We start from the raw sequence: 72,089 nt of genomic DNA on the forward strand, positions 1-72,089 counted from the left end.
TTAGATCTAGATATATCAGGTTACTCTGCAAAAGTAACAGATTGAATTACGCGAAAGCGACATCGGCAGGTATTGAGTGTCTTATCAAATTTTGATGGGAGCTTTTTTTTGCACGGTGGGAAAAACTAACACACGCCCACGTGATGTCACCAATCGGATTGCTTAGATTCCAAAACCCGTCTTATAAAAGGAAATAATCATCATGATAATTAATTAAGGCCGTTAACGATCGTAATAATGTAAGTAAGTACTTCCTGTAAAATAATAACGACGCTAATAGGCCTATTTGTTATAATATAGACATGCACTTTAGATTTTTTTTTTTAAATATGAGAATAAGTCTTATTTAAACAATTCAATTTATTTCTCCACAAATTAATGCCAAACATAGAAAAATACATTAAAAAAAAATACATATATACGATACAAAAATAAAACATGTACAGCACATATAAAGCGACTCCATATGGTACAATGCATGTTTAAAAAGAAAAACAAATCAGCAAATGTAGAAGGGGTAGTCAAAAATCAAAAATACCCCCCATAATAAAAGAAGATTATACAATTAAAAGTAAATAAAAGGTCAAATGATGAGGTGGTACTAATATGTGAAAGACAAGCGAGAAAATATCAACAGCAAAACCTTTTGAAGATTAGAGGAGAAATAACACAGCAACAGGTATTTGACACAACGTTCATGGTGATCAGGTAAAATTTACATACTTTAACGCTTTCTGCTGATAAAACAAAAAATGACAACAATAACAGAAACTTAACCTTATTCTCGGTATTACGGCGGTCTCGTCTATAACACCCTCCCGCATAAAGTACGTAGAGGCATAATCAACACGGCTCAGATTACGTGTTTGTAGATTGTAGTGTGTGCGGAGAGCGAGACGGCAAATTTAGACTTTAATACAATGATCTCTGGACCCGATAGTCATTGATAGTGGTGGCCGGGAAATCAAACTGATAATATAGATTCTTCTCTTGGCATTCTGAATCTTCTCTCTGGAAATTATTTATGGACTTTACCTTGAATTCAGCGGTGAAATAGGTAAGTTTGATTGTTTTACTTTCGGGGTATGGTGATCAAATGTGTAATCATTGTTTAATACGATCGTTGAGCTATTGATAATCGTTTCACGATAATTATGATAACGTTACAAATAGGTCTAACAATATGAGAGATTGGGAAACGTCTTATACATTGTTATGCATGCAATTTGTTACTAGTTGCGCTTTATACCCAATATTATGTTTGTAAAAACAACTGTAAAATAATTCTATCATGCACAGTACAATTAATTAAGTGAAAAGATGCGTAAAAGTTTTAGTGAAAGAAGTGAATGCGTATAGAAAAGATTAATTCTTCTCCATTGCTCTTCTTTTACATGTTGATGGTTGAAAAAATTCTATCCTGTCAGTTAATTCATCGGGATTATTCCAAACCAGCCGTTCTGGCTGTTTTAATATTGTACCACTCCGAGTATACATACAGTTATATCTCTTTTTAATACAAAGGTATTCATCGCTCTTTTATTTTGGTGTCCGAGAAAATAGCATCGTAATGATTCTGACAAAATTTGCTATTTTCTTAAGCTGGCACGAACCAGCAACATACATTACACCACTTTCCTTGATAAACATTCAACACCAAGTTTTTAGATTGGGCTGTTTGTCGAATGTAGGTCTAGTTCTAGGTATTACGTCCATCACAAATAAGCCACAGTAGTCACGTACATAAATGGTTGTATAAAATTGACTTCCCTAAACTAGCTCAATGAATCGTTATATTGTGACCTTTGACTTGATTCGGAGAAATAATACCACTTGAGAACTGATCGACGTCATAATACTGATGATTCATACAGTCAATATAATTATAACACGATAACAAGCGTACACGTACTTTATGATGAATGTTTAAGAGATCTGTATGTAGAATAACACATTGTTGTACTCCTATGCCATTTACAATGAACTGCAAAACAGTATATCTTAAACGTATTGTTAGAGCTAACTATATTTTCCATGGTTATACCTGTTTATATGTGTTTTAAGTTTTGTTCATTGCGTGTAAGTGTAAGTATTTCTTTTGTTAGTAAGACGTACATAACTAACTGAAATTTGAACATATTAATTCTACTGTATAAGCTGCTAAGGAAGATCTATGAGAGAACGGAAGCACTGTCAGGTTATAAAGTTGATTCTAATAACATGATCTCTGACAAGCACAAATACACAAAGGTACAAGAAGAATCTAAGTCACAATTTTTACAAAAACCAATGAAAAAGTTAATACGTATAATTATATCTATTCAGTCGTAATCATTGGACTTTTGATCAAACAAACAAACATAAAAACACAATCTTGTACTAAATGTCAGTTATGTTTAAACTAGCATATCTATAGTTCCTGTTTTATTTGTGCTCATAATTTCTCGATGTTGCAGTGATATCATCAGTTCAGGATCTGCTCAAGGAATCGTCCGACGAGGACCTACTATGGTGTACACGACTCTGCTAATCGCCGGAGTAGCCTATATCTTCCTCGCATTGTAAGTTGGACACTTTAAAGATTCAAACAAAATCATAAATGAAGCAAGAATGCATACATGTATAATTATGACTGAAGAAAAATATTTTTATACATATGGAGATTTAAAAAAAGAAGAAGTAGGCAGCAGTTACCACAGTTATATTGTACACCGGTGGCGGATCGTGTGAGGGGTATCAACATTTAAAGGGATCCGATAACTTTGTCTCAGATTCTGAAACAAAATCCTGCAAACAAAATCCTGCTCATGCAGCAATGATAATTAAAAACCTTTAGCTCAGTCAGGAACCCCATGACTTTTACAAGCTGATCTTCTGTCTGATTATCAAGATATTTATGAGTGGAAATCGAAACCAAATTTTGCGTTTTCCTAACGGTTTTCATAACTCTACAGTCTATTGTGGAAAACGAGTGGCGTAAAACCGGTCACTCAAAGATTTTTTACTTTTTGAGGCACTTCTTGATCATTTTGAATCGCGATTTCTTTTTTATAGGGCTTCAATATTACACCATATCACAGACACTGATAACACGTAGGGCCGTGCATCTCAGATTTAACATCGTTAAACGATGCCTTTAAAGATACTATGTATTATTTGCAGCCAACATCAAATTCTGTAGAACTTTGAAGGAATTATGAATATGCCATGTATGCCCTATCTGTGAAATTTAAACGTTAGCAGTGTCCTAATATTCAAATTATGCAAGGAAACCCGTTTACTTGCTAGACTTCACTGTCAGACACTATTGAGTGACTGGCTGGCTTCTTTGCTTCTTTGGTAATAACATACATACAATGAGCTGTAAAGGGTACATGAGCATTTGTCTACATCAATAGCCCACTTCTTGTTATGGTCAAAATTAATCTGATTTAATCTTTGCGCAGCATAAAACATACGATCATTCGGTACAATGGTCTACAAATCAGACTATTACTTACTGGCTCTATAGCTCTTAAGTCGATTCAACAGCTAATAGTCGTTATTTGTCTACTTAAAGACATTTTCAAGCCTCCTTTTTGTTAGGGAAGTTCTAAATTAGTATTATCTTTCAAATGCCGTTGGAATTTAACCTTTTCATTTTTTTGGCCTCCAAATGGGACATAGTACCTTTAAAAGAAATCCAACCTAATGAAAGCAGAAAATATAGTGAAACAAGGTGGCGAGAGTTTTCAATAGTTTGGTCCAATAATAAGGGGAGTTTTTAATGTTTGAAATATGAGATCACTAAGTCTATTCGAATCTCAAATTGGCAATTTGGTCAATGGATTGTGACGTAGTCACAGACAACTCTCCCGTTTGCCGCGTACAACAATTTATTAATGGCTGTTTTCTCCTTAGTGGTTTGGCTGTGGAGTATTACTCAAATTCATTGGTCTTCTAAACAATAAAATACCCTCTCCTGAGTCTTATATTTTATAATGTGAAGATAATTTTTGTCATTTTATGTGTTAAAACAAATCAAAAAAGTTGTCCAGCAGACCGGCACTTGTCACAGTGACAGTACCGATCCAGCCAATTTGAAGTACTGAAGCGTTTGGTGATCATGGTGATTACAACTTTCAAAAAGTCATACATTTTTTTTCTTCCCGATTTCATTAAAACTTTTACTTGTCTGCTTCCCTGGTGTTTCTGCTTTCTTTTAGCGTAGTTGTCTAGTAAGGTTGGAAACTCTTTAAATTACTCTTATTTTAATTCCTCCCTGATCTGAGTTAATTCTAAAACAAACACATAAATGCCTGAGACTGAGTTACTCTGGTCATGGACTACGACATGCCTACATACGTATTCGAAACAGAAAAGATTCTCATTGATTCACTCCAGCTGTAGCATTACCTATATTTCCTGTTTCATGGCATTGATACAATCTAACCCGGAAATTTACAAAAGAACAGAAGGGAAGTTCAGTTTCCTGATTTGGGCCAAATCTGCAAAGGGAATTTATTTTCATAACTGTTTGTGTGAATATGGCCAGTGTTTTCACCAAGACTACTTCATATAAACTTAAATTTTCGTGATCTCCTCTCTTTAGACACACAAGATAGTTTCCAAATTCATTCAGTTATTGACTCTTGGGGGCAAGACCCAAACCCGAAGAAGACAAAAAGTAATTTGTATTTGGTGTTAAAGGTACTATGTCCCTTTTGCAGCCAACCTCAAATTCTGTAGAACTTGGCAGGAATTATGAATATGTCATGTATGTCCTATCTGTGAAATGTAAACGTTAGCAGTGTCCTAATATTCAAATTTTGCAATGAAACCTGTTTACTTGCTAGACTTCACTGTCAGACACTATTGAGTGAGTGACTAGCTTTTTCTTCTTTGGTAACATACATAAAATGAGCTGTAAAGGGTACATGAGCATTTGTCTACATCAATAAACCACTTCTTGTGATGGCCCAAATTAAACTGATTGAATCTTTGCGCAGCATAAAACGTATGACCATTCGGTACAATGGTCTGAAAATCAAGACTATTACTTATTGGCTCTATAGCTCCTAAGTCGATTTGACAACTAATAGTCATCATTTTCCCACTTGAAGAAATTTTCGAGTTTTTTTTTTTTTAGGGAAGTTCTAAATTAGTATTATCTTTCAAATGCCGTTGGAATTTAAACCTTTTCATTTTTAGGCCTGCAAATGGGACATAGTACCTTTAAATACAAATGATAGATAGCTAATATCTTGTTTGATTTCCCAATGCCATACAGAGGACATTTACCGTGTCTAGGTAAAAGTTCATTATATTCATGATCACAGTACTCTACTAACAAGTGCAGTACACAATGGTGAAACAAAGATATAATATTGAAGCCTTGTTTATCATACCTAAACGATACAAGCCTCTGAATATCACATACGTTATCTCGGACTTGCCCTTTATCTGGCTGCTGTAAATACAATTCTTAGAGAAAGCCCCATGGGACGTACGGATTCTAGTAACATCCTAAGGACACAAGCGCATTTGACTTTGTACACCGGTTTCTCTTTTAACAAAAACATGACTCACTGAGTCATCCCAGTTCATTCAAGATATTATATACATGTACCCACATATTTATTTCTATATTTGTAATACATGCATGCATATATGCATTTAAAATATTCTGGCTCCCCTCTCTCTCTCTCTCTCTCTCTCTCCGCTTCCACCCCTCCTTCCGCTCTCCATGCTTCTCTCTCTCTCTCTCTCTCTTTCTCTCTCTCTCTACATATGTGATCAGGGCAGTGTAACATAACAAGTCGGAATTTAAATGTATCGCCCCAAAATTAACTGTACCCCTTTTAATCAACTACTATAGTATATAAGTTTATCCGTGTTTAATAGCGAGCCATGTAATGAATAGGAAACATCAAACATCAAAGTTATTGAGAGAAAGTTACATTTAAATCAATTAATCATTACTTTTCCATGCATTTGAGCACATCACTAGGGATTTGTGTCCTTTTGTTATCCTTCTAACTTGTCTTGAAACACTTTTTTTTTGTAAAGGCAAGCGGTCGACGCTCAAATCCATAATGTCTCGGCTGGTTCGGGAACAATCCAATCTCCAAACTTTCCACGCTGGTACCCTAATCTAGAGCTGATCGAATGGAGGATACAGAGTCCACCAAACACACACATCCGGCTCCGCTTCCTACTTTTCAAATTGGATGAAAGTGACGACTGTGTGTAAGTGTTTTGATTTTGGTTTATGGCTCACTTACTTTTAAAAGGTATAATGGTGTTACAAGCATGTTTGTGTGTGGGAGAGTAAAAGGTGAAGGGGGGGGGGGTCCCGTTGGCGGATTATGCTTCACCTAACTTATGTTTGGTAGAAGCGCCATAAATAATGTCGGCACATGTAGTATAATTAAATTATAAGTCTTTTAAAAGTACTTTGGCAAGTTTAAGAGATTTTTCATATCTTTAGTTAAATATTAATGTTCAGTCTCAGTCCATGACTTAGTTCACATGTACATGTATGTCAAGTGCTTTGTAAATACATCAAATTTACCTTCTCGTCCAAAATATTGATGCAACTATGATAGCCTTTAATTCCCCCCACAGTGCAGATGCATTGTTTGTTTACGACGGAATTGGTGACAGCGGGTCACCGTTCTTAGGCCGTTTTTGTGGAAGTGGGCTTCCACCGATGTTGGAGTCCAGTTCCTCGTTGATGACTGTACGATTTGTGTCCGATTTTCAAGAACAACATGACGGATTCGTTCTCACGTATGAGGTCGGTAAGTAAGAGGATATTAACAGTTTTATCATTTTAAATATCTAAAGATTTTACAAATCCATTTTAGAATTGTGTATAGGCCCTCATCTACTGTCATCAGTTCATATTGGCATGGCGGATAATCGACACAAACTTTGGCGATGCTAGTTCTGTCCATTATAGTTCTTGTCGGTATGACTGGGCTCATCTTGGGCCTCGTGTCCTGGGATGTTCATTCTGAAGGTGTGACATAGAGCTGTTCCAGGGTTTTACCATGAGCCCCCTCTTTGCTGAAAGCTAGATTTTACAGAATCACCCCCACCCATTCGACCCGAAAAGAAGAAATGCATTGGTAAATATCCCTTACTGAATAATGATCAAACTGCCCATGATTTCGGATATTGCGGTGGAATGCCCAATATTGTCCATTGGAGTTTAAATATTTTTGCTGTCTGAAACTTGCATTTAGATTAAATAATATGTACATTGTCTATATCCTTTTTGATAGTCCTACTCTTTTCATATTCCACACATCTGCGTAGACGTATTGATAGGCACCTTAATGTCCTCTCCCCTATTCAGTGGACGATATACTTGGATCACGGATAGTATGGACGGAAGTACATCCGGACACCGAGATGGTCCGGTTATCCAGTCTCGGTGCTGATCCGCTCAACATGGTTACACCCGAAGGAACTCTCCAATCGACAATCACCACCGATATCCACTATCGAGTGTCCCGGGGGTCCTGGGGTGCAGTGGCCATCAACTATGGCCAACAGCACATCTTCTGGAGCGACCGAGGGCTGAAAAGAATCATTGCTGGTGAGTGCAGGCGCGGATCCAGGGGGAGAGCGGGCCCTGCCCCCCCCCCCCCGCAAAAAAAGAGAGAGAGAGAAAGAGAAGGGAAAGGGAAAACGGAGAGAAAGGGAAAGAAAGAAGAGGAAGAAAAAAAAAAGAAAAAGGTGAAAAAGAAGGAAATCGGGGGGGGGGACCGAAAGGGCCTTGCCTCCCAGCTGTTACCTACCCCCCCCCCCCCCCGTCAAAAAATAAGAGAGAAGGAAGGAAAAGGAAAGAAAAAGGGAATAGAGGAGATAAAGGGAAGGAACAAAGAGGAAGAAGAAAAGAAAAGAAGGGGGATATCAGTTGTAATTTTCACGCCAACAAGTTGCCCTTGCCTCCCCCACCCCCGCCCAAAAAGAAGGGGGGGGGAGGGAAAGGTAAAGAGGAGAGCTACAAGGGAACAAAAACTTGAAGAAGAAAAGAAAAGGGTGAAAAGTAGGGGGAACCGTCAAAAACGTATGGATCGGAGGGGGCCGAAAGGCCCTTGCCTCCCCCATCAAACTTAAAATAGAGAGAAGGAAGGGAAAGGAAAGGAAAAGAGGAGAGGAGGGAAAGAAAAAAAGAGAAAGAAGAAAGGTAGGGGGATCAGTTGCGATTTTTTCCCGCCAACAAGGTGTAGATCGGGAGGGGGGGGGGCACTGGCGTAATGATTGGGGAGGGGGCTTGGAGGGAGACAGATGCCCCCCAAAATAATTTAAACGTGGTTTATTTCTAACTCCATACCGGTGATTTACAACATAATGTTGCTGAAATGACATAATTTTCCGAAATTTTTCCTCAATCTTTAGTAAATTATACTTTTGTATGCGTTTGTTGGAAAATGGCCAATTCCTAAAGAAAGACAGAAAGAATAGTAACCTGCCTTTCTCACAAAATAATGAGGTGTCAAGATTTGCTCATCTGACCGTGAATAAATGCATAAAACCCCTGAGCTTCCGGGGGCTCTGCCCCCTGGACCTCACGCCAATTAGTGTCCTGCCAGTGTCACGAATAAAGTATCAAAATATGTTCATCTTACCGTAATTAAATGCCTAAAACCCATGAGCTTCTGGGGGCTCCGCCCCCTGGAACCCCACGTCATTTCGTGACCTCCCAGTGTCACAAATATGGTATCAAAATATGCTCATCTGAGGATAATTTAATGTATAATACCCCTGAGCTTCTTTGGGCTCCGCCCCTTGGACCCCACACCCATTTGTGTCCTGCCAGTGTCACAAAAAAAGGTTTCGAAATATGCTCATCTGACCGTAATTTATTGCCCAAAACCTCTAAGCTTCCGGGGGCTCCGCCCCCTTAAACCCAACGCCATTTTGTGACCTGCCAGTGTCACAAATTAGGTATCAAATTATGCTCATCTGACGGTAATTTAATGTATAAAACCCCTGAGCTTCTGTGGGCTCCGCCTTTTGGACCCCACACCCATTTGTGTCCTGCCAGTGTCACAAATATCTGTATCAAAATATGCTCATCTGACGGTAATTTAATGTATAAAACCCGTAAGCTTCCGGAAACCCCACGTCAATTCGTGACCTGCCAGTGTCACAAATAAGGTATTAATATATGCTTATCTGACAGTTAGTAAATGCCTATACCCCCTTAACTTCTGGGGGCTCCACCCCTTGATCCCCCGCGGGGCTTCGCCCCTAGACCCCACGCCAATTTACGCTACGCTGTACCTGATCGTAAATACCACCTCCATCTACTTAGAAAAACGTTCAGCGTGGACTGCATGTAAGAACGGGGGTGATGCGGATTTTTTTTTTTTTTACCCCCCCCCCCCCCCCTCCGAAAAAAAAAAAAAAAAAAAAAACCTTTTTGCTCATTTCGCCACTGCCGGTGTCACCATTACGTACCAATATTTTGCTCGCATAATTTCAAATTTGGACCCCCCCCCCCCCACTAAGAAATCCTGGATCCGCGCCTGGGTGAGTACGTAATTTATTTCCAGAGAGAAACATGCATACATTGATAAACAATAGTAAACAGGTGTATTGCACATGCAAAATAAATTGCTTTTAAATGATTTCTGCTCAGGGAGAATTGGAGAAAATTCTCGGGCTGGGCCGTTTTTCCAAGGCACCTCCGATTCCGTCAATGGAATCGCCGTCGACTGGCTGACGGGTAACGTATACTGGACCGATGCTGTATACGACTGGATCCTGTTACATAGTTCGGATGGATCTCGGTACGATATCGTGGTCGATGAGGGACTAGATCAACCAGGAGGCATAGCGGTCCATCCTATCAGAAGGTTGGTAAAGAGCATTCGAATATCGTAGGTCTGGACATCAAGTGGGGAAGTAGCATCAAAGGGGCTGGGGCACGAATTTACTCGATGGATGTATTGCAAAATGATAAGGCAGTCAGCTAGGGGGAGAGTGTGGGAGGGAGGGTCATAATATCTTTTCACATTCTTTTGCCCCTCTCCCATTATTTTCCATTTCCTTGTCTTTCTTTTTTTCGCCATTAAATTTCTTTTCCTTTTCTTTCTGTTTTCCAATGAAGGAATAAGTGCCCCTTACCCTACATAAGGCTACGCCACAGGTAGAGCATATATATATATATATATATATATTTTTTGTTTACTCAAGTCGCCATCTGTTACCTTCTACATAGCCAAACTGGTACCATTTTGATCATTTCCCCCAACAAATTATTCATAAAAAACAATAACTGAAAGACATGGAAATCACATCCGCCATTTATTCTGTGCTTTTTTAAAGTTAATTTTTAAACAATTTGCTAATTGTTAAAGGTGCTATAATCATCATTTCTTTCTCTTTGATAAGCTTCCTATTCTGGACGGATGCTGGAGACGAACCTAAAGTTGAGCGCAGTGATCTTGCCGGTGGTAATCGAATAAAACTGGCCACTACCGACGTGGTCACTCCACGCGGAATCACATTGGACTTCGACACTGACCTGTAAGTTGGATTCTCCGACTTTATCAACAAGATTACATGTCTGTGGGTTAGGGTTGGGCTTGGTCCTCTCAAAGTAATGTGTGTGGCGATGAACATGAAGTTAATCTAATTTAAAGTACTAAGATTCATACCCATGCAACGGGATCGTCAATGATTATGACCTATAAAACATGTTGTAAATGAGTTATTCTAATTTGGTATGTGAGACAATCATGTCACAAAGTAATGTATGTTTCTGTGAATGTCTACCTCGTACTTACTTCATAGAAATATCCTTTTCATAGTTATGTCCGAGTCGGTCACGATGGTTTATATGAATAATTTGATCAACTCCAAAATCATTAATAAAGTCCAAATTTTCAGCATATTAGTCAGAAAACAAATCGTCCGCTTATAGCTCTTACTTATAATTTTACATAGAGTTAAATCCACTTTGTTCTAAAATGTATAACTATAAGACATGTTTTATTCGGAATACTAACATTTGGACTAGCATACAGTGGCGTATCCAGACAATTTTCTGAGGAGGGGAAAATATACTTACTGTGATCCGTCTATGTTCAATCAGGAATTCACTTTCCGAGGGCCTTGGGGAGGGGGTATCGCAAAAATGACCGATGAGTTAATAGGCTGACTTATTTTGTGAATTATTCTGTGCGTTATTGTTGTCCCATACCAATTCCCTGATCTGCTAACTATTAGGTTTTAAATAGTTACTGCATTTCCTTTTCTTGGTCAGAAATCTGTCCCTCCTGCAAATACGTTAGTAACTTCTACCAGAGCTTTTATTTAGTTTATTTGGATTATCGTGATGACGGATCATTATGATCGATGCAGTTTATGACCACGGAGAACATGTGATGACAATATATTTGAAATTGCTCTCCCCCTTTACTGACGTCTTTTAGGGTGTATTGGGTGGATTCCGACCCGTCTGGCAACCGTGTCGAGGTATGTGATATCCTTGGTGCAAACAGACGACAACTGTACCGTACACCTGCCTACGAGGGTTTCTTCGATCTAACTATCTTTACGGTAAACGAGGAAACAATTCTTGAAATGATTTTGATGTCATCTAGTAATGATAATGCACTCATACTTCAGTATAACACTGCGAAATGGATTTCCAACCGACTCCAAACCTGTCCTTTTCGGGGCTCAGGCTCAGGATATTGCAATCATTTGTTTGATCCAATGTCGGTCTGGTGTAAGGGTTTGCCGGTGTAAGGGTTTGCCGGTGTAAGGGTTTGCCGGTGTAAGGGTTGGCCGGTGTAAGGGTTTGCCGGTGTAAGGGTTGGCCGGTGTAAGGGTTGGCCGGTGTAAGGGTTGGCCGGTGTAAGGGTTTGCCGGTGTAAGGGTTGGCCGGTGTAAGGGTTGGCCGGTGTAAGGGTTGGCCGGTGTAAGGGTTGGCCGGTGTAAGGGTTTGCCGGTGTAAGGGTTTGCCGGTGTAAGGGTTTGCCGGTGTAAGGGTTGGCCGGTGTAAGGGTTGGCCGGTGTAAGGGTTTGCCGGTGTAAGGGTTGGCCGGTGTAAGGGTTGGCCGGTGTAAGGGTTTGCCGGTGTAAGGGTTGGCCGGTGTAAGGGTTGGCCGGTGTAAGGGTTGGCCGGTGTAAGGGTTTGCCATTTCGAAGAAGAAGAACGAAAGAAGTACGAATACCATTTGTGTAAATGTCAGGGTTGCAAGTTTGGCACTGTTTCTGGCTTTAAATGACATGGGCCACTATTTATGTAAAAATGTGTACCTATATACTTTATTATTACGCATCTTTTAATATACCTCTAAGTTAATTGCCTTCTCGTCAGTATTAAATTCGTATAAACGTTACTTGAGAACAGCTGTTTTTCAATTAAAAAGGAGAATCGATCACGGATGCAGAGTGAGAATAGGACGGTTAGAAAAACAGAATCTTTTTACTGAGTGATGAAAGAGGAGTATCGACGGTAATGGTGCGATGTTATGTGTTACATTAAAATTTCTACGATTTCAAATTGAGATACATTCTTTTTTTAGAAACAATTTTAAGTGATAGCCAAATAACTTATAACAAAAGTGCTAGAAAGGACAATCATGATTTTGCAAATTGTTGAGTTCTGCTTATGCTGTAACTGGCATGTTGGTGGATTGCTTTTAAAGACACTTAATATTTTAATATTTACACCTCTTACTGGCCTTTTATTGTAGAACTTTATATACGTTACCGGAGAAAATACGAGCACCCTACACTTGTTGACGAAGGACACTGGCCAGTTTGTTTTCAGCCTTAATCTTCCAAACAGACCTTATGGCATCGTCACTTTCGCTCCCGATACACAACCACTAGCAGTGTGTAAGTCATCTATCGAACAAAACATTTTATGAGCTCATAATAGGTAATTTAGAAAAGAAACAAAGAAAGACACAAACAAATATACAAACAGACAGACGTGTTGGTCTGCGTCATAATAACTGTAGATCTGAAAACGTATCAGATTTTGGCACTCTCGACAGATTTCCCTTATATCAAAGTGAAGACTGTTAACGTTCAGGACCTATAAGTAACGTGATAGATTTTTGTTTTGCACACTACTACTTGGCCACAATACTACTTGTAGATACAATGTAGTGTTCAATATTGGGATTTAGATTGCTTATGATCAAACAGATCAAACCATTGTTTACTGAATTCCAGTGTTAACTAGATAAAGAAATTCGAAACGGTGTTATTACACACCTTGCGAAACGATCTTGTAAGACTTACATGTATTTTACTGAGTTTCATATTCATATAGGTCGCTGCTCACATCTGTATTATCAACATCCTGAGGACTATCAAGTCACATTAACCAGGACTTAATGCTTTAGAATAATTATTAGAGACAGTCTTGACCACTTCTTAATTTCAGTTTTTACCGCGGTTGAGTAAATGCATTACGGATATCAAGATTTCAGTTGCCATGTCTTGTATTATCTATTTTCCTGTAAAGCCCATTGTAGCAGTAACCCATGTAGCTACCTGTGTGTCGGTGGTGGGCCTAACGGATTCACGTGCCTCTGCGGAACTGGAAGACTCCTAGCTGCAGACGGAAGAACTTGCAGGGATGGTAGGAATTAAGTTTACTAGAGTACGGGTCTATTTAGAATGTCTGAATCCTAACCTGCAAATTATTAGTAACATTCATGTGAAACTTCATTTTTTCCTTTTTGGTTAGACTGCGAGTTATCGTTAATCTAACCCAGACTAGAACGAAAGTATCGCCTACATGTCTTGTTTACACGTCACTTGGAAACAATTGCTTGCAATACAAAATGAGTCGCGTAATGTGCATCACATAATATGTAGTCCAAAGAAGATCTGTACACATAGGGATAAGTACATAGCTTTAGAAGTAAATATAACCGTGTAGAATTAATAAAGAAAAAGAGCGGCAGTTCTTTTTTTTTGGAATCGTATGATAAATAAGTAGATTTTAATATTATCTTTTCGGGAATGGGTATATAATAGTATAATAAGGTATCAATGTTTTATGGACAGTGTTGAAGCAAAATACGAAGGAAGTCCTTCATGATAATGTTTGCAAATGGATCTTTCTTTTCCAGAAAGAGCCATCAGTCCACCCCAGCTCTTTGTTGCCTCTCGAACCAAGCTTTCCATGTACCCGAGTAATTTTCCCGACATTACCATCCCTGATGATTTCAACATCACGAACATGTTAGTAAACCGAAATCACGCCGTCGCGCTCGCCGTTGACCTCGAAGACGGCTTGGTGTTCTACAGCGATGTTGCATCAAAGGCCATCGGAATGGCAAGCTTGAGGGTGGGCTCGACTGTCCGCTACATCACGGGAGCGACCGGCTCAGTCGAAGGTAGCATTTTACTAAGACATATTTTTCTATGTTAATGATTACAGCTTTACTGTAAATAATAACTCTCTTCCGGTCATTATTTGTAAACCGGAGGCCATTTTGGACGCCATTCTTGTGGTGGCTTTTGCCCCTTGTAAGTAGTATGAATGGATTACTCGACTTTCGAAACCAAGGTGATATACATTAGAATCATACCTCTAAGATGAACATATTTTAATGTATGGCCATATTTGACGCCATTTTGAAAATAACCAGTGAATTGTTCCTTATGTCAAAACCGTTCAAAAACTATTGTTGCAGTTATGCAATTTACATTTTAGAGGTTGCACGGGCCGGTGCATTCACGATTCGTAATGATGAAGTTAGCCCTTTGTCTCTATAGGCATGGCTGTTGACTGGTTGACGAAGCATCTATACTGGACAGATAATCCTCGTGGAACCATCGAAGTATCTCGCTACGACGGATCTTACAGGACAACTCTTCTTAAAGACAAGGTACTCAGACCACGAAGTATTGCCATCGATCCTGCCAAAAAGTAGGTTTCTTTCGTTTATAGTATTTTCACCGTTTTCTTTTGTAGCTAGCTATGAAGCAAGCAACTCCTTTTGTCTTTTACGACTACGCCAGAAAATGCTTTAAAATACTGGTGCTCATGCATGGAGAGGTCATAGGCTACTCAGCAAATAATTCAAACAAAATAGTGGTTCTTATACTCCCAATGGATTTCCACCTATTTTGTGACTATATTCTAACTAGATTAATGTCACATGAAGCATAAACTCATACCGATGCAAAAGCTAAGCGAGCAAGAATCCATGGCAAGGGAACGTCCACAGGAGGGGGCGTTAACTAGCTTGCTGAAATTAAAGATTGTGTTAAGCTTGGGTAACATACCATGATTAACCTCCAACCAGTGAAAGTTTTCTGTGATATATAAAAGTATTTCAAAATGCATTCGTGAAGGGTAATAACTTTGACTTGTCATACAAGTCTATTTTGAACAAAACAGTCAGTGTTTTTAGCCACTTTAAAGGTAACGACTATCATGTATATCTTTTGCCCTTTCTTCCATTCTCTAGATCTCTGTTTTTATTAACATAAGTATGAATGATGTATATTTCTTAGGAAGGATTTGCTCGTATTAAACATATTCTCACACAAATATTACGTATTTATGTAAACGAAAATATTTGGAACATATCACCTTTTATTTGAAATGTTTTGTCTTGATGTAGAGTCATGTTTTGGACAGAGTTTGGACCGCCTACTCAGATTGAACGAGCCTCTTTGGACGGTACAGGAAGGATGGAAATTATCGGTCCCACTCAAGGGGTAGGCCAAATGAGTGGTCTTGTCATTGACTACAAAGAAAAAAGGTTTGATTTTATTTCATTTGATATGTTTAGGGGCAAGTCAAGATTTTAGTTTGTCTGTTCACTGTCTTAAGAGCAGGGTATTTTACCGCAGGCGCGGATCCAGGATTTCTTAGGGGGGGGCCCACTTTTTTTTGGAGGGGGGGGGGGAGGGTCCGAAAAAAAATCGAAACGACTCAGCCAGCCGCTAAATAAGCAGGGGGGGGGGGGAGTGGGGGAAGAGGACACTTTTTTTTTTGGTCTCGAAATTTGAAAATTTGACGTTTTGTTCCGTTGGGGGGGGGGGGGGGGTGAGGTCACCTTTTTTAGGTCAGCCATTGGCCTATTTAAAAAAAAAATCACAGAAAGGGGGGGGGGTGCTCCAAAATACACACATAAAACACCGATGGGGGGAGGGTCAACCCCCTAACCCCCTCCCCCTTCCGTACGTGCCTACTCGTCTGAAATAGTTTTTCCCCTCACGCGCGAAGCGCGGAAGCTTTTACGTTTCATTAAATCATTAGAAAAAGAAGACGATTCGTTGTACAGTTTTTTACTCTTAATCCTCGTCTTAATTCATCCCCCTCTCCCGCGCAAAGCTTGGAAGCTTTTACGTTTCATTAAATCATTAGAGAAAGAAGATGATTCGTGCGGCGTTCTCGACTCTTAATCCTCATCTGAATTCAGTTTTCCCCTCCTCCCTCCCGCGCGAAGCGCGGAAGCTTGTACGTTTCATTAAATCATTAGAGAAAGAAGACGATTCGTTGTACCGTTCTCGAAAATAATCCTCGTCTGAATACAGCTTCTACGTTTCATTAAATCAATAGCGAAATAAGACGATTCGTTGTACCGTTATGACTTTTAATCCTTGTCTAAATTCAGTTTCCCCCCTCCCACGCGAAGCGCGGAAGCTTTTACGTTTCATTATATCATTAAAGAAAGAAGTTGATTCGTTGTACCGTTCTCAACTCTTAATCCTTGTCTAAATTCAGTTTTTCCCCCGCTTCGACGTTTCATTAAATTGTTAGAGAATGAAGACGATTCGTTGTTCAGTTCTCGAAAATAATTTAGTTTCCCCCACCCGCGCGAAGTGCGGAAGCTTCGACGTTTCATTAAATTATTATAGAAAGAAGACGATTCGTTGTACCGTTCCCGAAAATTATCCTCGTCTGAATTAAGTTCCCCCTGCCCTCCCCCCGCGTGTAGCGCGGAAGCTTTGACGTTTCATTAATTCATTAGAGAAAGAAGACGATTCGTTGTACCGTTCTCGACTTTTAATCCTTGTCTGAATTTCAAATATGTTCTTTGTCTATTCCCTTTTCTTCCTACGTCCTCTTCCTTTACACTCCTCTCTTTTTTGGCCGGCGTTTATTGGGGGACCACCCCACCGCCCCCCTGGCTACGCACCTGCTGCCAGATCAACATATGTTGATACCTTGTCCGCCCCGGAAGCTCAGGGGTTTAAGGTTTTAATTTACGGTCAGATTAGCATTCAGTGGTCCGCCTTAGCGCCCTAAACGGGGTCCAGGTGGCAGAGCCCCGGAAGTTCAGGAGTTTAGGCATTTAATTACGGTCAGATGAGCAATATTTTGATACCTAATTGTTACAATGGCAGGTCACTAATTGGCTTGGGGTTCAGGGGGCGGAGCCCCGGAATCTCAAGGGTTTTAGGCACTCAATTACGGTCAGATGAGTATCGAGGGGCCCGCCTAAGGGCTCTTGGTTGGGTCCAGGGGGCAGAGCCCCCAGAAGCTCAGTGGTTTTAGGCGTTTAATTACGGTCAGATGAGCATTTTTGAGACCTTATTATTTATGAAACTAGCATGACACTATTTGGCGTGGGGTCCAGGGGGCAGAGCCCCTAGAAATCAGGGGTTTTAGGCATTAAATGACCGTCATATGAGCATCTGAGGGCCCGCCTTAGGGCCCTAGGTGGAATCCAGGGGGCAGAGCCCTTAGGATTTTAGGCATTAATTTTAATCATGGTCAGATGAGCATATTTTGATACCCCATTATAATGTGACACTGGCAGTTAACTATTTTTCTCTCTCGCTCTCTTTCTTTCTATTTCTCTTTAATATACTTTTCCAAAAAAAGTGTGGGGGGAGGGGCTCGAGGATCCCGTTCCCCGCCGTTCCGCGGGCCCTGATATGTAGGCATCTCAAGAAGCATTTTCTTGCCTGGCTGTAAATTTAGGAATTTGTCATTTTCCAACAAACGCATGAAGTGAGGAAAATTATCTCATTTCAGCATTATTTGTTAACCATCGTTATGGAATTATAAATAAACCACGTTTGTATTCTATTTCTCCAGCCCCCCCTCCCTTATCAGTATGCCAGTGCCCCCCCCCCCCCCCCTTCCCCCCCCCCCCTCCGATCTACACCTTGTTGGCGGGAAAATTGCAACTGATATCCCTTACCTTTCTTCATTCTCTTTTTTTCCTTTCTCTTTCTCTCCTCTTTCACTTTCCCTTCCCTTCCTTATCTCTCTTTTAGGTTTGCTGGGGGGGGGGGGAGGGGCACGGTCCTTTTGGTCCCCAACCCGCTCCACACATTGTTGGCGGGATTACCCGCAACTGATCTCCGCTTCTTTTCTCCCTTTTGTTCCCTTTTAGCTCTCCTCTTTTCCTTTTCCTTCCTTCTCTCTTTTTTTTTAGCGGGGACGGGGGGGGGGGGGGGGGGGGGGGGGGAGGTTAGGGTCTTTTGCCCCCCCCCCCTCGATCCACAACTTGTTGGCGGGAAAATTGCAACTGATATCCCCCTTCTTTTCTTTTCTTCTTCCTATTTTGTCCTTCCCTTTATCTCCTCTTTATCTTTTTTCTTTCCCTTTCCTTCCTTCTCTTTTATTTTTTTATTGGGGGGGGGGAAGGGGGAGGCAAGTCCTCCCCCCGATCTCCTTCTTCCCTCTTTTCTTCTCTTCTTCCTCTTCTTTTTCCCCCTTTCTCTCCTCTTTCCCTTCTTTTCCTTCTCTCTCTCTCCCTTTTTTTTTTTTTTTTTTTTTGCGGGGGGGGGGGGGGGGGCCAAAGCACGCTCGGCCCCCCCCCCCCTGGATCCGCGCCTGTTTTACCGACATCGTTACCACTGCTCTAATGTATTTTTACTTGCGCCATCTTTCGGTAAAGGCGTTCATAGATTGATTTTTGGTTCCTTTATTCAAGCATCACCATGCACGGGTCATGCAGTTGGTGATGCATTGTTGGACATGGCTGTCAAAACACCGGGTCATTGTGAGTAGCAGATGACAGTACACGTAAATCTTACAAGCCGTCAGTAGACTACCCTGCCTTAAAGTTTAATAGCGCTTCTTAGAGCTAATAAATAAAACAGACAATGAAGTGAAATGAAATCTGAATCTGAAATATGAATGGCATAAAGATAAAATTGCCTCCTCTCCCACAATATAATACACATAGTGTAATAATTTAGTAATAACAAGATTGATAGATGCAACAAGGGGTGCTATGGCAGCAAGAAGATGCTTGTAAATAAGCAGTGAGGTGATATCATTTCCTGACATTCATCCTGCACAGATAAACGTCTGGGTAATGCCGTAATATTATTTTAAACGCATCGTGGGCAAGGGCGCAAGCAACTGCTCTGTTCTCAAATCATCCGGCTTAGCGAACGCAGCTCTCCTTTTGGAGACCACTAATATAAACGTCACAACAGTTATTGGGACTTGATTTGAAGAAAGGTATGAGTTTTTCCTGGGGCTAACACTTCAAATGGTTTGATGAATGATGATCGCATTTGAAAACAACAAGAAATAACGATCCCTTTTATACCAGATTTTCTTTATTCCCCTTAAAATAACATGTAAAAAGACAACAACAACAATATATATATATATATATATATGTGTATATATATATATATATGCATCTGCACAAAACAATATATACAATCTTTTACATTCTTCTATATGACTGCTTTCATAAAACACGATCGTCAAAATGTTGAGGATAAAAATTATGAACATGGACAATTTTAATAACCTATAGTACTGCCTATAGACGTATGTTCAGATTGATTACGTAATACAATTATATCACTGTCATGTTTGCATACATTTCAATAGGTTAACAACAAGACTGTTGTATTTGTGTACGATTGATTTTTTGAAAGTCTTTTACGATTGTGTAATAAAGACATTCTTATATATGATTTTTGTATATATTTGTTTACTTGCATCAATATATAGACTTTACTTTGCCGACATCGCTCGAGGGATTATCAGCAGTGTTGACTATGACGGTGGAGGAATTAGACAGGTCATTTCCAAACCAAACTCGTTATTTTTCGAGGTCACCCTTTACAAGGTATGAACAAGGCAACAACTACAACAACAAAAGGATCAATTTACTAGTCGAGTTAATAAGCGAGTTCGTAAATAGCTCTGGAACGCATGACCCCAAAATATCCACAGATCTTAGACACGATGGATACTTTCCACAGCCCATGCGCAAATCCTAATTACGAACTCTGGGCATCCTCTGAGCATCCTCGCAACTCACATCCGCTGCAGCTGAAAACGGAAAGAGGAAGTAAAGATAAGGTACATGGAACGTCTATACATCGTAAGCAGCACGGAAATAGAAAGGATGTAAGCGTATGCATCTCGTATATAAAGTATTCAAAGCTGTCATCCACTTCCATCCGCTTTCATCCGCTAGGCTTCCGATGAACATCCGTTTAACATCCCCGCTACATACTACCCACGTCCGTTATTTTCCGTTCCGTTTTGGCAAATTCTTGCAAATTTTGTCCTTTTCTGGAACGGATGAAAACGGATGGAGCCACCCTCGAAATTTTGCTCGTCCGCTGTGTCCTCTATGCATACGTGTTGTGTCCATCGGCCAGTGGGACCGGGCCATAATGATTTGATAGGACGTATCATGAAATGACACAATAAATGCAGACATAAAGAAATCATTAAAACGCTTAACAAATATATATATATATATATATATATATATATATATATATATATATGTGTGTGTGTGTGTGTGTGTGTGTGTGTGTGTGCGTGCGTGTGTGTATTTAAATAGGGATGACGTGTAGACGATTGCAAAAACATAAAAATGCATGTCACTTTCCAGTGCATAAGACTTCAAATAGGTATTTGTATGTTGCTTGACAAGAACCCAAGAACAACAGTAGTCGGAACTTCCCAATTTACTATAAATAAATAAGAGACAAATAAAATACAAAGAAAACATGAGATAATCTTGATCCATGTGGCTGTTGAAAGAAAATAGATATAACCTATATATTTAATGAATGATAAGCAATGCGTGGCTGTTTTTTAATAAATATCCACAAGTGATAGTTATCAGTTACATAGAGGGGTTAACGTTTACAATATAAACATATATATCGTTTAGTCGTATTTTCTTGTAGGATTACATCATGTGGACTGAACTTGGACCGAATCAGGGAATATTCATAAGCAACAAGGAGACTGGTGAAGCAGTGAGAGCATTTCCAATGACAGAAGAGGTGTATGGTATCACCATGTATGCGGATACAAGGCAGAAAATAATTCACAGTAAGATCAAATCACTTCTTTCGATTCTCTTTCATTACTAAATACATTGTCACTGCCTTATGAAATGAAACCTCCTCATTAGGCAAAACATTGTTTTCATATAATTATGATCTAGTGATATCATTATACGGTACGTCGAATGTTTACGATGACACTAGTTTATTTCAAAGTTATCATGGTATACACGTTTTTATTCAGAAGTTGCAACGACTTTCAAATAATAATGGCATTTCAAAGCATGCAATTGGCTTGTATTACCCATGCTATACATTTTCAAAAATATTGTTAATTTTATTATCAGCAATACAGGTAATTGCATTGTTTAAAGAGGACGTGAGTGCGTGCCTTGTCGGGGATCGATTCGGACGACTTAGCATTCCCTGACAACAGTATGTTTGAAGCACTCGAATGCTAAATCACCAGAGCGACATTCAGATTAGTATTTCAGTTTCGGTAATAATAATAATAATAGTACTATTAGTGTTAATAACATGATTAATGAAAGGAAATCTGTTTTTAGATCCATGCAGATCTTACAATGGTGGATGTCAACAGCTATGTCTAAACTCTTACGAGCAGACGAATGGATATGTTTGCCACTGCTCAATGGGCTACTATTTAGCAGACAATGGCAGGGACTGTCACTCAGGTAAGTTGTATATTTTAAAATTCATGAATAATAATCAATATTCGGAAAGAAAAAATGAGTTGATCTTTCATCATACCCTCATCATTGTGCATTAATCAAAATAGACGTTTCACCACCATTTAGTTATCAATTTAGACAGGTTGTATTTTAAAGAGGATATCGGTGTTATATTATCTGGTATGCGAAACTTGGTTGTATAGAATTGCTCAATTCTCAGACCAATTTATGTCCTTTTCTCTCATTCAGATTTGGTAGATCATGATTTCCTCCTTGTAACGGACACGTATCATCGGGGTATCTACCAAGTTGATCTCTACTCAAACTTTAAACCGGAAGCACTACGATTGAATGGGGTCAAAAATCCCATCGGTATTAGCTTCGATCCCGTGGAAAGGATGGTGTACTGGACAGACGTCGAAAAGCGGGAAGTAAACCGCGCGTCTCTAGATGGTAGCCGACAAGACACTATAGCCATAGAAAACATCGGACGTAAGAAGGACAAATCGTCTACAGACTACAGAAAGCGAGGAGGGCGTTTACTAATATACTTTCATACAGAGTTAACGCCCTTCATGGTTTCAATGGATTTAGATTTGAATAATAATGCTAATTTACTGGCATTTACCTTTTCTTTTGTTTTTCTTTTTGTTACAGAGAAAGTACAGCAATGACAAAAATCTGGGAGAAAATGATTCGTTAAATGATCTTTCTTTAAACATGTAATACATAATTTCTACCCGCGATTGTACATTATGATGAGAATTGGTTTCAGTATATTTTTACGACCATTACATTACCAGCCTTTATAAGTTATTACTTCGTACGGTAGGCCCTAACTTGTCGGAGATTGATTGATTCGGTACCCACTTCAGGCGTTCTGAGTGGTATCAACAAAATGTGTCATTAAAGGGCAGTATAAGGGTATGACTTCGATACAGTACTACCTCCATTATGCTTTTGTACTCTTTTTATGCAGTGGAATGGAAATTCACTATCTTAGGAATCACTTAATAAAGGATCACTTCACTTTGGAGTCAATCCACTCCAAAAGAGATTGAACTACTCTTTAGTGGGTGGATTCTACTTGCTTTCTTTTTTTAAATCTTAGCGTGGATTCATCTCAATAACGAAGTGACCCGTAATATGAGTCCAAAAAGAGTGTATTTCCACTGATGTTCATTTAAGGAGTAATCATTTTGAGAATGAGTGCTTGTACCCATGCTGTTTTCAGAACCAGACGGCATTGCAGTGGATTCCATCTCGAAGCTGGTGTATTGGTCGGATCTTGCAACACGTTCTATATCTGTATCTACCCTTGATGGCTCAGACCGTAAAACGCTGGTTACAAACATCGCTAAACCCAGAGCAATCGTTCTGCATCCTGTTGAAGGGTAAGGCATATAACAATAATGATTGATGAAGATTTATTTACAAACAAAAGTGATCCAAATGCAATGTAATGGTCAATTCAAGGAAAAGAGTGTCAGGAACGAATTATTATTTAAAAAAAAAAGCTTTTCAAAAAGATGACGAAGCCAATTCATGCGATCTTCTACGATTTTAACCCAACTAGAAGTAAAGACCCTGACCTATACCAACAATTTCTCTTTTTTCACTTTCTGTTATTTTATTTCTTTGCTGTATTTTAGAAGGGAGGGACGTTTTGATAAACTCTCTTTATAGTGTACGCTTTTAGTATTTTTTAAATCACATTCTAAAAAGTCTACTGCTTTAAATCGTAGCATAATGTTTCTAATATTTATGAAGTGTTCCCACAGGTTTATCATAGTTTTGATGTAGATCAACAATTTCAGTGGACTCTTTTTGAAATTATGATGATTACATATGGTAACGTATTTTCCCTCTAATGCTTGAAAATTATGGACAAGTAATGTACAAAATATATGAATTTTCGTGTTAACAAAACATTTATAATCAGATTATTTGAAATTCAAGAACTTCAAATGATCATTTAACATCATACTTCCCATTGCCGTTAGGATAATGTTTTGGAGCGACTGGCGGAGTAGTACTGTGATTGAACGGTCGTACATGGACGGTGACATGCGCAGAGTCATCATAAACACAGGCTTAAGATGGACTAATGGGTTAGCCATTGACTTTGAAGGTAAGTTGGGAAGAAGTTCTTATTAGGGTTATCAGCTATTTTCTAGAACCATAGGATGTGGGTTGAGCAATTGTTCAAAACTTTCAGGAAATACGTGGTAAATGCTCTACTATGTTTCATATTTTCCCTTACTGAGTATATAAGGAACTGTGGCAATGGTAACTATTATAGAGAATAATTAAATGTATAACAATCCACTGTCACACACAATGTACCAATAAGCAGGATATCAAAAAAATTGTAGTGTTGAGAATGTAAAACCTCTGTATCAACACTGTCTTAGTAGTATCATAAGCATATATATCTAAAGTTGTGAGTGCAACCCATCACTCCTATTTCTTTCTTTTTTGCCACTCCTAATTCTTCTCAATCAGAAAATCGTCTCTACTGGTGTGATGGTGGTCTAGATGTGATTGAGTCTAGTGACTTCTCCGGTCGTGACCGCCGCGTCGTTCTCAACCTCGGTGACGGACGTCACGCCTTCGGAATATCGGTCATCGATCAGTCGGTCTACTGGACGGACTGGATGGTCAAGGGTTTGCTGAAGGCGGACAAACTAACCGGACAGAATAACGTGGTGCTTGGTAAAAGAGACTTTACGAGACCAAACGCCCTCTTTGCGGTCACCAACGCGTCTCTTCCATCAGGTTAGATTTTAGAACTGAATGCCTATACCATCCCGAAAAAATACATCTTAACATTTGAGTTATGAATTATGAGCTTTGTGTTGATTCATATGTGTGACCAGACGGTAAAATTGTTATTTCATCTTAAACTAGATGGTAACAAAGTTATGATTTTGCAGGATTAAATTGGAGAAGCGATGACAAATTTGTGTAAGATCAAATTGTACGCCGTCTGTCTGGCACTCAAATCCGAAGAACATTGAGAAATGAAAAAGAGGTAATATTTAATACAATGAAATACTTTCATACAGTTGTCAATTTTGGAACAAAGAGAGAAAGATAATATTTCTTGATTTATTCTCCGGACTACCAAGAAAGCTGCTAAACAGAAACTTGTTTGAAGGCTTCGTTGCACTTGAATACTGTAGATAGGCTTCGAGGTGCAACCACATTTTTTTGCCCGTATGTCTAATTCATGCAGGCCTTCCTCATATTAGTGACTATGATAATGACATGTCCGATATTCTGTATAAAACGTTTAAAAAGATATTCTCACCTCATTAATGATCATAGATATTCCATACTTCAGTATTACTGATGAAATATCAATCTGATCAACAGGAATCAATTCATGTTCTGAGAACAACGGAGGCTGTTCAACTCTCTGCTTGCCGACAGCCATTGGTAGATCATGCGCTTGCGCAGATGGAGTAGATTTGGCACAAGATGGTGTAACATGCGTCTCAGGTAATAAATCTATCATTACTCCCGTTTACATCTTTATTTACCATTCTTAGTTTAACATCAATTGAACGTGAGATACAGATGGAACATTTGCAGTCATCGTGCTTTAAATGTTTTTTTTCAGTACTGTAGATATGTAGATTCATACTGAATGTCATAGGAAGACAAAACGTTTTACAGTGTGTAAAATTAAGCGCATAATGGACATTTGTTACAAAAGTGATGTCGTTTTCATTGTAGCAAAATTAACAATTTGGTTAAAAAATTAGTGTGTTATGAAAACAAAACATTGATAGGTTAACAAATCCAGCATCCGATAATTGCGCTTCTGTCCCATATGTTCCAGTCCAACATATTGAGGCATCTCACTATAGTAACACAATCTTCTCATAATCATGCCGAATATACTTTCAGAACTGGACATTCAGTGTCCACTAGACTTCATATATGGAGGCGTAGAGGAGTCATGTGACAGATCAGCCGGAAGTACTTGCTCGGTCATATGTTACTCAGGTCTCGTTCCGGCCGTGGATTACGTCATCTGCCAGAACTCGGGAAGCTGGGACATACCACGAAGTGCTATTTGCAGAGGTAAGGGCTGATATCATGATTCTTGTTATCCTTCACCCACGAAAGTAAATGGTGGGTTGTGGGGCACTTTCAATGAACATTTCGAAGGTCAATATCAGATGGTTATATTATTTAAACTATATTTGGCGAGGCATAAATAGTCTCCATCCTGCAACATTGAAAGCAAAATGGGGCATTTTAGCATCTTCATATAACATTTTCGAAAACCTAAGGTGTTTTTACGCTAACCTGTATCAATCTGCTTGAAGAGTTGTATTAGAAAAGAGCGGGTGGAAGAATTGTTATTTAAACTTATGGAAAGGGGAATTAATATTGATATGTTTGTGAGAAATACTTCACTCTGTTACTTTATTGATTCGACGTAGTTAGAAAAATACTTCAATGGAGTTCACTCTTTTTGTCATTCTGAGAAGGGGGAGCAATGCAATCCTTAACAAATGTACTGGAGTATTAAACCGAACTATGCTATTTGTTTATTTCTCCAGCAAAATAGTTCAATGAAGGAAAAGAGAGTTACTATTTAATATTGATATTCTTAAAGGCAAATCTTATACTTTTGGATCAATTGTAAGATCTCACTTTATCATTCTGTTGACAGAGGAGCAATGCGAGGCATTGGATGTGCCAAACCACGCCATATTCTCAGGGCCATGCAACCCACCGTACGATCAGGGCAAGCTGTGTATCTTAGAATGTGAACCCGGCTACGTCAGAACGAGCGGGAAACCAAGACGAGTTTGCGCGCACGGTGGAGAATGGCTTGGGACACCAATCGTCTGCGAAGGTAATAAGCTTTATGTTTTATTTTCAGTTTAAGTCGACTTCAATTCGGTTTCAGTTCAGTTCCATTTCGGTTTGGTTTCATATTTCATATTTCACGTTACACATTGTCTGTTTTGTTTCAAATAATATGATGATAAAAATAATAATACGCATGCATTTCGAATACAGAGCATAACATATCAGCTGGTTTGCTTGTACATATTTGTTAATTAAGGACTGAGTAAAATTGGATATTGAGGTTATCAAGGAAATTTAGGTAAAAGCAAAGTTGAATTGTACGCCGTAGAGGATACGTTTTATCGTAAGTCATACAAACTTTTGGGAACGAACAGGAAACATTTTATTAAAGATAAATGTAAACAAGTTTTATTAAAGTGTGTATTGAAAATAAATGTAATCGTTGATCAACTTGATCGATGACCTAGTGGTAGAGTGGCGTCATAACGTTACTGTCCACTTAGCCGACGCGATGCAACAATCTAAAACCCGGCCTTATATTCAGGCACGTAGCCATAGTTTAATGTTGGGGGGGGGGGGGGGGGGGGGGGTCACATACATGTAATCGATCGAGGTAAAAAAAAGGGGTCTAAAAAAGTTCAACCGATCTTGGAAATTTTGGGGGGCACGTGCCCCTCCCCACCCCCGTGCCCCCCCCCCCCCCCCCCCCCCCCCCCGTGGCTACGTGCCTGCTTATATTTGGTTTCCACGTTACATGGTCCCTTACGATTTATGTGGGTTGGTTGGTGGATTATTCATTTGTTTGTTCATTTGCTGCTACTTTTTTTCGGCACTGGTGTAAGTAATCAGTTAAAGATATACTATTGCAGTTGAAAACAATGCAGTCATAGTGAAGGAAAATAAAATCGGATCATACGTCGGTCTTGCCACTTTCCAGTTGAAACTTATTTCAAATATTCATAAATTAAACAAAATGATTCATAGTCTTTAAAGAGTGTTATTTCTCTTTTCTTTTTCCTTGATTTAATTACATTGCTGTATACTTATATAGAGACTGCGTGATATAAAAAAAACAATAACAACCGGCATTATCATGATCAATTATCGTCCTAAACTGAAATATACAAGTAATACAAGTGATAACACAAACTAAACTTCGAAAATCTTTTAATAACAAGTTTAACGTGAAATACTTAAAGTGCTAATGTAAAATGTATCGATAAAGAAGACGGTTATTCCTACCAGTCATTATTCATCATTTGTGTCAAATAATAGAAATGGTAGAACCGCCGCCCGAGGGTGAATGTAGCAGTGAACTGGCCTTCCAGGAGACCCCCGAAGACTACTCACCCGTACAGGACGACCTGGTCCAACAATCCTGCACTACCAACTCACCGCAGGCCGATATCACGTGGTACAAAGATGGCGTCCGACTCATGACAGGTTTGTTTCCAACTCTTTCAGTACAAAATAAAAGGTTATTAAAAATCTAAAATATAGTTTGTAAGCGTAAATATTTAATTGAAGTTTCTTCTCGAAGGCGCTGCTGCCGTTGATGTAAGTTTTTTTCTTCAATTGCGCCATCTTTTGGTGAAGCCGTACATACATATATAAAGAGCAATTTCCGGTTCCTGTACCCAAGCATAATCACGCACTTGGTGATACATTGTGGGACGTAGCTGTCGACACATAGGGACATTATGAGCAGCAGATGGCAGAATACGTAGATATGAAGTAGTGTCAGTAGAATACATTGCTTTTAATTCAAGATTGACCCAAGGTAGTTACATCACGTGGTACAACAAGATGGCGTCCGTCTCATGACAGGTTCGATTGCTGCTCTTTGATAAAGAAAAGTTATGAAAAGAGTCAAATATAGGTTTGTAAGTTGAATGAAATTATTGAAGTATTGAAAATATCTTCACATAGACATCACATGATACAATAATGGCGTCCGAATCGTGACACGTTCGAATACACATTTTTCACTGTTATATATATATATATATATATATATATAATGAACAAAAAAAACCTAGTTTCAAGTGGAAGCTATACAATTAATGATAACCTATTTTAAGTTCCTCTTAATTCAAGATTACAACAGTTATTTCTTTGAAATTTCTTTGAAAACAGTCAAGTTTAAACTTAGTAAGTGATTTATATAAAAATGATGGGTCAATAAGTCCATTTGATATATCGGGTTGAAAAAGGAGTTCCCTCGAATTTCTTAATACTATGGAGGACTATTGTTCTTGCCATACCTATAGCTTGGAAACAGAAACTTAGACATAACATATAAATCTTACCTTTTATATTAACTATTGAAGTTAAAGCAAGACATATTTAGTACAAAATTTAAACAAACTGTCTTCCAACTAATTATAGATTACATCAAATGAAACTGGTTGATTCAGAACTATGTAATTTTTATGAAAATTTCCCGGAAACAATGGAGCATATTTTGGGGGTGTGAATATGTAAGGCCGATATGGTCAGAGTTTCGAGCCTGGTATAAAGATATTACTAGTACATGTAATTATATAAGTTTGAATTTTGACACTGTATTATTTGGATATAAAAGAAATAACAATTTTTTAAAAACCTTTGTATAATCTTAGTGAGAAAAAAAATGATATTATATGATAACAGATACAGGAAACAGACCATTGTTTAGATGTTTCAAATTTTTTGAGCTTGAAAAGCAAGTGGCTTTGGAAAATAATAATACAATGAGCAAATTCTGAACTAAATGGCATATGTTAAAGGTACTTTGTCCCATTTGCAGGCCAAACAAAATCAAAAGGTTAAATACCAACGGCATTTGAAAGATAACACTAATTTAGGACTTCACTCAAAATGAAAGTGCTTAAAAAAAAAATTGGTGGGAAAATATCGATCATTAGTTGTCGAATTGCATTAAGGGATCGCAGTCCTTTTATTAAATAGTGTGATTTTCAGACCCTTGTACCGAATGGTCGTATGTTTTGGGCTGCACAAAGATTCAATCAGTTTAATTTTGGCCATTACAAGAAGTGGGCTATTGATGTAGGCAACTGCTCATGTACCCTTTACGGCTCATTTTATGTATGTTATTACCAAAGAAAAAAAGTCAGTCAGTAACTCAATAGTGTCTGACAGTGAAGTCTAGCAAGTAAACGGGTTTCCTTGCATAATTTGAATACTAGGACACTGCGAACGTTTAAATATCAAAGATAGGACATACGTGGCAAATTCTTAATTCCTGCTAAGTTCTACATACTTTGATGTTGGCTGCAAAAGGGATACACCACCTTTGAAAATTAATTCTTTAGAAGATTAATATACAATGAGTGATTTCAAGTTGGGTGTTAGTGTTAGTTAGTGTTAGTGTTTAGAGCATTCAGAGACTCTTAAATCGAGCTAAAAATTTGGTGATGAAATTAAGGGCCTGATACCAATATCAATATCGATGCACCGTGGTATCGCCACACAGACTCGATTTCACGACGATGATTTAAAATAGTACATAAAAACTAGAGATATCAGGAAAAGCACAGAATAAATTTACACCTATTTCTCTGGTCTTATAAAATAACTCATTTCACACAAAGGAATATATGAAACACATAGTAAAAGACCTGTTTCACATATTTTCATTTGATCGTCAGACGATGAATTAGCGTCGTTCGTGCGTTGACTGTTGTGCTGGTACAGCACTAACACCGAACTGGAAATCAACATTTGCTTAATTCCTAGGGGTAGTGTTAGTGAATAGGGCATTTGTACGTAAAATATTAACACCAGCCACAAAGGTCAGTTGAGCAGACGACAATTTTGCAATATCAATAACACTAGCTACCGGAAGTTGACGATATTCAGAGGTCAAAGCCTTAACACCAGCTGATTTCCATTTCGGTGTTTAAGCTGGTGTTAGTGTTAACACCAGCCCTAAACACCCAACTTCAAATCACTCAATGTAGCCATTACGACTTTTTGTTTCTTTTTTCATTTCTGTGAGATTATAAAATTATAACTTTCTGTTTCTGTTTTGTTCAAACAATGTATTTTATTATACCCCAAAGTGAGGGAATAAACTAAAGAAACCTCCCAAAAAGAAGGAAAAAGGGCGAGCTATTCTCCTTATTAAGTTGAATGCATGGCTAATACAGTTTTCTGTTGTACTTTGTTCTATCCCTTTTTTTTATACGCCAGGTTCTGTTAACGGAATCTACATACTCCCTTCTAATGACCTCCTTATTCCTGGTTTTGACACTCATCACCAAGGTCACTACGCATGCGTGGCTTCCTTTTCAGGTCGAGAATGCTTAAGAGTGGAGGTTGACTTTGGTAAGTAGCTCATCGTTCATTAGTTAACACTGCAAGCAAATAAGGGCTTAAGTAGATCATATCGACGAGATATTTTATGTGATTACCTGATACCCCAGTTACACGGCAAACCCGCCAAAGAGACTCAAAACAAAGCGATAACCAAATAATCGTTAAATTTGTGTACTGATTATTTAGTAGTGCTTTTTTATTATATTATTCAGAAAGGGTTCGGTCTATCATCGGTTTCGTGTCCGTCTTAACGAGTTGACTGGGGTATAATTCAGATACATACTGTAAAACATTCCAAATACCTAAGTAACTGAAAATGTATAGTATGGCAGCAGCCAGCAGCCACATACAGTGGCATATCCAGCAAGGAGGAGCTGGTTTACAGAGTAAAGCCCTCGTTTTATCCGATAACAACTGTAGTGGGTCTACAGCAATGCCTTACATTTCACGGGCACCCGTATTCCTCCCGAAACCGAGTACATGGACTTTTTCACCCCCAGTACTCACATTTTTAGATACACCTCTGTTTTCCGATTTATGAAAAAGACTGAAACAACATGTTAATTAATTCACATCATTCAGTAAATGTGGAAATATTTTCTGAAACTTCTATGCAGCTTTCGATCCATACCGCCATTTTGAAGCCGTTCCCGCCAACGCGTCCTTGGACGTTGGTGATCACCATCTGTTTGAATGTCAAGCCCAGTCAGCCATTGACTCCGTCACCTGGTGGAAGGATGGTTCAAGAGTCCATCAAACAGACCAAATCATTCTGGTTAGTGTCTTCAATCCTACCGGTACTCTCCCCCCAACAATGGCGGATCCAAAACATGTGCCCCTTGTAGTATTGCTGTGCCTTGCTTTCAAGTGTTTAACCAACAATATACTAAATGCACCTGGGAAAAACTTCTGCTTTTTCTATTCGTAGATACTTTAACCATATTTACTAATAAAACTGATATTAACATAATGTGAAGATTGATTTTTTGGATTTGTTTCCAGCATTGTGCCCCCTCTTGTATAAAATCCACGGATATGTCCTTACTGAAAGCATAGTAAAATTCAATGCAGCTCTTTAGAATAGAGCAGGATAGTTTAGGGCAACTAATAAGAGTTAAGTAAGTTCTACTTTTAAGGAGTTCATCATGATTGGTTAGATTTTGGAAATGGTTAGCCTACCAGTGGTCGTCATGTCGTCATGAAACTAAACCATATTCTCCTAGTCTCCTGATGTTTTGCAACCAAAAAAGGTAGCTTAATAAGCGTTTTTGGTCGGAGCATCTGGCACAGTTCACAATAAACATTGTTATGAATATTTTGCGGATAAGAAGTGTCTTTTAGTTTAAACTAACAAAGGGTGGATCTCTGCCCTGTTGATTGTAAATAGTATCATATGCGCACTAAGTCGGTGCCTACGTGAAAATATTGAGGTTTTGATCATGATGTATCTTTAATGCCATTTTTAGATTTCAGGAGGAAGCCTTCTGATAAGGAACCTTGTTCGTCAAGACTCGGGCAAGTACACATGTATCGTATCCGACCAACGGGGCAATCAAAGGGGAAAGGCTTATGCCTGGCTCACCGTAGCAGATACAATGAACCCGCCCACCATTAACATAACAGAAGGTAAACTGAAAAAGACTTACTGTTTAAATACCTTTTGGTATGTATGACGCATTCATACACGTCGTACAACCAACTTGTATTAAAAGAAATAATTCATTTTTTCAACGATACTATGAGAGTGCTTTGAATAATATCAAAAATATGACGGTACTGAGAATGATTGGTGATATTGAGGAGAATGATGGTCATTATGATTAGGAATAAGTAGGCTAATGATTATGATGATGGCGGTGAACGTGATGATGGTTTTGATGAAGATAACGATAGTGGTAAAAATGTTGGTGAAGATGGTTGTGTTAGGATCTCAACAATATTGACAAAAATAGTAACGACGATGACCTTGTGGATGTAGTGCCAGCCAGTACCTGTTCTTTTTACTGTTTCTGTTATATCATACAGTTTGTGGGACAGTCACATCCCCTGAAGCCACAATGTTCACCACCCCGGGACCCAGGGATGGTAGAGTGGTAGGTGGGCAGCAGTCCCTCCCTGGCTCTGCTCCTTATATGGGTCGTATTTGGCACAAAGCAGACCGAACTTTCGTATGCGGCGCCACACTGCTGAACCAGCGATGGGTCATTACTGCAGCCCATTGCATCGTCCTCTACCAGCTCCAATTTCGTGACATTCTTCTCTACTTCGGCGACCACGACACCCTGACGAGCGAAGACCATCAGGTCATTGCCGAGGTCGACCAGATCATCCAGCACGAAGACTTCGACGAAGAAAGCTTTGACAAGGACATCGCTCTCATCCGCCTCAAGCAACCTTTTGCGGAATTCACGGACTACATTCGCCCGATATGCATTCCACCTGCCTGGTTGGCTAAAATGCTACTGCAGCCCGACATGATGGGAAGAGTAACGGGTTGGGGGCAGATCGCAGAGGGCGGGCCATACCCAAGGTATCTTACAGAGGTTGACCTGCCAGTCGTTAAAAGCAAGAAGTGTAAAGATGCCACCACTTTTGAGGTGACGAGGTACATGTTCTGCGCGGGGTACGCCAGTGCTGAGGAGAAGAAAGATGCGTGCCAGGGGGACAGTGGTGGACCCTTTGCCATGCTTCATGAAAACAGGTGGTATCAGCTAGGGATAGTGAGCTGGGGAGAAGGTTGTGCAAGGGATAGCAAGTACGGCTATTACACCAAGATCTTACGACTCCACTCTTGGATTGACAGGAACATCTCAGATTAGTCCTATCATAATCCAGCATGTCTTGCCACTATAATTTTGTGTCACATCGTTTATTCGACGGGAATGTGTGAGATGTTGAACAGAAAAGCGTTGATGCCTGTAAACGTGAGATCATAATCATGCATTAAATATAGTCATTATAAAACACATGTAAACATTTTAAATAAAATAGTAAAGAAATGAGACAATTAACATGAGATGAAATAGTTGTTTCACCTTTACATAGAAAGACGTGCTCTTTTACCATTTTAACTGTTACAGTACGATAATGTTTCATGTAGACATACGTTTATGCTGCTATAGTTGCTGTACTTCAAAATATATTTTCTAGAAACTTTAAACTATTGTGCACTTCAAAGACTACTTATTGTTTCTTTTAATAGAAATTTAAAAAAGGGCGGCTCTGCAGAGGCTTGGTTTATGTACGAAAGGAAAGTGAATACTGGAGGTAGTCTCGTGGCTTATTATTTTTATCAGGAAGGTATCGTTATCTTAATTGCATCGTTCTTCCCAGGTTTATAAATAGTTAGGCGAACGAGTACAATCGTCATACATATATATTTGATTGTGCGTATGTGCAAGAACCCCCTCCCCCATGAAGTAAAGAGAGAGTGTGCACACTGCCACACTGACTGGGGAAATAACTGCAATGTAAAGCGCCTTTAGGACAGTTATTAGGCGCTTTTCAGTGTTTTTGATTAAATCAACCACTTAAAAACTATTTTTTTTAGATATCTCATTATGATAATTTGTAGATATAATAAGAATAAGAAACTGTTATATCTGTTTCATAAATGGGAAAGGTGAAAACTAGTCATGAAAAGTTCTTGGTTCACCGTATAATTTGGATACGACTGAGTGTGACTGATTCTACATCAACATAGGCCTCATACTATTACAATCATCAACAGATATTAGAAGAACGTCTTATATCGAAGTAAATATTGAATCATCTATTACTGTATATTTATCAATTTGTTGATGATAGGATGTCCTTTCATTTTGAGCTCAGACCATGATTGTTGAATTAAATCCGGTTTTGTAATTTCGATACAATTCTACGAACCATGCTCAAGCAAAATGTTCCATGGTCAATTCTGTTACATTGATCGAAATCATGGTCAGGCGTAGATTATTATATTACCTCCTTTCACTCTAGTCTTTTCTTTCTATTCTTCCACTCCAATTTCTCCTTTTCTTAATCTTTTTTTTTATTTCTACATGAGATTTCACACCTATTATCGCGTTATGATATTATTACCTTTGATCGATCTTCCAATTATTCTTTTAATGATGTCTCATTGAATCCTGTTTGTGATGATACTTTACAATCTTCATTTTGTAATATGATAGTTTGATGGATATCAGAAGTAATAAATCGTTATGTTTTCAATCTTGACTCCTTAGTTTATTTCTGTATGTACTATTTCTGCATATATGAAATGATCCTACCTCTATTTCACTTCTTTTGGTGCAAATATGATCAAACAGACACCCAATTTCATCACATTTATAAAATGTTTGGAACTCGCTCTTAAATTAAATTTTGTCTGATCATCCCAATTGTACGCATTTCCCAATTTAAAATGGCCCCTTCAGATTCGCCGATTTCTTTTGACACTGCATGGTTGTTTATTGAATATTACACCTTTAGTTTATGGTTGAGAAGGGGAAAAAAATCCATTCTCTTTTAGAAAAAAGCTTTCAAATTAAATAATTAACCCTCATTGAGAACTAGTATACATGGCTCGAATGAGAGTCTACCGCTTCGCAAAAGGAATATGATTACACGTAGGCCAATTTTCACAAAATTCCTTTTTATTTGTGAAACAATTTTTCCACTCCAATAAAAACAAAAATCGTCATACACGATCATGATCATGATGAGTAATAAGTCAAATATGTATCAACAAAATAGAAGGTATAATTGGCGGGATATCCAGAAGGATTTTAGTGATAAAAAAAAAACGATTCAAGACCGAGTAGAGCCCTTTTCGTTTATGTGTCTAATCGACCGCCAAAGCCTTTTGTGAAGCACAGGACCGGAATTGACGCAGAGAGCTGTGATTCATTATTCAGACTATACGCGAACGATGGTGTAGCCTTGTGAGTTTCACTTGAATTACAAGGATTGCAGGGGCTGATTTTTTCGTTTTTAACAGTTTTAACGGGATAACAAATTTCAGTCAGCATGGTCACGAAAACTTATTGATGGGTTTCAATCAAGTTAACCGAAGAGGCTAGGATAAAAACGACATTTAGTACACTACTTCAGAAGAACCAGCTTCAACTTAAAGCTCTTCAACCGTATATCTTCTATAATTATTATCAAACAGCGGCAGATCCAGGGTAATTTGATCTCTTTTTAGGAGGTGCTGAGTTATCAAATATATAACTAGGTACACACGCTAATATGTCAACTTGAAGTGATATTCGTGGTTATAAACTTCGAAGTTATCTCGTACATGTAGTTGCAAACAACAACGGAAATTAAAATAATATACAAATAAATTGTCAGAGTAAAGGTCTAAACATAATCATTTACAGGGTAAACACGAGTTGCTAACATTAGTGCAGAATTGGTTTCCAAAAAGATGTCAGAAGTTCTTTACTCCAAATAGCATACACAATTTTTGTTATAACATTTGTTTATTTCATTTAATTTTAGAACTTGTGCTCTTGCCAAAGAATCCTGTATTAGGCAATTAGTAGTAAGAAAACTTTGGGACGGGATTCCTTTCTCAATGCAATATTATTCATTTATTCCTTGATAAAGGATTAAAAAAAACAAGATCAGCAAAGAATTTTCCTACCATGGTGCTCATTATTAAAGAACATACAATAATAAAAAAAAATAATACAGAAATGTTAAGATGCACATTACAATACAAAGAAATATAATAGTATATTGAAAACCTAATAATCGAATTGAGAATATGAGTTTATGTGATCATAAATACAAAACAAAGCTTGAATTTGACGGGGAAAATATGACGCCTGATGATACAAAAACTGATTATTTCCAGCAATTGCAGCGTAAGCCAGGCGCCAATGATGAGGCGATTATCGCGCGGCTAATCGGGCATGCAATACGCAACGTGTACCCGCCTCTGGGAAACCCCAAACGCTGTTATCCCTCTTCCAGTCTTGCCACAAGGGGCTATGTCTGCGAGCCTGGGATGAGTGATAGGTGATGAATTCATCATGAAAGTAACACCTTTGTGTTATATACGGGAGAATAGCATGTGCGTGTGCGCGTGTGTGTAAGTATATGTGTGAAATTCGTCGGAATGGTATTCTATATGCATAGAATGGAATCGCGGGATTAGCAAGCAATAATTACCTTAGTGTATTTAAATCCTAATATTTCTGGCAAGAACCAGACTACACAAAAACGATTGTTTTGTTTTTTTATTTAGCAAGTTAGGTTTTTTAAATTGAAGAATATCGGAATATATATGAATATCATGTTGGGGCAACAAGTAGGATATTTTTCTTGAACATTAGGAAAGTGGGTAAACCGCAGAGTGGGCGATACAAAAATGGTACGAAGAGAGTGTGTGCCTTGTGAGTGGATGTGTGTGTGAGAGAGAGGGAGAGCGGGAGAGGTCGTTTGTAATGCCATGACATGAGAAATGTGAAATTAAGACAAAGAGAAAAGAGTGATAAATGAAAAAGGATAGATACAGAGAGGGAGAGAGATAGAGAGAGAGAGAGAGAGGAGGAGGAGGGAGGGAGAGAGAGAGAGATAGATAGAGAGAGAGAGAGAGAGAGAGAGAGAGAGATAGGAGCAGACGAATATAGTGTGACAATGAGAAGGCGAATGCATGAAGAGATGAAGAAGGCAAACTTTAGAGAAAAAAAGATGAAATTAAAAAAAAAAGAAGAGAGATAGAGCGAGAGATAAAGAGATAGAAAAAGAACGAGAAAAAAAGGAGAACGTGTGAGAGAGAGAGGGAGAGAGAGAGAGAGAGTGAGAGAGAGAAAGAGAAAGAGATGGAAAGAAAGACAGAAGGATTGAGAAAGACAAAAAGTGGGGCGAGTTACAGGGAGAGAGAAAATGCAATCAGAGGTATTGAGAGTGAGATCAGAGAGAGATGATTGGATCGTTGGTAATGGACCAGTTAGTGTCAAGTGAATTCATTCGCTCACCATCCATCGTGCGATACAGATGTCATTTAAGAGGAGGAGTATATATAAAAGATGCTTGCAGACGACGAACACACAACAATCATGAAGAGTGACATTCAATCGACAGTTGAGGTATGTAAGAAAGTTATTTTGAGAAGAATATGGTTTAGAATTAGAAAATAAATATTAAAGGCTTTTTGATGATCAACATTGTGTCCAGAAAGCCCATCACATTTGTAATCTAATTTGGTGATCGAGAAGTACTGGAACGCGGTAATTCGTGACAAAATTGTGTTACATTAGATGTACCCAAAAGTACATGTAGATCTACCTCACTATTCGTCGTTTCCCTATTTAATTTTGAAGCAAAAATAAGCCTCTCATCCACCTACATATCATGTATAGCTACACAAGTCATCACGGGTCATAATCAAAGTTCAGATAATTTTGATATTGTTGTACTCTGGCTCAATTCAAAAATACTATGATCACCAACCATTTGTTGTACCTCCTCTCCCCTCCCCCTTAATAATATTTATTTATATTTTTTTTTCTATTTATTTATCTTGTTTTGAAAGAAGCCCCAAAGTGTCATCCTTCCAACCCAACGGTCTCAGTGGTTGACAAGCGCGTTGTCGCACGCTTATAACCGGATGTATCAAGAAGCCAGCATCAACAATGAGATCGTTGTCCTCTCAACCGGCATTGACCAGTACATCCAAGAAGTCTTCTTTCACCTTGGCAACCGAAATCGCATCATTGGTACAAATAGAGATGATGCTGAGCCAGAAACTATTTCATCGGATGATTTTAAGAACCTCTGCCTGCTTCTGGGAGCAGACGACGACAGCGTGAATGAGGAGAGTGGACTCGAAGGCCATGATGACGGGATTGAATTCCAAGATTTCCACTCGCGGCTGATCGATATGTTCGCCGAGATCAACGATGAGGACTGCAAGGTGGAGGATGAAGGGAAGAGAAGAGGAGACCAGAACAGATGGAGAAGTGATGATGAGATGGTTGAAGCTGGCATCAACGTTCCTGATAGACAGGGGTTGGTGTTACGTCAGATGTGCACAGAATGCTTCCAATACCGATCCGTCTTGGAAGTATTTCACTCTGTACTCTACAAGCAGGGAAAAACACCCATTTTCAAAGGTTAGTAAGAAAAATTATTCTTCGTTACCTTGACTAATAAAATACCATAAACAGATATTTAAAAAACACTTTGAAAACCTGTTTTGTTTAACAGTGAGGTAAAACAAAAATCAACCTTACTTATTATACTCATCAAGAACGTTACCACATGTCATTTATTGTGTACGTGCAGTACTTTTACCTATTATGAGGGTATGGATATGTGTTTGTGTTCCCGACATTACTCATAGCCAGTGACGTACGCAGGATTTTTTTTCAAGGGGGAAGTTTTATAATTGGATTGCATCATTAATGTGACCTCGCGAAATATATATATATATTTGTTGCCAATTTCGTGAAAAAATATCTAGCGGCGAATCAGCCAGCCGGCGAATAACCGGGGGGGGGGGCTGGGGGAGGGGAGGTAAGGAGCATTACTTTTCTTCTCGGCGGGGAGGGGGGGGGGGGGGTGGGGGTCGAGAAAAAAGAAAAAAAAAGCTTTTTGAACTTTTTTTTGGCCGGGGGGGGGGGGGTTCGGGCCTCCTGCCCCCTCCTGCATCTGCCACTGACAGAAAGATTAAAGGGGTGTTTAGTCCCCAAAACACCCCTTCCCCTGCGTTCGGCCCCTGACAGCTGCCACGTAATATACAAAATGAAAGACAGAGGCATCAACACGTTTAAACCTACTAGATGATACTTACGGTCAAGCTTGATAAAAAAACAGAGAAGCAATTTCTACTAATTAAAAAAAATACTTCAAAATACTCAATGAGACAGATAATCTTTTTGCATGCTCATTTTTTTTTTTTACCATAGTGTCACAGACTCCCCCAACTATTGCATCATATTCAACTCTCTTTACATTCTGGTTAAATAACACATATTTTTTCCACAATACTTCGTTCATAGATGGAGACAACAGAGAACACTTAGATATCCACACAGCGAACAACTCCGAGCGAGAAGACAGCATGAGTATTTTGGCGGGAAACGAGGAGGTGGCAATTCTACGAGCAGAGAACAACTGTCTGCGAGAAGTTGTAGAAGACATGCGAAGAGCTCTGCAGTCATGTGATGCAAAATGTCTCGCTTTGCTTGTTGAGATTAAGAAATTTCACCAAAGCAATGGAAATCATCTACTCATTGATAATTACAATAAACAAAAGATGGGTCTCGGCTCCGGTGAGACCGAGTCGACAAGAGTTGTCAAACTTGTAAAAGAAATCAACATGTTGCGAGAGAACAGGGATAAACAGCTCGAGGAGGCTATTCTATTCACACAACACCTCGAGGCCGAACTCTGGCAAGAAAGGCAGAAGAATGAGGTTACGGAAAAATGCGACAAAGGGTAAGAAAAACAATTACATCTCACATTTACATCTGCATATGTAACATTTGCATTGGTCTGAATCAAGCAATGGAATCATTACAACTCCCCCTAAATCATAAAACCATCGATATTTTTTGTTGTTGTAAATAATTCCTTAAATAAGAGCATTTGTAAATTTTTATTTAGTTACCATCATCATTATTATGAGCTGAACTGAATTAAACATAAGATAAATAAAGAGAAATATTACTTGAGAATTTTTTGTTGAAAGTGTGAATTATCTCGAAATCTAAAGATACTCTCTCTTAAGAGACTAATCTACAAAAGAAACGTCAATATCATTGTTTTAATTTAGATTTGGCAGTAATGTCAATACTTTGCCCCTAGCTTTATATATAAGCGACGCAGTCATAGCCACTCCATATTCTTTGCCTAATGCTATTTCTTAATGTCTTCTTTGACACTCAAGTTAATCATGCACCTTTAAAATGCAAAGGTGCTTCTACGGCGCCACCATAAATCTCTAACTAATATTAAATTTATTTAATCCTGTGAGGTTGTTATTTTGATCTTTCTGGACTCCTAGGATAAGCTTTTGATTAAATTTGCCAAAGTCCCATAACCGCCTCTGCATGCTGCAGAGTTCGTTGACTTTCCACTCCTATTGGGGGGTTTAGCAAAGTTGACTTCATCAAAATTTCATCCACGTGTAAATCTCTATCTTCGGAATGGAATGTTGGTTTCGAAACGAGGACAAAAGCAAAGACAACAAGTACCAAAAGGTGGAATAAAAGTACAACTTACCAATCTGCTGTCATGCAGTAACCATTATTATTATTGTCTTACTTTGTCAGGCGCGGATCCAGGATTTCTTAGGGGGGGGGGGGTGAGGGTAGTGAGCACTATTTTTTTATTATTTTTTTGCCGGGGGTGCCCCCTGTGCCCCCTAGATCCGCCACTGTTTGTGCAGAATCACCAAATAAATGATAGGTGTTAATACACAATTGACGCTTTGACATGAACAAATGTACCTTGTAATTTTTAGGAAAACAAATATGCAAGTTATCTCCTGATTTATTAGTATGGTTTCCTGATTACATGAAACATATTCTGTGCAAAAAGATTTGATGTTATCTGACATATCACTAATTAATGATTCAGGTATTGAATTACGCATACGCAGTTAAATACTACAGCCACGTGTAGAAGAGAATTCTTCAAGTATTGAAGAGATATCTTTCTTCGTAGACAGTGCGAATGTAAATACAAATGTTGTCCAGTAGATATCAGGTTCCTTAACGTCTTCAGTGCTTAAAACCTTTTTGGTCTTCCTATTGGTAACTTGTAATTGTGTGGCTTTGATTATATCAAGAATAAAGTAAGTGCCATCAATTAGAATATGCCTATCTACAACCCAAGTGGGACCTTGTGTCTAAAAATAGGAAAAAATGCTTCCAAATTTGACTGAATCCGTGGCGTGTGAGTCCCCGAGTTGTTTGCTAGTTAGATAAGGGCACATTCACAGCTCACTGTTCTCTTGGGATGTGCGGTGTCGTATGGAAACGGAAGGGTTGATTTAGGGTTAATTTGGCGAAGAGCATTATTCACAGAGCGATACATTTAATCCCGTACATCTTATTTTGCATTCTGGGATGAGGTGTGATTTGAGGGGTGTCAATCTCCAAACCTCCACTTAAAGAGTCATTGCAAAGATTTACGGGGTTCAAGTCGAGGTTAACATAATAGAGAACCAATTCAGTTCCAAAGTAATTAGGTATTGAAAACAGTTTCAAACGCCATTTTACTTTTGAGAAATAAAGATCGATTTTTATTGTTACTTTTCTTAATATTTGACATTTTGGTTATATGAGTAGGCCCTATACAGTAATCAATATGCGCAATCAGAGAGGTAGGCATTATACTTTGACATGTTCAAGAAATTAGTAATAATAACATTAAGACGATCGCAAAGACGTTTGGCATATACACCGAGGGCTAAATGAAGAGCATTTGCCATCACTCATTGGCATGTGCGAACATTACAGGCGTATTGGTAATCCAATCATAGCCAAAGCATCTAAAGTGATCGCGGCAGGGACTCGAACCCCGTACCTTGTGATCCACTATTCGATGGTTTCTATAAAGTAAAAAAAAATGGTATGGTATGGTATGGTATATTTTATTTATTCACGGCTAAAAACAAAAATACAATTGTGCCCGCATTCAGCAAAAGCTGTTTTTCAACGAGGCCTTGATTACATATAATTAGAACAGAATATAAAACAATGAAAATACAATTTACAAACAAATATGCAAGTTATAATAAGTGAACATATTTACAGAAATTTAAGTACAAAATAGAATCATAGTGACAAAGTGATGGGAAAAAAAATATCTACGAGATGAAAGAAGTGAGCAAATATCTTGAATTTTACTAATCTCAATGTTGTAAGATTTAAAAACATTATGATTCTGATATCGTTGGGTAGGGTATTAAAATGTTTTGATGCATGGTATAATGGACTTTGTTGAAGAAAATTTGTGTGAGGTCTTGGAAGGGGGATTTGTGAATTTGCATAACGCAACATATAGCGTAATGTGCATTCCTCCCCTAACGAGGTTGGTCTAAGCCTTCTTAGAAATTAAATTGTGTTCCAAATTATATTTTCAGAGTAGACACAACTTCAACTCATGGGACATATCTTCACGAAACCGTTAATCCGAATGCAGCCTCGGAAGATGAAGGAGGGGCGAGTCCAAGCAGCGAAGGGCAACCTGGGTCTAGTAGTGAGTCTACATCAGAATCTGATGACGATAGCATTATAACAAGTAAGATTAAATGAGTATGAATGAAGTATCATGTTAATTTTAAGAAGTTTTACCAATACATTTGGCGTGTTAGAGCCAGTGTCATTTATACAAGGGGCCGGGTACTTGAAAAGAAGATTATGCGACCCCCTTTCCACAACGTCACTCACTCTATTGCCTTGGCTCTCATATTTCATCGACATAATATTTCCGATGCCCCCCTCCCCCCATCGAGACCACTGCCCCTTAATAATTGGACCCACACTATACGTCATCATGTAGGCCTACAAGCCTACAAGCCTAAATAGTCAGTTCTAATGGGATTTAGTATGAGGAATGCGAGACTTTGATATTATTTGATCAACAAGTTCAGTGTTATCATTAATAAAAGAATTTGTCACTATTTAAAAAAATTTCTTTCCAGTTTACATTATAATTTCGTGCTACCGTCAATCGACCAATAAAATCAATCACACTTTCCATCTTTACAGGTATACCATCTGGAGACTGGTGCTTCCCCTACTCTGGCGATGACTACTCACCTGTGACCCGGGTCAACATTACCAATTTAGAGATTGAAATGAAAGAGCTCAAGGAGACACTACGACAGGTGGAATTCGAAAGAGATACAGCGCTAGAGAGATCCCATCAGGTAATGATTTTAATTTTAATTGAGCTAAATCCGTACGAAGCTAGTAAGCAAATGTAAGCATAGAAGGACAAATTAATAAGTTTAAAAGGGGTTAATATAAGATTATACATAATACTTTATTGTAAATTTATAGCAGTTATATTACAACAAATAAAAGCAAGCAAAGAGAGAGAGAGAGAGAGAGAGAGAGAGAGCGAAAGAGCGAGAGAAGGAGAGAGGGAGGGGAGAGGAGAAGGAGAAAAGGATGATAAAAGGGGTGGGGCACAGACAAACGAGAGAGAGAGTCAGTGAAATAAATAACGAGAAAGGAGCAGCAGAGAGATAACAAGAACAAGTAAAAGAAAGAGAGAAGAAGACAGTTTGAGAAAGAAAAAGAATGGGAGAAGGTTTGAATGATATGCACACGCACACCCACGCGCACACATATTCACACACACCAACACACATATAAATATATAGAGAGGGATAGAGAGGGATAGAGAGGGAGAGAGAGAGAGAAGAGGGGGGGGGGGTTAACATAAGGCATGAACCCATGAAAGTTCTATGTTTGGAAGGATTTTCCGTTTGTTTGCTTCTTTTTTTATAGAGAAAAAAATGCATCTTGAATTGGTTTTGCACAAAGCAAAATGTCCAGAAACAAGCTTTATTCTAAAGTATTTACATCTAGATTTGTAGCCAGTATTATTGAATAACATAATGAAGGCGACAAAGTAAACAGCGAACCATTATCAGAGAGAGAGAGAGGGGGAGAGATAGATAGATAGAGAGAGAGAGAGAGAGAGAGAGAGAGATGATATGATTGGTACACCAACTAATTATATTCTCTAATAATTAGCCTCGCCTCTATCTCCACTTTATACGGGTAAATCTAGCCCCGGGCGATTGATCTAATAATGATATGAATACATGGAATCTGGATACGTTGTGTGAATTCAGTGATACCACTAATATGTGATTATGGTCTCCAGCACGGGTTTGTTTTCTAGTTCGTATCCTCAAGGCAAATATGAGTCAGGTAAGGCAGGCTTTCATTCGGAGAGTATTAGCCTCAAGATAACAATAACCGCTTGTTTGCCATCGGAAACCCCCTCGGATCATATCCAGAGCGAGACCCAGGGATGGATGACTAACCGTCAATGCCCGTTCAGCGGACACTACCGAGAGGAATTCAGAATGCAATTTTCTGGTTAACTTATTCTATTTCATGAAGGATTCTTGTACACCTCATTTCACGTGCCTCTCGAGGTAAACAAATATTGTTGATTGAAAAATAACGATAAAGTATAGGCAGTATTTAAAAGTTATTGTTCTATTATCAAAAGGATATTAAGCGAAAGGTAAATGCACTTGCATTTGATTACAAACAATCACAGAAAAGAATAGTAGACTAGGATTTTTTATTTTGTGTTGACAGGTTAACTTCAAACCAAATACTTTTTAAAAAAAGACGAAATAAAAGACAAAACAAAAACTGAACGAAACAAGGCAAAATTAAAACAACAAAGTGAAACAAATGGAAACAAAACAAATTAAATCTAAATAAGACCAAAACAAAATCATACACACACCCTCACATACACACGAACACACACACACACATACAAAATAAAAACAGAACTAAAGAACATTCGCTATTGATTTTCTCTTTGCATTAAAGTTGGCGATTGATCTTGATGTCGAAAGCCGTGGTCGTAAGCTAGATCGACGTCGTTATCTAGACGACATAACTTCCTTGGAATCTGACAGGGTCCGCTTATCGACGATGGAAGAAGAATTAGGTGATGTCATCGTTCTGATCATGCACCTTCGAGACATGGTGAGTGATGGTCGCTGACTACGGCATTCAGACCACAAAGTCATGAGTGGGAGAAGCCGAGTAGGAGGAAAGACGGTCAATGATAATGATGATATTGATGATTATCATGATGATATGACGAAGATGTGATGATGATGATAGGAATAATAGTAATAACAATAGTGATAAGAGTAGTAGTAGTAGTAGTAGTAGTAGTAGTAGTAGGAGTAGTACTACTACTGAATTATTTATTTTAAAAACGTAAATATTATGATCTCTCCCTGTCCCTGCATTCAATCATTCCAACACTATCAAAGCAGAAATGGATACCGATGAACATAATCTGTGCTGAAAAGACATCACCTGCAATAATGTAGGACGAGGTGGTGGTGGTGATGGGGCAGTGGCATTGGCTCAAACTATAGTGTAGCTCTTCTTTGAAGGGCCATACAATAAATACTTAGTGAAACTTGCTATGGGATACAAGAAAGGGGATGCCAAGATAATTGACTGAACCAATGTCTTGGGAGAATGCCGCCCTTCTCTTTTTACCGATTTCTGAATACGCCACTGGGGGTATACACAGCTAAGTACATGGTTTAAAATCAATGATAGTTCAAATCAATTATTGATAGTTAACACAATTTATGCAAACCTGCCTGATTTGCACTTTGATTTTATCTAAGGCTTAAGCATTTTTGATCAATTCAATTTTTGCGAGTTTTCGATATTAGCCATTGCTCCTTCAAGTGTAATATATTGCCTATACATGTAATGCTATCTAAAGGAATAGACCCTCCCCCGTAATTTCAGTTAAAAAATCATGCATATAAAATGTTCATGATATTCAAATTTTTGAGGGTATTTTCTAAGTGTGTGTTTTTTGTATCCGAACTGTATAAACCCCCTTTTCCGTTTGATATCTCCACATGACTCAAACTAGTTTGATGTGGAGAACAGCAATAAATGAAATAAATAGAAAATGGTTACGTGTGCAACAGCTATCATTTTCCTATTTTGGTTCGAAGGAAAATTTGGGACATCAGTGAAAGGCTCAACTCATTTGCTATAACACTATAATTACAATCATTATGAGATCTTATAACATGCGTGATTGACTGTTGTTTGTAATTGACCACTCAATAATGATATTGACAATGACATACACTGAAGTATGGAATAAGCAGAATCCCATTAGGAATCTACATCTCCCTTTATTTTCACGTTAACAGAATTTTTCAAAGCGGTCAGTCGGGAAAATTCTCTTCGACGCAATCAGCGAGAGCAACTTTCATTCGGGAATGGAAGCACAGGACAAACTAGGTATGATTTCAGTTAAACTATATTGATGACAATGATATGATGATATTGGTTATTTATATAGCGCACATATCCACCATGCGAGGTGCTCAAGGCGCTCCAACGTTACTCCTGCTCCGCTAGACAGCCGATTGCGACGCTCACAGCATTCAAGGAATTTTGTTTGGTAAAACCCATGAAAAGGAAAAAGGAAAAAGAAAGGAGCAAGAGTAGGAGGAAAGGAAGAAGAAGAAGAAAAAGAAGAAGAAGAAGAAGAAGAAGTAGAAAAAAGAAAAAGAAGAAGGAGAAGAAGAGAAGAGAAGAGAAGGGATAGAATGGGGAAATAGAGAACGGTGGGAGGGAAAGGGAGAGAAAAGGAGCAAGCAAAGATGTAATGAAGGGAATAAATATCGAGATAGAAAGACATAATATTATAGGACGAGAGAGAGAAAGAGAGAGAGAGAGAGAGAGAGAGAGAAGGAGAAAGAAAGAGAGAGAGAGGGATGCGAAGTGAATGAAAGACATGTATAATATAAAGGTATATAAACGGTAATTATATAAAATTCGATTATTGGAATCGGCGGTTGAAACATTATACATTCTGTCGCAATAAGTAATCATTTTTTTCTTCTTATCAGGAAATACAACTGTAAACTTCATTCACAGCCTACACCAGGAGCTTCTCCACTGTGACGTCATATCAACGAATGGTAACCTGAACCCATCTCAGGCATCCACTACCATTGGAAGCAACCTGCCTGCAAAGAATGGCGTATCCTTGAGAACGCACTTTTACCAGTTCAACGGCGACGAAAATATACAGGAAGATTGCGACCCCCCGAAAAGACCTAGCGGCTTTCCAGTCGACTTGATAAAGAGTGGATTTGAAATGAAATGTTGAAATTCCAATCATTGTTAATGAGAAGGTGTAGATAATATATTGTGATTGCATTTGTTAAGAATGTCATTTGTAGCAGAATTCTAAATCATTATGTTGTCATTTTCTTCCGTATCAATCTATTCCTTCTATGCCTTGGGCTGATGCAGCAGCCTTCTAAATGATGGCCCACATACACAAATGCAGTGAAATAACTTGTAAAAAAACTATGTTACTTATTGTCCATCTGCTTCATTTTACCATACATAGTAAGCTTACAGGGTGTATTAGAAAGAAAAAAAACATTGTCTCTGACTTCATTCAAAGTTTTGTTTGTTTCAGTTTTGTCAGAGCACGTGAAGCTGTTTGTTTCACCAATCTCTATATCCATCTCAATATTTTGAATAAACTTCTCTTCTATTTAGTACAACTGATTATATCTTTAAATTACATGATCATTCAGGTACACTAGTCATATTGGTCTTGTCAGCAAGCTTTACGATTTGTTAATATCCTAATAATGACTTTGTATTGGTGGCTGAAGTAGTAATGGATTTGTCTTTTTGTAATGTTGTAAATACATCAAATTTACCTCCTAGTCCATATATTGGCACCTTAAAGGGACTTGGTAACATTGTTCAGATGATAAATAGTGGTGCTAAGGTAGTGACTTCAATGCTAGATGTACAATTAAAGATAATCTGACAATTTGAGTGGAAACGGACCATTATTCATGGTACAAATTGGGAGAAACTGATCTGATCGATTCCTTAATTCTCCCAACTATATTATTACAATTTAATTACATTTTAGGTGAATGGAAATCTCACAAAGCAATAAATGGCTCTACATTCCATTCCAGACATTTAAGTGTTGACAGATTTTTTATAGCCTGTTTTATGTCTTTTTTTCATGGAAAAACGGTTGGGAAAATTCAAAAATGGTTGAGAGAATTTACTGTTAATCACTGTTAGAGGGTGTCATACATCGACGCCTTCAAAAAAAAAACCTAGATATCTTTGTGGTTTGAGAATTTTTTCAGGATTTTTTGCATGTCAGAGGGTAGTACAGAAAAGGAATATAGTAAGTAACATTTAATACAAAAATTAAGCAATTTTTTTTCATCAACCTTCAACAATGTTACCAAGTCACTTTAATATCCCCTCCTCCATTCAGTTGACCGTTATTGCTATTGGATAAATACAATCGGCTCAGTGATACCTATTGGACCAAGTATGTTTGCCAAATGTTTTCGCAGCCTATATTGGTATATAGTGAGTTTTAGTATTAGTTCCCCTCTACCATAAATTAGATTCAAAGGGCACATTAATAATGACTTTTTTTAGTTCTGAGCTCCTAAAGTTGGGTATACTTGTTTTGATGCACACTGTATGATACTAGCTGCTTAGCTTCTTGTTGCAAAAGGCAATAAAATCTTCACACACACACAAAATTGACAACATTTCGAAAGAACAAAAAAAGAAAAAGATTACCTTGATTGAAAGAAATCTAAAGAGCGTTGGTGGTAGGCGCTCAAAAGCATGTTAGCGGAACAGGTCTTAAAGAGTAAAATTACAATGGAAACTGAGGGAGTTAAAAATCCATTAACCTAAAAAGGCCGGGCTATTTGAGGTCTTAGAATTGCCGGGGGGCATTATGGCCCCCCCCTTAAGATCTCGGCCGCGAAGCGGCCGATCGCCGCGAAAATTTGCACGCATGTAAAGTGAAGTGTATAGAATAATATGATAATTATATGATCATTTGCATATTTATGGTAATTTATGCAAATAAAGTCATAAAAATCTAGCCAGCTTATTCCTTATGTTATCTCTTGTTTTGATAATTTCTTATGTATTTCATTGTTTTTTTAACTTATGTATTTCATTGTTTTCGTTGTTTTATTTTATTTCTTATAAGACCTTGTAACCGTAGGTCCGATTTTCAAAAAAATTCTTTTAAAAGTTGCGCAAGACTCGAAAGAAAAAAGTCAGCGAGCGGCGGGCGCCATCCATATGCGTTCCCGATCAATCGGAAAAATCGTGGAGTGGGGCATAATGCCCCCCGGCCTTATTAGGGTTAAGCAGGGCTCCCACTTAGCTGTACGGATCTACCAACGAGTTATCAAGATCTTTTGGTATTGGTATTGGTATTTATTTTCCATATCACAATATTAAAAACAATACAAAGAAAATGCATGTACATAGTAAAGTCAATAGTATAGTGAATGGCTGGATAACCCATTTAGCTTTGTTAGTATAACAAAACTTTTCTTCCCTGGGGAAAATGGGAACTTGTCGATGGAAAAGGGGCACTTGTCAAAATAAAAGGGCACTTTTAAGAGGTGAAAAGGGGTAGGGGCACTTCTACAAATTAATAGGGGCACTAGTCAAAGATAAAGGGGCACATTTCGAGTACTATAATAAGTGGGGGCACTGCGCCCCCGCCCCGCCCCCCCCCCCCTGCACCCCTCCCTGCTCTCCTACCCCCCGGAGAGGGCTGCCTCTGATTTTGGCGCTCTCCAAAATAAAGATGGATGCCAGAAGCATATTTGCTCGATATGTTGGAGGAAGAACAGGCCTGGATCCTCTGCACAAGTATGCCAGCTGACGTACCATGGTGCGTTCGTCATGCCCGTCATGATCGCCCTGCACTCTGCTCATGCTCATACGAAACTCGCCGTAAATCCCCGTACTCGATCTAAACTCGCGTTAATACTCTTGGAAACTCGAATAGCACTCGCGTATACTTGAAGGTGACGAGTTGCTATGAGTTATGAAGAGTGCAGTGCAAGCTTGTTACGAGTACTGCGAGTATATTACAAGTGTAAGCAAGTTCACCTCGAGTTACGAGTCAGTGAAAATTTTGAACATGTTAAAAATTCTGGAACTGCTCCTGACTTCGAGGAGAGCCCTGGAATGTTGTAAAAAGTTACACCGAACCATACCGAGTTGTCGCGAGTTATCCCCGAGTTACAAGTAGAGCTATTCGCGAGTATTGCGAGTGCCTCTTTGAGGCAACTCATTACAACTCGTCATAACTCGCCAGTACAACTCGGCTAAGTGGGAGACGTGTATCAATGCGATACGATGCTCATCATTTAGCCCAGACTCAAGTTTCAATCCGGGGTCCGATAAGAGTCAGTTTAAAAAGTAACATTCACGGATATGACCGCTAGACCAACTAGCAATTCCCTAAAAAAAAAAGTGGTATGAAGTTTCATATTCAACAAGGAAATTTTTCTTTCTGGACCATTTCTTCGTTCTAGAACTGTAAAAAAAAATGCCATTAAGATCCTTTTTATTGAGTCTTTTTTTTTGTAACCGTTATGTCGCAAATCTCTGTTATTAATTTGTAAAAACAGAGGAAATCGTTTCCTATTTATTTCCTATCTTTTTGCAAGAACAAAATGATATTTCTCTCGATCTCTCTTCAAGACCATTCACTCACTCTCTTTCTGTCCAAGTACCTCATTTTAATACACAAACAAACCAGAAAATTGTATTTATCAGCACCATATCGTACATTTAATTTGATTTTATTGTTTGAATCAACAAGTGACAGTTAAAATAATTTAAAATGTCATATTTATTCTTTTGTACAGTATTCAATATTTATCAAATTAATAATAAATGAAATAGATAAATAAAGTACCTATACTATACATTGTATACGCATTTAATACACGAAAAAGCATAGAACTAAATGGTATAAATGTTATACCAACCTACAGGGCACTGAATTGGATTTGGATTTGGTTTGTCTTTCAAGGAAAGGTTCATTTTTTCTTTTTGATTGGAATGTGTTCAAATAAATAAGACATTTTTGGAATATTCAAATATAAAAGGAAAAATGCTCCTCAGATCAAGTAAGTGTTTTTGGTTGAGAAGGGGATTCTGTTGTCATTCTAAGAAGGAAACGTGTGGAATGACAAAGTCGGAGAACATGTTTTGACAGAATTTGGAATAAAGTTATGATATCCATGTAATGTCATATTCCCGATGTTGTGTATTCACATCATCTATACTGTAGAATAATAATCAGTTTAATTCATGACAAAAACAAGCCTAAGTGTGATTGAAAGAGAGATTTTTTTTTTGTAGCATTTTTTTAAATTGTATTCATTCAGTACAAAATATATTATAAAAAACATACAGTTTCATTGATTTACATAACATATCAAAATATAAAGAAAATTGTACAACCCTCAAAAAATATATAAGATAGTTTACTACACAGTACATAATGTTTTCAAATTAATTATACTGAATGAATATTATAAATCAAAGCCTTACGCACAGACAGACAGACACACACTAACAATACTAACTGGTCCATCATCAACGACCCAATCATCTCTCGATGATCTCACTCAGTCTCAATAGCTCTGAATTCATTTTCTCTCTCCCTGTAACTCAACCAACTTTTTGTCTCTCTTTTTGTATTTCTCTTTCCTTCTCCCTTTCTCTTCCTTTCCATCTCTTTCTCTTTCTCTCTCTCTCTCTCTCTCTCACACACACATTCTCTTTCTTTTCCTTCCTTTTCTATCTCTTTCTCTCTCGCTCTCCCTCTCTCTTTCTCATTTCAGCTCTTTCTTTCTCTGAAGTTTGCCTTCTCCATCTCAGGGGTTTTAAGGCATTTAATCACGGTCAGAAGGAAAAAGGAACACTTATTTTGTGTGTGCTTTCTTTAGCACCAAAACAAATAAATTCATGGCTGATTGTCAACGAAACGGAGTTAAGTCTGTTGTCAATTCTGCTTGTTGCTACGACAGGCAGCAAGTGAAAACGAAATCGTTTGATAAAATTATGGAAAAACAAGCACTATTTTAAACAAACAGAACTTTGTCATTCCTTGCTCATGTTTCCTGATTGAGGTGTCATATGAAAGGGCAGGAACTCAACTTTCTAGAAATGTGATTTTCTCTTTGAAATTCAGATACCGTCCGCCAAATGACTTTATGGTGTACTCTCTTCAAATTCATTTTAATAAATCATGCGTGAAATATGCATCATATGAGTTGCATCAAATGAAAGATGAGGATCTAAGCTTTCCAAATATGTGTCATTTATTAATTATAAATGTGACTAAGTTATGATAAAACATCGATAATTCTCGGTTTCGTTTTTTCTGGGACGCACTGTATAAATATATATATATATAGAGAGAGAGAGAGAGAGAGAGAGAGGGAGAGGATGAGGCATATGCAAAGATGAAATTCAGGTATTCATTCATTCATTCATTTAATTCACATCTTAAACGAAACTCGTCTCCTCTTCACTATCTTACAGTTGTGTATTCACTCCATTCACTCGGGTTCCGAAGAAAGGTTTTCATGTTCGTATCACGGAATTGCCAATATTCCCAGCCCTTCGTTTCCGGGTTCCAATTAAATCACTGAATGATTTATTTAATCTAATATTTAATTCTAAGCTTCTTTTCCAAATCAGCGGAAAATAACACACGAAGTCTCAAAAGTTTGGTTTGGTGCATGTTGGGTTTAATTTTTTTATCACCATGCAAGGGTTAAAAAAAAATCACTAAAGGTTTGAGTTTTGGTGACAGAGATCTCCATCTGACAACATTGGACTATATAAGGCATCGTTGTGCATTCTCCAGTGTTCTAGGAAAGGAAGAAACCTTGGTTAACGTTAAATTTGCATGGATATGGACATACAAAACCTTCGTTATTGTCCGATTTGGTGTTTAAAGATAAAGGTGAGTTCTGGTCATCCGATTGCATTGTGAAAGAAAAGGTGTGGAATGGATCAGAACAAGTTGATCTTGTAGAATGTAAGTATTGGTGTGTGTACTGCAAAGTTGTGGAGTCATCAAAATCATAATAAATTCAGCCCAGTCTTGGTAAAGTAACAAGCACTGTACACAGAAAGATGTACATGAAACTACACAAATGGTGTCGGGGCTACCAACATTGATTTCCTAATCTTTCTATGCTCATTACTCAGCCAGTATATATTTTCCACCAGAATTGTTTGGCAAATGACATTTATTTCTAATCTTGAACATTCAGTGTAAGTTTCGTTTGATTATGTGAGAATTCATTTTTTTTTTAAATAATCAGAATTCACCTTTATCTTTAACGCATTGTTGAAATCGTTCGATTGGGTAACACAAAGTGAAATCTTGAAAAAAAATTGGGTCATAGTGGAATGTTAAAAAGGGTTTCTTGCAGTGTTGAAATCTGGAGTTGTAAAAGTTTTGAATCGCAGTGCATTCCTTATAAGATGAATGACAATTTTTTTTTAATTTACATATTTATTATTATTATATTTTTTTATTTTATTAATTTATTAATTAATCTATTTATTTATTTTTTTATTTATGTATTATTTTTTATTTTTTTATTTATTTATTTATTATTTATTTATTTTTATTTATTTATTTATTTTTATTTATTTATTTATTTATTTTATTTTTTTTTGGGGGGGGGGGGGTTAAGGTTAAGGTTCTTATAAGGTTTGCACTATAGTGATTACCTTATTTTACCCCTCTCTCTCTTCGAAAAGGCAAATGCAAAGATTGATGATGAACTTCATTCATTAATTCATTCATTCATTTAATTCACATCAATTGTATACGCATGAGCTCAAGCCCATGATTTCATAATATTTTAAAAACAATCTTTTAAATTGAAACTCGTCTCCTCTTCACTATCTTAAAGTTGTGTATTCACTCCGTTGAGGCACTCGGGTTCTGAAGAAAACTTTTTCATGTTCGTATCACGGAATTGCCAATATTCCCAGCCCTTCGTTTCCGTGTTGTTAGTCACTCCAAGACTCGAGTAAAAATGTCGAGCTCGTTGGTTGTTCATCCTGACGTCGAAATCAAGAGAGGCAACACCCAGATCAAGGCAGGTCTGTGGGTAAAGAACAGACAAGAGGAAAGGGTTTTCATAGCAGGATAGCATAGAAAGTTGTATGCTTCCCTGTTTAGGGGAGAAACGGGGTGAGGGGGGGGGGGGGCTGGGTATTATTATTTTGTTAAAACCTTATTATCATCCTTATTATTATCTGGATACCTATTATCACCTAACTCTGGTGCCACTAAGTCCTCCCTCTCAACCTACAGCCCAACCCAGCGAGCAGGGCGGCTTATGCGGGGTGAAAAGTGGTGATGAATTCACAACTTCTAACACTGAGTCATCCAACAAATGCGCAAACATATAAAACAATTTCGTTTAGGCCTTTTGGGAGATAAACCTTGAACTACCTTCCTAGCCATGTACAAATTTGGAAATTTTCGGAAAATATAAATTATTAGATGAGATGGATTCTGTATTTTTAAAAAATCTGTTATAGCTATCCATCTTCACTGAACATGACGTCATTTTTGAGGTGCTACGGATGACTTATAAGCTTTGTTTAACGACCGAGTGAATAGAGAACTTATGGAAGCAAACAGCGTTGCGTAACATTTCGTAATTTGTGTAATGCCAGATGGGATCATTTGTTTTGAAAAGGGCAGCTGTTGATGGATTCAGGCGCGGATCAACGTGGGGGGTGGGGGCGACGGGCCCGACCCCCTTGGTTAAAATCAAGCTTTAAAAAATACGGGCCCCCACCCCTCACCATAAAAAAGTTTTTTTTTAAAGATTGGGTGGAGTTGAGTTTTTTCCTATGTAATTTAGAGCACTACCCCCCCCCCACATACACACACACACACACACACACACACTGAGCAAAAATAGCGGTCTGAGCGATTTTCAATTTTCCGGTGGCAAAATCTTCACATTTCCGGGGGCAAAAAAACAAACAAAAGTGTTCACTTGATATGATATAGCTTCATGGTTGTATAAAACTGAACATGTGTTCATAATTGTTGTTTGTATACCTTGCTTATTGCGATGCGATGGTATTATGAGAAATAAAAGTCATGCAACATATGGACACCAATTTGACAACTGTTTTCTGCTCTTCATTTTATTATTCTAGCTCTCCTGTTACCGGATATGGGCGTTACATACATGTAATATATACGCTGATGATGTTGTCATATACGTTTCTGATATGGATATTAATGTCGTTACATCTAAGCTTTAAGCAGATCTATATGCTATAAATGAATGGTATTGTAAAAATAAATTACGTATTAATACCAATAAGAGTAATGCTATGCCGTTGAGTAGTAGCACACGAGGTAACAATGAAGTTAGTCTGAAGGTGCATATTAATAATAAGATAATAGAACAAGTTATAAGTATCAGTTATATAAGGATTAAAATTAATGATAGATTATTTAGGAATATCCACATTAAATCTTTTTGCAAATCGGTAAGTTTTAAGATGTTTAATTTAAGAAAGCTCAGAAAGTTTTAAAACTCTTCCATTTTTAATAAATATACAAATGTACCATATAGCCAATCTTAGATTGTTCTTGTACCGTCTGTGGGGAACTCTTTCTTTTAAAACAGAAATGTTCTCTTAAGACTACAGAAAAGAGTTGCATCAATGTATTGTTATGTAGGGAATTTTGATTATGATGGTAATAGCTTGAATTGAGATGGCAATCCATTGACAGTACTAGACGTGACTATTTCTTAGCATGTTTTATGTACAACTGTATTCATGGAAAAGTCCCGGTATGATTATGCGATGAAGTGGAAATGGTTTTTGACAGACATGGCTTTATCACTAGACTTGCCAACACGTTGAATGTTGTTTAACCCAAGCTTACTCTTGAATGTTTTAAGAGTTTTTTTTAGATACGCTGATGGTACATTCTGGAATGGTTTACCTTTGGCTCTTCAAAATGCTAAATCTATCGATGTCTTCAAATGTATGTACAACAACAAATTTTTTAAGCAGTGTGATACAACGCCTATTCATATACTGCTCTTGACATTATTTTTCCTCTCTCTCTCTCTCTCTCTCTCCCTATCCCTCTCCCCCTCTCCCTCTCTTTCTTTCTCTTTTTCAGTAGTAACCGCAGTGAATTGGCGGACGGCTGTAGGTTTTGTACACGAATTTGTTTCGTACTTTCATACTATTTCTAATTGATTAGTGTACAAAAGTTTTGACATAGTTTTTTTCGAGAAAAAAGGTGACTTATAACACGTGTTTCTATGGGATTTTAACACTTTGAATTCTACTTAGAGATCTTTTAATTTCCTACTGGACTTGGTTTTTGGTATACATTGTATGCCTCAAGTGTGAAAATTAAATGTTATTGTTATGTTGGGAGTATTGTCAAAGTCTAAACTAAAATGTTAATCGAACACCCTCTCCCCTATGCTAGCAACGCCCCCAGCAGTATCTTTGTTCAGTAAGAAATTATGTCCCAATATGTTCCATCTAAATTGTCGATAAAATATTGCGTTATCACTTTTAGGAAAGACGATTAAAAAAAAGAAAACCCAGCCTCGAGCTATCCTGCGCTCAGTATTTAAAGGGTGAATAAAATTAACCCATTGCCTACTGGAACCTGATGGCTCCTGTGTTAAGCCTATGGGAATGAGAGAATCCAGGTGTCAACAGGTTAAGAAGACAAATCTTGAGATTTGAATTATACACTCTACCTTGCAAACTGCTTTCAGGGAATGAGAGAATCCAGGTGTCAACAGGTTAAGAAGACAAATCTTGAGATTTGAATTATACACTCTACCTTACAAACTGCTTTCATGAGTGCCCTCCCGAGTCCGTTACCTGTAACCAAAACAAGGAAATCCAAATTATAGGTTCAATAGTTATCTGGTCAGAGACTCGTGAAACAATCGCAAATGTTACACCTCAAATCACACCGCCAAACCTACCCAAACCGCCCCATTTCTAGCCAGTTGATGAAATGTAATTTTGCGTTTTCCCATCTTTTCTTTTTCAACATACACTAGGACTGAAATATAATTTCCCCAAAATGTATGGCTCAGGAAGATCTTTTAGTTTTTATGCTATACAGAAAATATTTCTAGTAGTGCCCCCAAGGGAAGATCGAGGCACTTAATAAAAAATCAGAAATTAATGATATATAAGTACACGACAAGTGGGAGAGTTGTACGTCCTTGAATACGTCACAATCCGCTGACAAAATTGTCAATTTGAGAATTGCATAATTTTGTGATCTCATAATTGTTTTGAGCATTCATATCCTCTTATTATCGATCCGTTTCACTTCAAATTTCGCCATTCTGTTTCTCTGATTTTATTCTTTCATATACAAATGAAAATATTACAAAAGGTGCATTGTCCTTAACCTGGACTTTCAATTTGGATGTCGGTTAACTCAAACTTTTAAATTAGGCCTAGTTATACTGCCAGACAGACACCAAAACTACTCCAAAGCGGCCATTTAAAGTCGTCTCCTGGCCATTTGGGGGTAGACAGAGGTGGCGTAGCGGGGGGGGGGGGCACAGTGCACTCCTCTCTTTTTTCAAGTACCAATTCTACAATTCTACAATTTTACTTTAGATAAGTGCCACTTTTTATTCCTCATAGGTGCCCCTATTCCTCTCAATATTTATTTGTTCTATATTTTCTTATCTATTTCTCTTTATTTGTCTGTCACCCCGTCGGTCTTGTGAACCTTTGCAAATGCCTTCCACGGACTGTAGGTATACTGGATGACACCTTTTAACTTTCAAATCTTCTCGTACCCGAATTCTCAAGTTCCAAAACCAATACCATATCCTCAATTTTTAATCCTTCCTAAGACTTAACAATACTTTAGTCTTAAATATTTACCTAACTGCAGGCGCGTACGCGGTGGGGTGTTTTGGGGGTTAAACTCAATTTGTTGTTGTTGCTGACGTGATCTTCCCATTTCGGGGGGGGGGGGGAGGGGGAAATATCATTGCTCTCTACGGGGGGTAGAGAGCCCCCCCCCCCCCCTACTGAGCGAAATATCGGTCGGCGCGATTTTCAATTTTCAAACACCCTCCTTGAAAAATCTTGCGTACTCCACTGCCTAACTGACTATACGATTAAAAAATCTAACCAAATTGACCTCTGCAAAACAAATCCTTGAGGAATTGAAACCCACCAATCAGATTAGCATGCATGCGCATGCAACCAAATTTAAATCTTATTGTACTTAAAAATGAAATCCATTAGACTTGAGTTTTTAGTATTTTAAGGGATTAAAAACGTTTAGTCTTATGGTAGGCTTTTCTTTAATTTAAAGGGTTTTTCCCCCGGTTTAAAATTGTCTTGAACTTAAAAGTAAATGATTCAAAAATAATTATGAAAGCAGTTAATCACGCAATCGAAAAGACGACGCTTATCCAAGAGGCATAAAGGTTTAAACAAAATGTAGCATAAATCTAAACCTACCTCTGTGGCCTTCGTCGATGTACAGACCACAAAGCTTTGAATGTCGACCCAAAAAAATATCAGTGACGAAACCGTTCATTGCAGCAAACCCCACGCACATTTTTCCCCTGATATCTCCATTGTCTTCTAGTCCCTTGAGTTCTACCACGAAGAAGTGGAGATTGGGTCTTTCACCGAAAGCATCTTCAAGAAGAACTGCATGAAATGAATAAATAGAGAACGATAAATCATGTACATACGGGGTGCTTTAGAAAAAGAATGGCACAAGATTTTAATTAACATCTCTAATAGTACTGACTCAGTAATCAGCTTCACTGAAGCTGTGTAGGTCTTGTTATTGTAGTGTAGTCTAGAAGTAGTGTAAATTTACGTTTAGTCATTGACAAAATTATGATTGTTTTTGTTAAACCTGGAACTCAGGGGTGGCCGAGCGTCTTTCAGAGTGGGGGACACACATAAAAAGGGTCACTTTCTGGGAAAAAGGAACACCTACAAAAATTACCCTCAAAGCGATTTTTTTTTTAATCGCATGCTAATACAATTGAATTGAATAAACTAGTTAGCTTTTTCAATGTTGATCTCGGTGATCATTCAAATTCGCTCGAAATTGAATGATCGCATCGTTAAATCGGATGCAACTCTAATGAAATGTTAGGAGACAGTATATAGCCCGAATTCACAAAGGAGATTTGTCGACAAACCTAGGTTTATGTGCGTCATAATTAAAACGCGTTTCGACGCGTTTCAAACCAAGGTTTGTACAAAGGTATTTTAAAAGTTTTAAGAAATTTGGTTCAGTTTCTAGGAAACTCCATTTTGATGAGCGGAAGCATTGCTGCTGGCGATCAAATATAGGCCTAAAACAAGCATGGGTTTTTCAGTTTACAAGTGTCATTACTCTAAATTTAAGGAGTAAATTTTCTGAGTCTGAAACAAAACAGACTTCGTATATCCAGCTTTCTAGTAATCAATTGTACATTGTTCTACTAAAGTTGAGTTGTCGGGCGAATGGCAACCACACCTGGGCCGTCAAGGAAAAGGTTTGAAAATCCATGGTCTATAATTATAGATTATGCTCCCATGTTAAAAGAAAAATAATTTCCATTCAATTTTGAGTGTTATCAAGTGAAAAGTCTATTATATGAAGAGCTAGATTCCAAAAGGAGCTAAATCCATATTTTATCAAAATGGAGTTATTTGTCTCAAAATAATGATTTCCTACATGGGGACAAAATGCACTATATCACATTCGAAAATTTCACCAGGAAGTATAAACAAAAATAGGTACAATATCACGTTTTATTCCAAAAGGAGCTAAATCCACTTTGAGTAAATGACCTTTTTTATTTCTCCACTTTCCCTTTAGCAATGTACCTTCATATTGTTATATATCTTAAAGGTGTCCTTTATATATATATATATATATCTTAAAGGGGGACACTTTTAAAATATATAACAACATTAAGGTCCATGGCTAAAGGGAAAGTGGAGAAATAAAAAAAGGCGATTTACTCAGAAGTACCCAAAGTGGATTTAGCTCCTTTTGGAATGAAACTCTTCATATAATAAGTAAACATGATGGCACGATGAAGTTTACAAACAAATTAGTCGTCCCCCTTCCACAATCTTTGATCCGCTCTTGGCTCTTAGCTGTTCTCAAGTTAATTGGACACCGTTCGTTATAAATTAAATCATTTAATGCACGATCTTTTAAATCTGTACAAAAAAATGTAGTAGTGGATCGTATGTTAAAATCAATTCGTAACATTGTTGGTCAAGATACAATGACATTAGTATATAATGCATTGATGTTATTCCACCTCTCTTCTTGTGATGTAATATGGGACATCTGCAGGGGCGTCGCCAAAGGGGGGGGGGTGTGGGGGTGCGACACCCCTCCACCTGTCAGGATATTGTCGGTAAAATTGCGCTGCCGTCGGGAAAAAAGAGAAAAGGGGGAGGGAAAAAAGAGAGGGAAAGGGAAAGAAAAGAAGAAAAAAAAGGAAAAGAAAAGGAAAAGAAAGAAAGGAAAAGAAAGGAAAGAAAAGAGAAAGGAAAGAAAAGAGAAAGGAAAGAAAGAGAAAAAAAGAAAAAGAGGGAGAAGAGGAAAGAAAGGGAAAGAAAGAAAAGGAAGAAAAGGAAAAAAAGAAGAAAAGGAAAAAAAAGAAGAAAAAAAAGAGAAAAGGGAAACAAAAGAAACGGGGGGGGGGGGGTGAAGAGAGGAGAGAGGGGGAGGTAAGAGCCTGAGAAAGGATGAGTGGGAGTAAAAGAAAGGACGGGTTGTGGATGGAGTCGTCTCCAACAGACCCCCCCCCCCCTTTTCAGCAAAAGTCCGGTGTGTAAAGTCAATACGGCTCGACCTTTTCTTTTGTATACGAGCCTTTTTCAGCACCCCCCCCCCCCCTTTCAGCAAAAGTCCGGTGTGTAAACTCAATACGGGTCGACCTTTTTCTTTTGTTACGAAAAGGACATTTTGGCAACACGCATGGGGTCCGTCCGTTCTCGGAGTGGGGGGGGGGGGGGGCGGGCTTCGGGTTCTATGTTTAGGGAGATGAATGTTGGCAGCGCTTCTCGTATTATACGTATGGGTTTCCGAGTTGCATTGAAAATTGATAAAATCACTAAATTGTGATGGGAAGATGTTATTCATGCTTTTATACATGAAAATACCCTGTTGGTGCAAGTTGATATCACTGAATCTCAAGAAAATAATTTGTTTAAAGATGGGACCAGTATGGGAACGATAGTGCATTCCGGATATTATACGAATAATCTTCTTCTGCAATAGTGTAAGCTTTTGTATTTTGTACTTGCAGGAATTCGCCCAAACAAGATTACAGTAAGAAAAATATGGAAGTATAAGAGCACAATATAACATACGTAGAATGTGATTGGGCAAGAGATGTTTGAGTCTGGATATAATGCCAATGTTTTTGGACACCTTACTTTCAACTTCGTGAATATGGTATTTCCAAGACAAGGAACTATCTAAATAAACGCCAAGAAACTTGACTTTATCTACCCTTGGCAATATGACATTATCAAGAACAATATTGAAATCATTTAAATCTGCATTCTTTCCATTGTGAAAAATCATATAATTACATTTCTTTGCATTTACAGATAATTTATTAGATTTGAACCATTCACATATATATGCAAGACCTGCATTTACTGTACCCATAAGTGACTTCAAGTTTGAATCTCTGTGAAATATGTTTGTGTCGTCTGCATATAGTATAAAAGACAATTCATTAGCAGATTTATAAATATCATTCACATATAATATAAATAACAATGGCCCAAGCAGGCTACCCTGTGGAATTCCGCATGTTATTGTCCTAAACTCCGAAATAGAAGATTGATATTTGGTACATTGTAATCGATTGTTAAGATAGCTGGTGAACCATTTTAGAGCTACACCACGTATTCCATAACGATATAGTTTAGATAATAAAATATTGTGATTAATTGTGTCAAATGCCTTAGACAGATCTATAAAAACTCCAATTGCAAATTCATTTGCCTCAAAGGCGTCTATGACTTTACTAGAAAGACTGGTAAGAGCCATACATGTTGAATAATCCCTACGGAAACCATATTGATGTTTATTGAGAATAGAATGTTTGTCAAGAAATTCAATAGTTCTTTTATAAACAATGCGCTCGAATAATTTAGAGAAGACTGACAGTACAGAAATGGGCCTATAGTTTGTAAATTCACGCTTGTCACCAGATTTAAACATTGGTGTTACTTTAGCTTTCTTTAGCTCATCTGGAAAAATTCCGTTTAATAATGAAAGGTTGAATATATGGAATAGGGGTCTACAAAATGACCTGTTTAATGACTCTTGGACTGTATTCGTCCAAACCTGCAGCTTTATTGTTTCCAAAAGTACTAACAATGTTACAAATTTCGTTTACCCTAGTAGGATATAAATACAAAGAGTCAACAGGTGGATCATTCATATACTGTAAATAATTCGTTTGGGTACCTGGGATTTTATTTGCTAAAGATGGACCAATGCTTGTAAAGAAGTCATTAAAGGAGTTCGAAATAATGTCCGGTTCTGTAGCAATGTCCCCGTTATAATTAAATACAGAATTCTCAGCTGGCTTACTTTTGTTAAGTAGTGAATTGATCGTTTGCCACGTATGATTTACATTAGATTTATTAAGTAAAAATTTGTCATGGAAATACTGAGATTTTGCTTTACGAATTAATCCTGTGAGTAGGTTACGATAGTTTTTATACACATAAGCATTTTGGTCTGATGGATTACGTAAATACATTTTGTATAATTTATTCTTATGTCGGATCGACTGTAACAGTCCATTCGTCATCCAACATTTCAATTTAATTGGAAAATGCTTATCATTCAATGCACGAAATTTATTTTGAAAAATATTATAACTATCGTTTGGATCTTTTGCAGCATATACATTCCTCCAGTTGAATTCGTGCAAATTCCTAATTATGGCCTCAATATTTCTCTGATTTATAATTCTGTGACCTATGTTAACTTTCGATGATTTTACATTAGCAACATTTAACTTTGAAATGGTAAAGACAGGCAAGTGATCGGATACATCACAATATAATAGACCAGTATCATAAAAAGTAAGTTATTTGTAAGTATATTATCTATTAAAGTGGCAGATGACTTCGTAATTTGTGTAGGTTTGTCGATTAAGGGGTAGCATGAGTTACTGAATACTATATCAATAAAGTTTTTTACCGAGTTGTTTTTATCATGTTGTAATAAATCGATATTAAAATCACCCATTACATAACACATTTTCTTGTCGCTAGTTATTTTGTTGAACACAATGTCCAGTGCTTCAGAAAAAATATCGATCTGAATATTTGGGGGTTTGTATACCACACCAACTATAACATTCTTTCTCTTTTCTTGAACTATTTCTATAAAAATGGAGTCACAAATTTCTGAATCAAGCGTCAGGTCATCTCTTAGAAAATAATTATGCGAGACCGCTATATACATTCCAACACCCCCGCCACGACCATGGTTTCTGTTCTTACAGATAAAAGTATATTCATCGATGTTTATTGAAAGACTAGCGTCTCTTAACCAGGTCTCCGAGATGCCTATTACATCAAACTGGAAATTTAAAATACTCAAGAAATTTTTTAAGGAATCACAATTTTTTAAAATACTCCTAACATTGAAATGTATATTCGAAAAGGTTACATTATTTTTTGTTATCGCAAATTTGTTCACAAAATCTACCACCTCATAGTAATTAGAAGTGGACGTAACGTAGTTTGCAAAATAATGTTGGTCAGGGTCGATATCTGCATTGTTATTGTGCCTCTCACTTTCAAGTACAATTGGATTAAATCTGAGATTTAAATTGGTATTTTCGAAGGGAGCGTGCCGATCTGATATAATTGATTTCAAATCGTCTATATGATGAAAAGGGAACAGGTGAGAATAGCAGTTTACACACATGAGCAAGTTCTCATTCCATGAGTTATGTACAACATTACAATGGCATGATTGACAATAAAAAGGTTTGATTACGTAATAGGACAGTGTTGTCGCTAGGTATTGAATTACTCGCCATGCAAATTCAGGATTGACAACAAATATCGTGCACATGATTTTACTTAAATGATATGCATGCTGTCTAAAGATACGAAATAGTACATGTATAATGTTAGATGACAATGATTATGGCAATTATAGACACAAAATATTGAAACACTCCATGCACTCTGAGGAAAGACAGCTAAAGAGTTTGTGATAGAATTTTCAAGAAATATAGTCATGCCAAAGAAGGAAAAATGGGGGAAATCTAAAAAGAAATAAGACATAAACAGGTGTGGACAGAGACTGAACTGTGTGCACATAGGCGAGAGAGAAGGGGAAACACGCAACAGTGTTAGAGCAGGTGTAGTTACCTCTCCGTACAATAAAACATTAAAGGTACTATGTCCCATTTGCAGGCCAAAAAAATGAAAAAGTTAAATTCCAACTGCATTTGAAAGATAATACTTATTTAGAACTTCCCTAAAAAAGGTGGGGCTTGAAAATGTCTTCAAGTGGGAAAATAATGATTATTAGTTGTCAAATCGACTTTAGGGCTATAGAGCCCAAAAGTAATAGTCTTGATTTTCAGACAATTGTACCGAATGGTCATACGTTTTATGCTGCGCAAAGATTCAATCAGTTTAATCTTGGCCATCACAAGAAGTGGATTATTGATGTAGACAAATGCTCATGTACCCTTTACAACTCTTTTCATGTATGTTATTACCAAAGAAGAAAAAAGCCAGTCAGTCACTCAATAGTGTCTGCCAGTGAAGTCTAGCAAGTAAACGGGTTTCCTTGCATAATTTGAATATGAGGACACTGCTAACATTTAAATTTCACAGATAGGACATACATGACATATTCATAATTCCTGCAAAGTTCTACAGAATTTGAGGTTGGCTGCAAAAGGGACATAGTACCTTTAATAGCAACAGTATCCTCGCCGTATACGTGTACATTAAAAGAAACAAGATAAGGAAGGAACTGCAATACTTCTCAAGACTAGTCAACGTACAGATATAGTATGTAGTCATTGCTGAAGTAGAAAATAATGTGACATGTACAATTTGGTACACAGAGACATGAAAAATATGCAATGATATCTACAAATCACAGTCTCATGAGCTGTAATGAAGGAATAAATGAAAAATATGCAATATGCAATGATATCTACAAATCACAGTCTTATGAACTGTAATGAAAGAATACATTATTAGTCGTTCATTATCATTACAATGTACAGATATAGTATTTGGTACACAGACACATTTTTTTCCTTCTTCTCATGAACAAACAAAATACAAAATATTCATGTAAGTCACTGTCTCATGAGTATACAACATGTTTATGAGATCACTGTCTTCTAGAAATTACAAAATGTAAAAGATTGTCTCATAAAATGGAGTTCATCAGTTGTACATGAAAATTACATGAAAGGTTTTGTCTCATGAACATTCCAAATGTTCATGAAAATCACTGCCTCATGAAAAGTACAAAATGTAGAAGATATGAAAATTGTACAGGAGGTTCATCATGAGAAATTCTGTCTCAAGAACGTACAAAATGTTCATGAGATCACTGTCTCCTAGAAAGTACAAAATGTAGCAGATATGAAAAATGTACAGAAAGGTTCATCATGAGAACTTCTGTCTCATGAATATACAAAATGTTCATGAGATCACTGTCTCCTAGAAAGTACAAAATGTAGAAGAAATGAAAAATGTACAGAAAGATCCATCATGAGAAATTCTGTCTTATGAATATACAAAATGTTCATGAGATCACTGTCTCCTAGAAAGTACAAAATGTAGAAAATATGAAAAATGTACAGGAAGGTTCATCATGAGAAATTCTGTCTCATGAACATACAAAATAATCATGAGATCACTGTCTCCTAGAAAGTACGAAATGTAGAAGATATGAAAAACATACAGATGGCTCATGGTAATCAGCGACTTGAACATTAGCTGACTTATAACGAGTATGCGAAAATTTCAAGAGGAATAGGCATATTTACTCTCTTGATTTCTCCTTTAGGCATCTGATGTAAAGTCGAACGGGGTTCCATTTAAATGGCGCCATTTTCCCGCTGAGAACTTTAGCTTCATCCCCTGTTGATAAAGACGACTTACTTCTTGAGCATGCCTTCGCTTTTCTGTGAGATCATCTTTAGTGAGGTCATCGATCATGAAGTAGTTTTCGTTGGCTAGAGATGCTCTTGTAGACTTCATAACGGTAACTTTGTCGCGATATGATAAGAACTTAAAGAGGATGTGCCGTGGACGATCAGCATCGGGCTTACCATCTCGGTGAGCTCTCTCGATTCTGAGGGTTATTCCAAATTTATCACTCATGACATTCTGAACAATCTGGATGCAATCTTCGACTGTATTTTCCGGTTTTCCAACAAGGCGCACGTTGTTTCGGCGAGAGAAGCGTTCTGCTTTGTTAAAGGTGAAATTCAAAGAAGATCACAAATATGTCAACTAATGTATCAATAGAAACTGGTAAGCTAACAGATGGCCATCGTACAAGTTTTAGGTCAACTACATATCGGGTGATTTGTAAAAATACAAATACAAACACCTCCATAGCAGCTGGGATATACGAGAGATTCACCGGAAAAATAACGATGTTTTAATGACGTCACTATATGGACCAACACTGCCCAATCAGACGACATCCCATAGAGAATGAACATAATTGCAAAGCTATTATTTCTCAAATTATAATGAGTTTAGTGTATATAAATGTAATGGCATGTCAAACCATTCAAAAGGTGATATGACCCAATTCTGATAACTAAAATCTTTTGCTCGTAAATACACAGGATAGGGGTTAATTAACAATCAAAGAAACCAGACTTTCAAATTGAAAACCCCCCGGAATGATATTAAAGGAAACCGAACCCCAAGTAATAACTTTACTTATTCTGAGAGATTTATTATGTTATTATCCATACATCTACAAGATTCCCCACCAAAGTGTATGAGAGAGGTATAAAGCAAAAATAAAGTACAGTTTCTCAGCACGACATGGGCATCGCCATTTTCTTGATAATGTGACATACTAAGCGAAGTCGTTTATCAAGTAAATGTATTCAAATTTATGGATGCTTCTTTCCCAGACGTGTGTGGTGATGAAGCATTTCATTCACCTGCTATTATCCTTTGTACTATAATTGCCAGAACGCATAAATTAGTTAGTGCTCTTCTGGGTTGAAGGTTTCTCATAAATGAAATAGATTTGTCAACTGCTATAGTGTAGTATTTATAAATGAATTTGTTACAATTGTGCCCCTGTTATTTATTGTTCACCTAATATAATTTCTATCATCTCAGTTTTTTTTTTTTTTATATTGAAGAGTAAAGGTTTAGTTATTGATTTAAAAATTCTTTCCAACTAAAGCTTGGTGCATGATACATGTACAACTTCAACAGATACGTCACATTTTTAAGAAAATGGCTGCGCCCATGTCATGCTGACAAGCATCACATCATGCCAGGAATATCTTCATTTATATATATCTTGTACATTTTCGTAAGGAATATTGTACATGACAGGGCAGGAATACATCTCATTTTTCAGAATACCTACACTTATTCTTTGGGTTTAGGTTTCCTTTAAGGACGGCATTTGTTCCCTCTTGAAACCCCGAACATAACCCGGTGTGTGCAGCTGAATATACAATGGCGTCTTATTTTGTTTACAAGCGACAGATTCCTTTATTTTTGTATCGCTGCATTTGTCATCGAAATAAAAACATGCGCGGGGTTTAGAGTGAGGCAATAGATTATACAATGTACATTTAGCCTGACGATAGGGAAGTAAGAGAAAGAACTCCAGAGAAGATGAAAACACAGGCACTGAAAATGTGTGAGATGTCATGGGACATCGTCTGCTTGTGCAAGTCATGTCCATACTGTGATCTCACACATCTCAGCAGCGCTCGGAGAGCTCATCAGGTGCTATGCCGGGGCTGTATTTAAGCATTTTGTAATTTATAATAATCATTACTTCGAATGTTTCCAAGCATTGAATTTGATAACCTTGTCGAATCAAAGTTTCAACTTTTCAATAATGAAAATAAAGTTAGTTTTTTAAATCAATGAATATCTACTTTAATCCCAGCTTTCTGCTCAGCCGATTCTCGGAGAAGCGAAGTCATCTGCGTGTCGAGTGTGGAAATCTTCTTCTCAAGTGCAGCGTTCTTTTCCTGGAGTTCGTTCACTCTTTGGGACTCGAATTCGATTGCCGCCCCCAGGTCTCGCTCGACCCTCTTTACGTTTTCGACTAGCGAGTCAACAGCTTTTGTAATCATTGTTTCAAATTTTTCAGTCATTTTAATAAAGTATCGATCTATGTGTGCAATGCGTACAGGGCTGGGGTCAGAAGTTGCCGAGCGGCTCGCAGAGTCCGACATAGCGCCAGCAGCTGCGGCGGGCAAGCTTCGCGGTGGTGATGTCACTTGACCCACGTCAAGCCCATCGGTTGACGTGGCAGGAGAGGAGTAAAAATGGTCCAAACTTACATCTTCCTCCTGCATTTCCAGGTGTCCTTTGGCCCTTCTTGCGAGTCTTGTCCTTTGAGAGTTCATCGTCGGTCGATTGCAAGTTATGTAGTCCATTTACAGCGCATATAGCGAGGAAAGTTCGAAAAAATACGGAGAGGCAAGAAACCTACGTCCTACTCGTATGCATGTCGCGCATTGACTAAGTTGACGAAATAATTCGTATATTTATGTCGTCGAGGAAAAGGATCATTTGCGCATACGCAATTACTATAGATAGTCCATAGGAAAAACAATTTAGCTTTCGGGCCCGGGTTTATAGAGTTAAATTTGTAGATATTGGGAAATTTAATTTTGTCGGTAATTGGTGGCTAGTTTTGTCAGTAATCGTTGGCCTCTACACCCCACCCCCTCCCCCACTGAAAAAGGTCTAGCGACGCCCCTGGGCATCTGTGGAAAGTGCCTTCAAAATGATCTCCAAAAAGTTCAAAATCGGGTGGCTCGAATACTAAAAATACTCTTTGGGATTCGTCGGGAAGTTACAACCTTATTAAACTTGGATATGATACGTTTGAACATAAAAGGACAGAAAATGTTTAAATGACGTTCATATACTTAGCAAAATAGCTCCTTCTTATTTAATTGATAACTTTTCGTTCGGAGAAAGACCACGAGAAGTGGTAATCTATGTGTTAAGACAATCCAGCCTATTAAGATGGACTGTACTAAACGCACATTTGTACAGAAGCGTTTGCCTATGGAATTCACTACCACACGAAGTGCAAACCAAGTACAGTTTCACAACAGAAGTTAAAAGAATGAGCGATTTATAATCATATATGATATGCTATGCACAAATATGTCTATGAACTTTCGATGTTTTCTTCAAGTTTTTGGTGTGTCCATTTTTGTATTGTTTGAATTGATTTTGTTGTGTATGCATCTGCTCAGGTACTTTTAAATTTCCATATGATATAATATAGCTTCATTTCATTTTATATATCAATGATTAAATAATAAACTTTTATCTTTTGTGCTTGTTATTTTGCTTCACTTTCAACTGTTCTTTTACTGACTTTATTTTTTATTGTAGGGCCTAATCATATCCTTAATTGTGACAATAATTTGTTTATAGTAATCATATAAATATTACTTGAACTTATAATAATTCTTATTTTCAATTTTGATTTTGAATATTTGCAGTATCTTGTACAGTCATATGCAATTATTCTGAATAATCAAATTTTATTTCCGGCAGTTTATTTGAACTAGTAACAATTTTTATTACCAATTTGAATTTGTAGTTTAAAGCACAGTATATATACAAATTCTTTTCCAGCAGTACTATTGAGTATTCAATTGTTATTTGTTAAATATTTTATCTTGATCCTGTTATTTCTTGTTTGTTTTAAATATGTCAGTTGATGTACCATTGTAATTTTGTTTAAGTCACAAATGTTTATTTCATGTATTTACTTTGTTTCACACGACCCCAATGGAAAGTTTTGTAACTGTTTTCTTAACGGTGTATAAATAAAGATATCAATTCAGTTCAATTCAATATCTATCATAATCTTAATCATAATTATGTCTGTTTACTAACTTTCTTTCGTAATTGTGGGCTTCTGCAGTGTTCCTTCATGGTCAGCGAGTTCCCAGATGAGTCGTAATAATTCATCGCAGTCTTCTCGTCGTCCTCTTCGAACCACATAGGAAGCTTGAATCGTTTCTGGTTTTGCCGCCATCATGTCAACTCGGGCTGGTCTCTACAGGCACAGACACTTAACAACAGCTTTGACAAACTTCTTAAAAATCAATACAATGCTACGCTACTATTTTACACAACAGCAGGCAGGTATGAAAGCTTTGGTCAACTCATTGCAGTGGTCTTTCGATTACCCCAAAGATCTACCAGCACCTTTTGTTGCTCACACAGCGTGTCCACACACAAAATAATTTATCCAGAAACTATACAACGAAACGTCGTATAAAGAATCATCGTATAAATTCCAGGGTGTCCACACACAAAAAAGTCGTATAAAGAATCATCGTATAAATTCCAGGGTGTCCACACGCACAAGAAAGTAATCACGAAACTCTACAGCGAAAGTCGCATAGGTGCGCAGTTTGCTACTGCGGTCATGGAATGGAAGCGAAAATGAGAGGTCAGGTCTCCTTTCGCACGAGGTCAGTTATACCGCTCTAGCTCGACTAGTTATACTAGTTACGTCCACACACAACACATTCCGTGATTAAGCATAATTAGGCGTGATTAGTTATACGTCGTTTGACGAAACGCAGGTTTTTGCATTGTTTCGTTATACGACGTTTCGTTATACAACGTATAGTTAGTAAGCGTCCACACACACAATTTCCTCATTTAACTATCGCAAAACAGTATAAAAGGCGAAACGGTATAACTAATCACGGCTAATCACGGAAAATGTTGTGTGTGGACACGGGGTCTGTCTGTTTCCTGGCCCACTTCCTGAGCTGATTTTGTAGTTGCTGTACACATGCTGTGATCCATGGCGATACGAGCGACTGTAGGACGGACGTGCACACATTATTATATGCGCGCGCTTCTATTACATGCTACTAATAGTCTGCCCAAGACTTTAAAGATATGTCCTTTTTGCAGCCAACATCAAATTCTGTAGAACTTTGCAGGAATTATAAATATGTCATGTAAGTCCTATCTGTGCAATTTAAACGTTAGCAGTGTCATAATATTCAAATTATGCAAGGAAACCCGTTAACTTGCTAAACTTCACTGTCAGACACTATTGAGTGACTGACAGGCTTTTTTTCCCTTCTTTTGTAATAAC

At 37.7% G+C, this 72,089-nt stretch overlaps 4 protein-coding genes across 5 annotated transcripts; 3 read left to right on the forward strand and 1 right to left on the reverse strand.

Annotated features, from left to right (window-relative positions):
• Positions 1-851: 851 nt before the first annotated feature.
• Positions 852-35,285, forward strand: LOC578599 (low-density lipoprotein receptor-related protein 6). The gene is made up of 28 exons (XM_778758.4): positions 852-1,057; positions 2,457-2,561; positions 6,049-6,228; positions 6,607-6,782; positions 7,343-7,585; positions 9,638-9,854; positions 10,393-10,527; positions 11,436-11,562; positions 12,708-12,852; positions 13,490-13,606; positions 14,103-14,369; positions 14,752-14,905; positions 15,606-15,746; positions 19,922-20,039; positions 21,121-21,268; positions 21,789-21,917; positions 22,164-22,406; positions 23,149-23,308; positions 23,918-24,045; positions 24,420-24,692; positions 25,293-25,418; positions 25,830-26,006; positions 26,605-26,790; positions 28,023-28,190; positions 30,942-31,076; positions 31,685-31,842; positions 32,534-32,693; positions 33,093-35,285. The coding sequence occupies exons 2-28, from the start codon at positions 2,509-2,511 to the stop codon at positions 33,884-33,886; spliced, it is 5,058 nt and encodes a 1,685-aa protein (XP_783851.3). The 5' UTR covers positions 852-1,057; positions 2,457-2,508; the 3' UTR covers positions 33,887-35,285.
• Positions 35,286-38,670: 3,385 nt separating this feature from the next.
• LOC115929949 (EF-hand and coiled-coil domain-containing protein 1-like) lies at positions 38,671-40,506 on the forward strand. Its single transcript, XM_031000116.1, has 2 exons — positions 38,671-39,175; positions 40,064-40,506. Exons 1-2 carry the CDS (start codon positions 38,671-38,673, stop codon positions 40,504-40,506), a joined length of 948 nt encoding a protein of 315 aa, XP_030855976.1.
• Positions 39,958-48,568, forward strand: LOC105439333 (EF-hand and coiled-coil domain-containing protein 1-like). 2 transcript variants are annotated; one of them, XM_031000162.1, is made up of 5 exons: positions 39,958-40,502; positions 43,156-43,944; positions 45,602-45,760; positions 46,972-47,062; positions 47,677-48,568. In XM_031000162.1, the coding sequence occupies exons 2-5, from the start codon at positions 43,873-43,875 to the stop codon at positions 47,937-47,939; spliced, it is 585 nt and encodes a 194-aa protein (XP_030856022.1). In that variant the 5' UTR covers positions 39,958-40,502; positions 43,156-43,872; the 3' UTR covers positions 47,940-48,568. The 2 variants fall into 2 exon arrangements, with proteins under 2 accessions (XP_030856022.1, XP_030856021.1); XM_031000161.1 differs by lacking the exon at positions 39,958-40,502 and having other exon boundaries at positions 42,797-43,944.
• A 5,792-nt stretch (positions 48,569-54,360) lies between these two features.
• LOC105439334 (diamine acetyltransferase 2-like) lies at positions 54,361-71,774 on the reverse strand. The gene is made up of 4 exons (XM_030972866.1): positions 70,865-71,774; positions 59,195-59,389; positions 57,534-57,574; positions 54,361-54,789 (listed from the first exon to the last, which is right to left on the reverse strand). The coding sequence occupies exons 1-4, from the start codon at positions 71,007-71,009 to the stop codon at positions 54,589-54,591; spliced, it is 582 nt and encodes a 193-aa protein (XP_030828726.1). The 5' UTR covers positions 71,010-71,774; the 3' UTR covers positions 54,361-54,588.
• Between the last annotated feature and the right edge of the window lie 315 nt (positions 71,775-72,089).

The sequence above is a fragment of the Strongylocentrotus purpuratus genome, unplaced genomic scaffold (genome assembly GCF_000002235.5).
Source record: "Strongylocentrotus purpuratus isolate Spur 01 unplaced genomic scaffold, Spur_5.0 spur5_scaffold_6, whole genome shotgun sequence".
Lineage (NCBI taxonomy): Eukaryota > Metazoa > Echinodermata > Echinoidea > Camarodonta > Strongylocentrotidae > Strongylocentrotus > Strongylocentrotus purpuratus.

What these genes read in the sequence shown, in the direction of transcription:
- LOC115929949 (XM_031000116.1), top strand. Translation starts at nt 38,671, where the DNA reads ATGTATCAAGAAGCCAGCATCAACAATGAGATCGTTGTCCTCTCAACC. An exon ending in AAAAACACCCATTTTCAAAG is followed by an intron (nt 39,176 to 40,063) that starts GTTAGTAAGAAA and finishes CTTCGTTCATAG; the next exon opens with ATGGAGACAACAGAGAACAC.
- LOC105439334 (XM_030972866.1), bottom strand. Translation starts at nt 71,009, where the DNA reads ATGATGGCGGCAAAACCAGAAACGATTCAAGCTTCCTATGTGGTTCGA. An exon ending in GCCCACAATTACGAAAGAAA is followed by an intron (nt 59,390 to 70,864) that starts GTTAGTAAACAG and finishes CATTTCATGCAG; the next exon opens with TTCTTCTTGAAGATGCTTTC. An exon ending in TCATGAAAGCAGTTTGTAAG is followed by an intron (nt 54,790 to 57,533) that starts GTAGAGTGTATA and finishes CTTTACCCACAG; the next exon opens with ACCTGCCTTGATCTGGGTGT.
- LOC105439333 (XM_031000162.1), top strand. Translation starts at nt 43,873, where the DNA reads ATGAAAGAGCTCAAGGAGACACTACGACAGGTGGAATTCGAAAGAGAT. An exon ending in CGCTAGAGAGATCCCATCAG is followed by an intron (nt 43,945 to 45,601) that starts GTAATGATTTTA and finishes TTTGCATTAAAG; the next exon opens with TTGGCGATTGATCTTGATGT. An exon ending in GGAAGCACAGGACAAACTAG is followed by an intron (nt 47,063 to 47,676) that starts GTATGATTTCAG and finishes TCTTCTTATCAG; the next exon opens with GAAATACAACTGTAAACTTC.
- LOC578599 (XM_778758.4), top strand. Translation starts at nt 2,509, where the DNA reads ATGGTGTACACGACTCTGCTAATCGCCGGAGTAGCCTATATCTTCCTC. An exon ending in GCTGAAAAGAATCATTGCTG is followed by an intron (nt 7,586 to 9,637) that starts GTGAGTGCAGGC and finishes ATTTCTGCTCAG; the next exon opens with GGAGAATTGGAGAAAATTCT. An exon ending in GCCATCGATCCTGCCAAAAA is followed by an intron (nt 14,906 to 15,605) that starts GTAGGTTTCTTT and finishes GTCTTGATGTAG; the next exon opens with AGTCATGTTTTGGACAGAGT.